At 60.1% G+C, this 67594-nt stretch overlaps 2 protein-coding genes, 1 long non-coding RNA gene and 1 other non-coding gene across 5 annotated transcripts; 2 read left to right on the top strand and 2 right to left on the bottom strand.

Moving 5' to 3' along the window:
* Positions 1 to 12336: 12336 nt before the first annotated feature.
* TLE5 (TLE family member 5, transcriptional modulator) lies at positions 12337 to 21191 on the bottom strand. 2 transcript variants are annotated; one of them, XM_047707080.1, is made up of 7 exons: positions 20717 to 21191; positions 19541 to 19638; positions 16764 to 16827; positions 15458 to 15502; positions 14916 to 14978; positions 13568 to 13642; positions 12337 to 13483 (listed from the first exon to the last, which is right to left on the bottom strand). In XM_047707080.1, exons 1-7 carry the CDS (start codon positions 20741 to 20743, stop codon positions 13265 to 13267), a joined length of 591 nt encoding a protein of 196 aa, XP_047563036.1. In that variant the 5' UTR covers positions 20744 to 21191; the 3' UTR covers positions 12337 to 13264. The 2 variants fall into 2 exon arrangements, with proteins under 2 accessions (XP_047563036.1, XP_047563030.1); XM_047707074.1 differs by having other exon boundaries at positions 12337 to 13486; positions 20717 to 20946.
* Positions 21192 to 28052: 6861 nt separating this feature from the next.
* On the bottom strand, positions 28053 to 28159 carry LOC125089817 (U6 spliceosomal RNA). The gene has a single exon (XR_007124070.1). It is a non-coding gene; the product is annotated as a U6 spliceosomal RNA (small nuclear RNA).
* Positions 28160 to 34518: 6359 nt separating this feature from the next.
* On the top strand, positions 34519 to 38299 carry LOC125087125 (uncharacterized). The gene is made up of 3 exons (XR_007123362.1): positions 34519 to 34547; positions 36406 to 36578; positions 37690 to 38299. It is a non-coding gene; the product is annotated as an uncharacterized LOC125087125 (long non-coding RNA).
* A 5774-nt stretch (positions 38300 to 44073) lies between these two features.
* Positions 44074 to 64486, top strand: GNA11 (G protein subunit alpha 11). Its single transcript, XM_047706999.1, has 7 exons — positions 44074 to 44397; positions 54906 to 55090; positions 57145 to 57299; positions 57739 to 57867; positions 60578 to 60707; positions 60790 to 60943; positions 62041 to 64486. The coding sequence occupies exons 1-7, from the start codon at positions 44262 to 44264 to the stop codon at positions 62229 to 62231; spliced, it is 1080 nt and encodes a 359-aa protein (XP_047562955.1). The 5' UTR covers positions 44074 to 44261; the 3' UTR covers positions 62232 to 64486.
* Positions 64487 to 67594: the final 3108 nt, after the last annotated feature.

Here is a 67594-nt window from a genome sequence, read left to right as displayed (position 1 = left end):
GAGTTCCCGTTGACAATGGCCAACTGAACGCCTGCCATCAGACTGAGGCCAGGACTCTGCTCCCACCTTAGACCACTGACGTCCACGGAGCGTTTCTTGCACTCACCTTGCCGGTGGGACGTTCTCCATCCCATCTTGCTCATAAAAAACCGCAGGTCCATTGTTAAGTCAATCAACAAGCATGTATTGAGCACCTCCTAGGGACCAGCTAGAGCTCTAGACACCCCCGGTGCAGCAGAGAACACAGCAGAGAGAACCCCTGCCTTGTGCATTAGTGCCCGCATCTGGTCCATAGGGTGAGGGAGCAAAAGTGTATGAAACCCTGCTGGGCTGAACAGCATCGCCTTCCAGCCACTGGATGCTTATAGACCATCTATTATACGCCAGGCATCCTTCCAGGTACCAGGAATATTAAGGTGTGCGAAGAACCCATTCCTGCCTCCTCTGCGCTCTGGGGACCAGACAAGATCAGGGCCTGCTCATCAGGCAACTCTGTGTGTGTACGAAAGAAGAGTTTGGGGGCAGGACAGGAGCTACTTATCTGGGGTGTCTGGGAGCCACCTCCTGGGAGAGACCTGAAGGATACGAGGGCAGGGAGAGAAAGAGGGATCCTGAAGACAAGGATGTGAGTGTGTGTGTGTGTGTGTGTGTGTGTGCGCGCGCACGTGTACTGGAGTATTCAGAGGCTCTCTATGGCCATCGAAATAAAATCCAGATTCTTCCCTCCTCCCTGGGCAAACCCCCTCCCTGTCCTTCCCTCCCCGGGGTGCAACAGCCTTCACCTTTGCCCGCCTCCCTTCTGCTTCAAATACTCTGGCCTCATCACCGTTTTCCCAACAGCCCAGATAGGAGTCTGCCTCAGGATCTTTGCATTGACTGTTCCCTCTGCCTCAAGTCCTTCAAGTCTCAGCTCAAATGTCACCTCCTAAGAAAGCCCTCTCTTGGCCTCCGTTTAGGGGGAGCTCCCTCATCCCACCTGCTGCTTCTCAAAACACTGCATCCTGTTTTCTCTCCTTCTAGGTCCCACCAGAGTTTGTTTCCTTTCCTTTTGGCATGATCGCGTTTCTCTGTGGGTTGTCCTATTCGACATTTGTCTCCCTTGCTAGGCTGTGTGCGGGCAGAGCCTGTCTCTTGCAGAGCCTTGCATACAGTAAGTGCTCAATAAATGAACAGGCCCTGCGTGCCAGGGGAGAAGCAGGAGCTGATCCAGATAAAGCCGGAAATCACCAGCCACACTCCTGCTGGGAACTTCTAAGAAATGAGAGTTTCATGGGTCTATAGTGCCAGGAAGTCCAGGTTCCGGTGGGGTGGGGAGGGGTGGGGGGGGTCTGTGAAGTCCTAGTTCTAAAACTTTTCCACAAAGTGCCATGCCTCCCCAGGATGTCCCCCAGGTCACTAGATGGAGCACCTCCTCCCAGACCTGTTCCTCACCCCGTCCATCCTGCTACCCCAAGACCTCCATCAACCTAGCCTCTTCTGGCCTCCTCACCCGCCCGGCACCCCTGCTCCCTATCCACACAGCGCCCCCCTCCAGGCCGTGCCAGCTCTCCCCCCTCTTCCCTCTGAGCTCAAGCTATGCAGCTCCCCCATCCACGAAGCTTTGACTTTTGCCATCTTTTGTGAGTCTGGCCCTCCCCCACCTAAAACCTTCTCATGGCTCCCTATGGCCCTTGGGAAAAACCGTCAGACCCCCGGGCTAGCATCAGTTGCCCTGCACTGCCTGGCCTGGCCTGGCCTCCCTGCACCTGCTCCCATACTGTCCCTGCTCCTACTGCACGAGTCACACCACCTGCTCTGTGTTCTCTCCCACTCCTGGGCTTCTGCTTGCACATTACCTCTTCCTGGAGTTCCCTCCTGCTCCTCTCTGCCTGGAGAAAAGCCATTTCTTCAAGGCCCAGCCCCGAAGCCTCTCCAGCAGGCATCTCCTCCAGGAGTCTCTCCCTCTCCGCGCAGGGAGCGAAGCTGCTCCAGCAGGAAGTTACTCTCCAAACCGTCCTCATGCTGGTAGACGCTGGGCTTCTAGACAGGGCCCAGACCGAGACTGGGGGCATGGGGGCAGGGTTTTGGACTCAGGCCCAGGCCCAGGCCCAGGGCCCGTGCAGTCAGCGTCAGGACAGAAGGAGCACCTGGAGAGGGACAGGGACTCTGCCTGGTGAGTCCAGAGAAGGCTTCCTGGAGGAGGCAACCTTTATCCAACAGGCTTTAGATGTTTCCACCAGGCATATTCCCGGGGGGGGGGGGGGGGGGGGGGGAATACAGATTTGTGGATTGCCTGAGAAGCCACAAGACCCCCCCCCACACGATCGTTTGTGTGTGTGTGTGTGTGTGTGTGTGTGTGTGTGTGTGTGAAGGAGGACACGCTTTGCTCTGAGCACCGGCTTTGGGAGCAGCTTTGAGAATTTGGGGAGACTCAGCGGAGGGAGGCCGTGAGAAGAGAGACCCCGCCGAAATGCCCCACGCAGCCAGACAGGAGGCGATGAACCACCCGCTGGGGCGAGTCACAGCCCTAGCAGGCTAGCACAACCTTCTCATGACCCCCGAGAAGGCCTCGCCCAGCTAACTTGGCTGCCCGCCAGGACTTCGCGCCCCACGTCTCTCGGCCTCAGTTTCCCCACCTGCCCCATCCAGGAGGAAGCTGCAACGTGGGGGAAGGGGCTTAGCTTCTGATCTCTCTCCTCCCACTGTACAGAAAAGCTCAGCCCCGGTTCCTGGCTGGGTTTTTATGATGTGGGTTTTTTTTTTTTTTTTTTTTGGTTTTTTTTTTTAAAGGAAAAATCTGAGAAGCAGCGCTGGGACCCCGGATTGCTCAGACCACCTTAAATCAGCCTCGCCGCCTCGGCTACTGTGGAAATTCCTTTCTCCGCGGTGGTTGGCTGGGTGCGCCAGCCAATCCTCCCGCGGCGCTCCCACATGGGTCTGTGACGTCACGGAGGCCGCTGACCAATGGAGAGCAAGAAACCCGCAACCAATTGAAGGAGGTGCTAGGATGGGCTGGGCCAATCAGAAGGCGGCCAGCGCGGTACGGAGAGTGTGGGCCCCCCCTCCCCCCGCCCGGAGATGCTGAGAGCCTCGTGGACGCCAGAACTCAGTCCTGTTGGCTGGGGGTGGGAGGGGGTCCAGTCCGATTAGTATCCGAAAACCCCAAGGAGCGGGCCACTCCCTGAGCCGGACGGGTCGCTCCTTAAATGCAAGAGCCCCTTGCCCGCCACGCCACTTTGCGAAAGCTCGGCCAGCTGGCGGGGCCGACCGGGCGCCCTTCGCCCCATTTCACAGATAGGTAAACCGAGGCAGCCTTAAATCACGCTGGACAATCCCACCCCCCGGAGGGGCGGAGACTCGCACCCGGGACTGGAGGCCCCCAGCACGCGTCAGTTTTCGTCCCCGGGTCGGAGGGGGGGAGGGACGAGCCGACGTGTAGGCGGAAGGGAGGGAGGCGCGGGTTCCTGTGCCTCAGTTTCCCCGAGCGCAGACGGGAGAGGAGGCGGGAGCGGGGTTCTCGGAAAGACTACGAGCCCCAGAAGCTCCTGCGCTGCGTCCGCCGGGGCTGTCAATCAAAGTAACGTGGGTCCCTCTCCCGGCCCGCGCTCCCCCGCCCGCTGCCTCTCGCCTGCCAGCTCCCGCTCCCTCCCCGCCGGCTCCGGGCCCGGCGCGGTATAATTACAGCCCATTGATCCGACCCGGGCCGGGAAAGCGGCTCCCTCGGGGAGGCCAAGCCTTTGGCTTCCGACTTCGCCAACCTCTGCCTACCGCTCCCCCCGCCCCGGCCCCCCGGCCTCAGCCGAGCTGCTGGGCCACCAGCCAGGCCTGTCCCCTCCTGCTGGCCAGAGCTCTCAGGTGACCTCTGAGCCTCTGTTCCTGCCAAGGTTGGCGGTGAGCCCCCGTCAGAAGAGTCACACACGTTTCCTTCCATCTGGGAACATGGGGAGCCCTCCCCGGGTTTCTAGCGCCCCCCACCGTGACCTTAAGACTCTTGCGGGCTTCTCTCTGGGCCTCAGTTTACTCACCCGTGTAGGGAGATGGTTGGACAAGCCTTGCTTTCGAAACCCATGCTCTCTGCTGTCCCCTGCGTGCGCAGCCAGGCTAGGCCATGCTGGGGATTCAAGGAGGGGTACCCCAAGTTTGGAAAAGCAGGGGAAACCAGGCAGCACCCTCTCTGCCCCCCTGTAGTCAGGGCTGAGGTGGAGGGAGGGGCCAGGACTGCTGGCAGGGGCAGACACAGCACAGAAGTGAGGTCCCTGCTCGGGAGGTTGGGAAGGCTTCCTGGATGGCCAATGGAGGTGTTGAGGCTGGGGTTCTGCAGAGTACGTAGGAGTTGCCTCCTTTGAGCGTGCATTTACACCTCCCTAACCCAAAGGAGACTCAAAGTTAATTCCTCCCCTGGGATGGAGGAGTCCCGGGCCCTGACTCCTTCTTGCCTTTCAGGGGGGACCTCTGACCAGGCCAGGCTGTGAAGTTGGGGGAGGTGGACACGCCCATGACCTGAGAGGCCCTTTCTCCTACCTTGGCAAGGGTGGCTCTCCGGAGAGAAAAGAAGGGGTCACAGGAATCCACCTGGGCCCCTACTGGGCAGAACGGGTAGAGGACAGAATCTTCCAGGAAGTGAAGGCTGAGCAAGTATTTAAAGACTCCTAGTAAACGCTCCATGGGGGGAAGCCACTGTCCGGCCATTATGGCCCAAAGGTCCTCTCTCCCACCCTAGCTTCACACCTCACTGGGGGACTCTGCGCTGCACTCTCCCTTCCTCCCACAACTCAGACCACTCACTAAAATGGCTCAGTCAGTAGAGCAGAGTGTGTGACTCTTCTTAATCTCGGGGTCCTGAGTTCAAGCCCCATGTTGGGCATACAGATTTACTTTAAAAAGTAAACACACACACACATACACACATTTATATTTCTTTATTTCAAAATAAATATATATGATTAGATCCTATCCTTCCTCTGCTCAAGAATCTTCAGAGCTCCCAGTCACCCTCAGAATAAAACCCAAATTCCCCACTCTGTCTGCATGATCGGGCCACAGTCCGCTGCCCGTCCTCATCTCCTCCTTCACGCCCCTCCAGCCTCTCCGGCCTCTCACTTGTTCCTCTAACACACCAGGCAGGGTCTTGCCCCAGGACCTTAGTATGGACTGTTTCCTCTGCCTGGACAATGGCCTACTCTTCTCCCCCTTTCAGCCCTGGCTCGAACATCACGTCCTAGTGAGGCCTGGTCTGGCTGGCCGTACAGCAGCCCTCAACCTTCCTACTTGGTCAGCCTCTCTCATTTGATTTCCTTCGGTAAAGCCTCGTCCCCCTCTGAACACTTACTGCTGATTTCATGGTCGGCCCAGGCCCAGCACAGGGCCTGCCCCACTCTGTATTTGTGGGGAGGACAAAGAGGCAAGCCTAGGAAGGGGCTCCACTGCTAACCTAGCTTGCAGGGACCCTTGGCCACCCGAGGTCACACTTTCCTTGAAGGCCTGGGTTCAAATACATCCCAAGTCCCGGCCTTGCCCTCTCCATGGCCCCACCTCGCCCGGCGCCTGCATGCCCGTGAGCCCTGCCTCCTTCCCTACTCTTGGGGGGCTCCTGGATGGACCCCAGATCCGCCCAGTCCCCAGTAGGCCTTGCACAGATGTGTGTGTGTGTGGAACAGACTGTGTGGGCATTTTGGATCTTGCTTCTCCAGTCGCCTGTTTGCTGTGAGACCTTTCATGGGCCTCAGTCTTCTCATCTTGCAAAGGGGCTAACTGCATGGCCTCCTGAGGCCATGATCACTGGGCCACCAGGGCTATTCCCTTGACCTAGTGTCTGACGCTCACAACAGGACTGCAAAGTTGGGGATGCGAAGTTGCCAGCTGCCTCTGGGCTCTTGCCCTCACCCTCCTCCTTGCCGGAAGCCCCCCACCCTCCCTCCCCCTACCAGTCTTCCCTGGCAGGCTCCTGTCATCTGGGTCTTAGCGTCATGGAGAGAGGCCCCTGTCATTCTCTTGTCTCCTGCCCCTGCTGGATTTTTCTTTGTAGCATTTGACTCTTCTCTGAAATTTTCTTATTTGCTCGTTTGCTCTCTGTCTTCCCTAGCCGCTGTGGGTTCCATGAGGGTCAAGAGGACCTCTGTCCCGGGTCCCTGGGCAGCCACCACAGGGCCTGGTACACAGCAGGCCTCCAATAAAGGCCGGTGGCCAGTCGGTCTGCCTTGCGAGCCAGTAGAGCAGAGACAGCCGAGCCCAGAGACACTTAAGGGCCTGTCCAAGGTCACACAGCACCGGTGCTTGGGGTGCGCTCACAGCGGCTGCTGTTGGGGGGGCCCCGAGGCCATCCCCTTCCCCGCCGCCGGGGTTGGTCAGACCTAGTGCCTGGCGGCCCGCCGCCAAGGCCGGGTAACCCAGCGGGAACCGGGCGGGCCGCGTCCTCTCCTTACCCGACAGGCCCAGTCCGGCCCGGCAAGGCAGAGGGAGCGCGGGCCCCGCCCCTCCCCGGGGCCCGGATCGGGAGGCGGGGAGGGGAGGAGAGGAGGAGAGAGTGGGGTGCGGGGAAGAGGCAGCGCTGGGGACAAGGGGAGGAGGGGGAGGAAGGAGAGGAGGCGGAGGGTGGGAGGGAGGGGAAGGGTGAAGGGGGCGGAGAAGGAAGGGGCGGACAGGCGGGGGAGAAGGGATGGGAGGGGGGCGGAGGGTCAAGGGCGGGGGAGGGGCGGGCTTCCAGGTCTGGCTGGCGCCCGCTCCTTGGCCCAGGGGCAGGGGTGGGTGGGAGAGGCCTGAGCGGAGAGGCGGGGGGCGGAGGGGGAATCAAGGGCAGGGGGCGGCTTCCAGGCGGGGATGGCGGGGAGGGGGCACAGAGCGGGGGGCACACGGGGAGAGTAGGAGGGGGAGATAGGGAGGAGAGAGAGATCTGAAAAGACCTCGAAGGACGGTGGGGGAGGCGGGGCGGGAGAGAGAGAGAGAGAAGGAGAGACAGAGACTCTGGGACACCCAGAGCCAAGGGCGGAGACACACTGAAGGGCGAAGATACTGGGAGGGACCCTGGCGGGGGGCGGGAGGGGGTCCCTGGCGGGCAGGGCTGGGTGCGTGGGCTCTCCTGCAGCTCCTGCTGTCAGAAAGCAGCTAAATGCACAAGGCGTCCTCCTCAGCCACTGCCTCAGTCTCCCCTCCAGGCCCCTCCGTGTCCATGGGTGTGCCCCTCTTCCCCTCCAACACCTGCCGTGGCTCCCAGGGGCCGGTTTCTCTGCCATCTTGTCTCTTGCTCCCTAAATCCTCACTGAACACCTACTGCGTGCGGGGGGGCGGTGGGGGGGGAATGGGAGGTGCTAAGCCTGGAGATTTCCCTAACGACCAAATCAGACCAAATCCCTTTTGTCATGGAACTGGGGGGGGGGGGAGAACAAGGGACTATCTGTTGACTTAAGTCGTGTGCAGTGGTTGATGCTGGGAAGATAGAGCGGGCAGCAGGGCGTGCTGGTGGTGGTCATGGCAATGAGTGTCCGGCACTGGGAACAGTGTGTTCCAGGCAGAGGGAAAGGCCCTGAGGTCCTATCAGGCTTGGTCACCCCCAGGCACAGGAAAGAGGCCAAGAATGGTTAGGATGAAGGCCTCCACAAAGGGGGGCCAGTTCCTCAAGGAACACCCCTGTCTACCTCTCACACCCTCCTCAGCCCTTCCCCCGCCTGCTGTACCCTCACCTGCCTGCCACCCCTAGTCTTGAAGCCCTCCCCTCCAGCACTGGCTCCAGAAGCTTCCTCTTTCTCTTGACCGGCCAAGATCCTGGACCCTGTCGTTCGGGCCTCCCTACATCGGGACTCAGGCTCCTGGCGGTGTGGTCTGGGGCAAGTCATTACCTGCCTCAAGCCTCAGTTTCTTCATCTGTAAAACGGTCTTTCCTTCACAGCTATTTTCAAGAAGTAATTGAGGGATGGGGCACCTGACTGGCTCCATCAGAAGAGCACATGACTCTTGATCTCTGGGGTGGTGGGTTCAAGCCCCACATTGGGTGTAGATTTGAATAACAATAAATACATAAATGTCCAAAAAATAATAATAAAGGAATTAACAGAGACTACTCCAAACCCTTAGTCAAAGCCAGTGCGGAACAGAGGTTCAAAGCATAGCCGTTTATGATTTCTGTTACCCTTAGGACCCGCCTGGCCTTCCTGACTATTTTTGGTTGCTCCTCAGTAGGGCCAGGAGCGCCTTCAGCGGCGGCTGGGGTACCTGCCGTGGCTCTGCCCTGTTTTGTGGCCTTGGCAATTTGCCGCAGTTTTGTTGTCTGCAAAATGGGCAGAGTGACGTCATCTCCAGGTCTCAGACTCCACCATCGGTGGCTGCCAGGTTCCTTTCTGCTTCTCCCTCAAGACTGTGTCCAAGCTGCCAACCCGCAGAGAACTCAGGAAGGACGACCGCAGCAGGTGTCCCTGGCCAGCCTGGACTGTGGCCATTCCGTGTGTCATGCGGGGGGGTTCCAGCTCAAACTAGAAGGAGGAGGAGGAGGAAGAGGGCTGGCTCTCTGGGGCTAGGGTGCTCTCAGACCTCGGGGTCTATGGCCATGCCAAAGGGTGTATGGGGTGGGGGCTGGGTCCAGCTCAGACCGCTGGGGACTCTGGGACACTGAGGATGTTAGGACCATTGTATGGACAGGAAATCTAGGGGGGGGGCTCACACCCCTGAGGCGCACAGATCCCCCTGCTAGAAAGACTCTCCAAAGGGGAGTGGAAGGAGAAGGGAAGGAGCTTTTGAGAAGCCGGGACCCCCTGAAGGGATGGTGCCAGAGCGGGGTTGAGGTAGTCAGAATGGGGGGTTCATCCCATCCCCACTGCTCCCCTCAGGTCCTGTGCCCAAAGAGGAGGGGCTTCGTCCCTCCTCCCTCTCCTCCCTGGGCTCCTCCTCCAGCGTCTCGGCCCCTCCCTCTCGGTCCCCCCCACTTCCTCGTCTCTCCCGCGCACCACCTTCCCTCCTCCCCGTCTTCACCCTCCTCTCGGCCCCTCTTATCTCCTTCCCCCCTCCTCTTGCTTCTTCCCCGAACCCCCTCCCGTCCCTTCCCTCCATTCTCTCCCCCTCCTCTTCTCCCCTCCCCTCCGCCCAACCTCCACACCCCTCCATTCTTTCCTCCCCCCACCCCTTCACCCCCTCCCTTGTCCTCCTTCTCCCTCTCCCCCTTCTCCCCGCCTAGCCCCCCACCCCCTCTCCTCTCCCCACTACCCCTGCATTCTCTCCCGCCGCCCCCTCCTCCTCTGGGCTCTGCTCTCCCGAACCTCCTCCCCTGCGCTCTCCCCACCGCCCCCTCCGCCCCCTCCTCCCGCCTCATTAGGCGCGGCCGCGGCGCGGGGCCCATTAGCGGATCAATTAGCCGAGGTCGCCGGCAGCGCGGTCGTTAAGCGCGGGAGGCCGCGGCGGGGAGGAGGCTCCGGAGGCAGCGCCTCCGCCCGCCCCGGCTCCGCCGCCGCGATCGCGCGCCCCCAGGACCTTCTGGTCCACATGCCCCACCGGGGGCTCCTGGACCCTCGGGGAACCAGCCCGGCTCTGCAGGCGGGATTGGGGGTAGGGGCTCCGAGGCCCACGGGAAGACCCCTCAGGTCACACACCCTTCGCGGCTGGGCAGGGCGCCCCTTCACCCTGGTTTAGGGGTGTCGGTTTTGTGCCCCCCACCCACCCACCCACGGCGCCCTTCCTCTCCCAGCAACATCAGCAATAACATCAGCTGACAGCTTGTGAGCCCTCGCACGCTTCCTGCTAATTCCCGGGAACAATTTCCCAGAAACAGATCAGACAAGTGACTTCACTTGCCTCAAATCACTAGTTAGGGTCTGAGACGGGTACAAACTCAGGTCTGCCCTCAATAAATTTGCTAACATTTATTGAATTGCTTCTATGAGCAAATTCAAAAAAAAAAAAAAATGCAGCCAACACTCCCCATCCCTTGTCTGCCTTGCTGTCTATCAACACGAGCGCCGACACATTCTGGATTCTCCTAGTTATCGGCCTATTCCAGCCAGAGGGCAGGAACTTCTGTCTTCTGCGTCCCTGAGGCTCAGAGGCGGTCCCAATGAATGAATGAATGAATGAATGAATGAATGAATGTGCTAGGAGCATTTCCATGGCTTAAATAATTTGGTCTTCATAACGATGGATTGTTCTGAGATCATACCCATTTTACATATCGGGAATCCAAGATCCGGAGAGGTCAAGAGCCAGAATTTAAATCGAGGCTGGAGGGGCGCCTGGGTGGCTCAGTCGTTGGGCATATTCCTTGGGCTCAGGTCACGATCCCAGGGTCCTGGGATGGAGCCCTGCATCTGTTCTGCATCGGGCTCTCTGCTCATCAGGGAGCCTGCTTCCCCCCCACCCCGCCTGCCTCTCTGCCTGCTTGTGATCTCTGTCTGTCAAATAAATAGAGTCTTTTAAAAAAATTAAATAAATCAAGTTTGGAGGCCTGGTGCCCACAGCCATCATGTGACATACGGGACCTGGGTGGAGGGATCACGGACCCCTGCTGGAGAGGAGTTGAGGAAAGTGACATCTGGAAGTCTTGGAAGCTTACTACTCTGGGAAGGGGGGAGAGAGAGAGAGAGAGAGAGAGAGAGAGAGAGAGAGAACACTGTTCCAGATAGAGGGAACAGCATATGCAAAGCCCTCCAAGCAAGGAACAGCAAGATGTTTCAGTCTGGAGTCCTTGAAGGGGTGAGAAGCAGGACCACTGCCATGGACACCCCCCAAATCCACTTTGTAGGATTTTTTTTTTAAAAGATTTTATTTATTTATTTGACAGAGAGAGATCACAAGTAGATGGAGAGGCAGGCAGAGAGAGAGAGAGGGAAGCAGGATCCCCGCCGAGCAGAGAACCCGACGTGGGACTCGATCCCAGGACCCCGAGACCACGACCCGAGCCGAAGGCAGCGGCCTAACCCACTGAGCCACCCAGACGCCCAACTCTGTAGGATTTTTAAATTGTGAAATGTAACACACCAAAGAGGGCACACATTGCAAGTGAACCACGGGATGATTAAAGACTGAACAACACACTCAGCAGCCCCCGAGTTAGGAAACCCAACATGCACAGCAGTCCGTGTGAAGCCCCCTCTGCCCCTCCCCCTTCCTCTCCAAGGGTGACCCCATGACACCTGACACTATAGGGCTCTTGGGCTTGATTTTGTTCCTTATATAAATGGAATCACTCAGCAGGTACGCTCTCGTCTCTGGCTTCTTTGGGTCAGCGAGCCGTGGGCACAATGGCGAGACCCGGGTGTTGAGTAGAGCGGTGCCTCCCTCTTTTTCGAGGCTGCGTAGTGTTTTCCAGGCCTGCCATTCTGCTGTTGATGGGCGGTGGGTGGTTTCCGGTGGGAGAAGTCGGGAGGAAGGACAGCAGCTCTGAGCACCCTTGTCCCATGCCTTTGTGGAGGATGGGAACGGTGGCTCTGGGGGGTGGACCCAGGAGGGGAAGCGCTGGGTGCCAGACAGCCTTCCAAGAGGGTGTGACAGTTGGTGGTGTGAGTTTTTACACCGAGTGTCCTGGGTGAGTTCTGGTTTTTGGCCCAAGGATAACGGCTAGGCAGGGAGGGACCCCATCACACAGGCCTATTTAGAGCTACTGTTGCCGTGGAGGTGGGGTGGGACCTGGTGGGAGGCTGGTGGGACCCACCCAGTCATGCTCCCCCCTCCTCTTCTCCTGTGAGCCATTTCCCCAGAGGGAAGCACTCCATCCCCACACCCCTGTGCCCTGGGTCCACCTTGAGAAGCCACTAGATTTGGGCGGGGGGGGGGGGCAGGTGAGAATTTCTTGACTTTAGCAGAAGTCCCCAGGTGCCCAGGTCCTTGAAGGTAAGGAATCCCTTGCTGTTGGGCCCCGCCTCATTCTCAGCCCGGCCCCATATCCTGGTGGGCAGCCTGAGGCATCTTGGCCCAGTGCCAGGCTCACTGGGGGACTCTCCTTTCCTTCTGGCTCCCCCAGGTGGCCCAGCTGGGCTGTGGCAGGGAGACCACCAAGAGGTCCTCCGAGGGTCAGGTTCAGCTGGGGGTGGGGGGTGGTCTGTGTTCTCAGATCTGGATGGATTCTGCAGTGTTAAAATCTTCTAAGGAAAGAGAAGGCCACTTGGAAGCCCTCTGGCCTGGCGACCAGAGATCAGCTCTGCTCAGCTGCACGCACCTGGGCCAGGCTGTGTGACCTGGAGCCTCCAGGAGACCCTCTCTGGTCTGTGCATCAAGTTGGGGAGACAGACCACGCTGGCAAGCCGGACTCCCACGGGGGGCGAGGAGGAGCTCACTATCCCGTCCTGTGAGGAGGAGCTCAGACATGAGGGAAGCCCCCTCCTTCCCTGGGAAGGGGGCACCGCGGCGGCAGCCCGCAACACAGAGGCAGGAACAAGGCAAACCAACCTTCTCACATCTTTATTTGAAAGGCACAGCTAAGCCCACCCTCGATACAACATTCTCCCTTCTCTCCGCAGCGATCAAACGACTGAACACAACAAAAGCTGACAGTCTAAGAGGCTATATACAGACACAGGTGTGGGTGTTGCTTGTTTTTTTTTTAAAACATTTTTCTGTCTTTTTTTCTTTTTTTTAATATCCCTTTTCTTAAAAGACAAGCTAGTATACTGGAAAAAGGGGAAAAAAATAAAATAAAAACCAAGACAACTTGAGTACCCTCATCTTTATTCGGGGAGGGGAGAAAGGGAATTCTGGGACGCCGGCCCACCCGCCACCCCCACCCCTGCTCCTGGCTAGGCTCACTGTCTCCGCCCCCTCTCTGGGAGAGGACAGGTGGGCGTGGGCTCTGGAACTAGCAGAGGAGGTGAGTGAGTGGGGAGGGGCGTGGGGTGCGGGAAGGGGCAGCTAGCGGTGGTGTTTGCATGCAGTGCCAGGGTGGGAGGCTGGGGGGCGTGTGCCCTGAGGGGCCTGGAGGCCCTGCAGTCAGGTGCACGTTCGCGGAACGGGGCTGTGCAGGGGTGTTGGGCTTCTTGAGGCTTTGCTGTCTTCTGACCTGGCCTCCCATTTGTGCCTCCAGGCCTCAGCTGGCCTCCTGTGTGGAATGAGTGGGCATTCGCCCACTCAGGCTGCAGGGGAGGAGGATGAGGGAGGACGCAGAGGAGAAAGGAGAGGAGTGGGGGAGGCCGGGAGCTGAGGGTGTGAGCGATGCTAGGGGTGGCGCATGGGCAAGGCTAGGACCCCAGCAGGCGGCTACCATAAATACTACCAAGTTCGGCGGAACCCGAGCTACACTGTGTCTTGCGCTAAACATTTCTCTCTCTCCCGTGTCTGTCTCCCCTCTGTCCCCCCACCCTCCTGTCCCCGCCGCCCGCTAATCCGACTTCTCGCCGTCATCCTCCTGGTGGGTGTCCCCGTCATGCCCATTCTTGTCTTCCTTGGAGAGGTGGGCCTGGGAGCCCAGCGCGGACAGCGAGAGCAGGCCGGTGCCGGCGCTGACCGCGGGCAGCGAGGGCGGCTGCAGCCCCACGGGCAGTGGGGTCAGGGGCAAGGCCAGAGCCTGAAGCTGGGACAGCTGATGGGCTTGGAGCTGCTGCTGCAGGGCAGACGGGAGGGAAGCATGAGCTGCCTGGGCCGCCCATCCAACCAAGACCCAAGACCCAAGACCCAGACATACCCGGATGATGGAGTTCAGCTCAGGAGCGGTGACCTGCTTAGCTCTCTCGATGGCTCCCAAGACCTGCTGCTGGTGCTGGAGGGGGGGATGGGGTAAAGAGAGGAGCCAGGAGCTATATGCCCTCATCTCTGAGGGTTTGAGGCACAGAGCCCAGGGGAAGGCACCCCCCCAATGTGGCTTTCCATCCCACCAGAAAACCCCTCCCTCCAGCCACTTCTGTTCACCAAGCCAGATTCACAGAAGACTCAGAGGGACTGGTGCCAGATACTTAAGAAAACGCCATTGTGCGAGTCTGAGAGAAACCCTGGACCATGACCTATTCAATACCAAGTGCAAAGAAGTAAATGTACAGTGCACAACCTGGCCAACTGTACAGGGAAGTCTTGATCCTAAGAGCTTACAGATTGTGCTGAGATTTGCTAATCTAAGCTCCTCTCCTACTACAGCTGGGGAAGGCCCAGTGGATTCTGGCAGTATAGGGGTAAGAGTTTAGGTTCAGGACAGTCCTTCCTGGGGCAATCTGCCGCCCACACCCTAGCCCTCCCTATGAGTCCATCTCTCCTGCCCTCAGATGCCAGACTCTGCTAATCTCCCTTTTCGCCTTGCCTTCCAGGAAGCCCCTGTCATGAAAGGAAAGCACAAGTCTAGGTCTTCAGGGCCCCAAAACCCTCCTTCTCTAGGGTTTTCATAGTGTCCTTCTGGGCATGCAGGTCACCCGCAAGGACACCAAGATAAAGTCAGGGATTAAAGAGGAAAGGATGAATAACAGACAGGAAACCTGGCGGAGGGCAGGGATTGCAGAGCGGGGAATGCGGAGTGGACCTCATACCAAGTCTCAAAATCCCAAAAAACAAAAGCAAAGCTCGGCACGTGGTTCCCCAAGGCACACGTGTCCCCGTGGTCTGTGTTGCCCCTGCAAGTGTCTGTCTGTCCGTCTGCAGACACGAGCTGAGCACCCTCCCCACACACCTGGCCTCTGGTTTCTGGCCTAAGGTAGCTCACAGGGCCTGGCAGGCAAACCTCGGGGGGGGGGTAAAAGGCAGAATCCAGAAGGGGGAAAAAATATTCTCAGTACTCTCTTGGGCATATCTGACATTTTTACCTGTGAAATGACTCACTCAGGCTGGGAACTCTGCAGCAGAGTGAGGCCCCCTCCCTCCAGCACCCTGAACCCCTGGGGTTTCTCCAACCTGCGGATTCTTCTGTGTCTGGAAGGTCCACAGAGTGGAGGTGTGTGCCCTGGGCATCCAGAAGCTGCTGGGGGGGCAGTGGAGGGGGGAGAGAGGCCCTGGGGCAAGTTCATGGTCCAACTACCTCCTCCTCCCGGCAGCCCCAGGGCGCCACTCACCTCTTGGGAAAGGTAGGGTAGGACCTGGGCACAAATCCCATTCAGCCTCTTGACGATTTCAGCCTGTAACACACACATGGGCCTCAGCCCAGGGCCGCAGCGGGGGCAGGTGCAGACCGGCCCCGGGAGGCCTGTGAGGTGCTCCCTCGGAGGAGGCCAACTCAGCCCAGGGTCAGACCAACACCTGGAGCCCACGGGCACTGGGTCAGCAGCCAAGGTGGGATCGGAGGCCAACTCTCAGCCCCACAGCTAAGAGGGTAGGCTTGCGGGTCAGGGGGAGGTGGCGGGCAAAGGAAGGCCGGAGGGAGAGGAGCAATCCAGGGGCTGGCATGTCCCCCCCCCACTGCCAGAAAGGGGAGTAAGCGGGTAGGAAAGGTCTTGGCCCCCCACCTTAGGGAGAAACCTCCCAGGGAGGCCTGAGAAGGAACAGGGGGAGGGGCTGGGAAGGTCACAGGATCAGGTGTGGAGGCCTGATTGGACTTGGGGCACAGCCAAGGGGCCGGGCCCACCTGTCTGGGGCTGCAGAAGTGGGGGGGGCATACCTGCTTGTGCATCTCAATGTTCAAGCCGTAGGACATCTCATAGTACTGCGTGGTGGAGAGACAGAGAAAGAGAAATGGGGGTGGGCGAAGACTGGGGTGTGTGACAGAGGGACAGAGACACACATGCCCGGGTGGCGGGAGCAGGAGGGCAAGTGGGAGTCCCCCACACCTGGAGCAGGAGCTCGGGCACCTGGTGGGGCTGCATGTGAGGAGCTTTGGGGCCCCAGCCAGGCCTGGTTCCCCTGGTTTCTGGAATAACTATCCAGCCCCCTTTCCAACACACACACATTCCAGGACTCCTAATCTTTTATCTTTATGTGTCTTGTCTGCGGGTGGCCCCAGACTCCGGGGAAGTTTGCCTTCCTGGATATAAATAACCAGGATAAACGAAGCCTGCGGGGTCTGGCTCTGGGGTCAGTAGCCGCCACCCCCCCCCCCGCCCTAGATCTGACCCTGCCTCCTCCTCTCCTCGAAAGCCCCTCGTAGCTCCCCATCATCCCTGGGGGTGAGGCAGGGGAAGCCAAGTTCATTCCCAGGACTTTCTATGGTTTCTTCTCCTCTGCCCAGCAAGCTCCTACTCATTCTTCAAGACCCTAGCCACAATGCCCCATCCTCCATGCCGTGTGCCCCCCCACTGAACACCCCCATCCTGGGTTGCTCTCTGTCCCAGCCCCAGCCCTCCAGAGCTAGGAGGGTCAGTGTCTGGCTCTGCCTCCCCCGAAGCCTGGGAGAGCTGGGCTCCGGGCTGGACTGAGGCAGGGGTTTTCTGCTGTAGGAACTGCCACCTGGTGGGTAGAAATCCCAGCAAGGGATTCTGGTATTGCTTACAGGCAGGGTCTCAGACGTCAAGCAAAGAATGGGGGTGTCACCCCTTCCCTCCCTCCAACCTCAAAGGATGTCAGCTTTCTGCCCGATGCCCCCAACCCCCAGGAGTCCTCCTTCTGAAGCTCGGGCAAGGAGGGGTTAAGGGCTGGGATGCCCGAACTGTGGGGGCAGGGAAGGATCCGGCTCCTCCAGTCAGTTCCTGGCTTTGGCTTACACAGCGGCTGCCTCCTCGGCTGCCAAGGACAGCCGGGGGACCTGGCAGGCCCGGGCTGCAACCCGGTGGTTTGGCACCTGGGCCACTGCCTGGGCCGACGGCCAGGCCAGCAAGGCGGCCTCGGCCAGGCCCCAGGGGCCCAGCTGAATGGAGAGCAGACCCCGAAGCCTTGTCCATCCCACAGGAGGTGGCCAGGGTTCAGGCAGCTGCCAGGGTTGGAGAAGGGTCAGAGGTCTCCCCTCCCCTCCCCACAGGAGCCCAGCTTACCATCACATAATGACGCTGCATCTCTGACTTCTCGCTGGCCAGCTTGTCACATTCCAGCTTGAGGCTGAAAAAGAACAAGGGGAGAGGGACCAGGGGCCCGTTGTGTGGGGAGGGGGGTGGGGGGGAGGCACAGAGCTTTGGCGGTGCGGGGGGCCTGGGGGGCGCGGCTCAGGTTTCCTAATAACAGAAATCGGAGAGAAGAGGCAGACTCCGGGTCAGCCAGGGACTCAAAGAAAACTCTTCCCTGTCCGGAGACTTGATGAGATCAGTATATTGGTGTCACCCTCATTTCCCGATGATGCAATGGGTGCCCAGAGAGGTTGAGTAACTAGCTCAAGGTCACACAGCCAGAAAGCTGGCTTCCGAGGCCACAGTCCCAATCCCTGGGAAAACTATCCAGCCAGGGAGGAAGGAACGGAAACCACAGAAGTGGGGAGAGAGTGGAGGGTGGAAGGCTGGCTGGCAGGGCTCTGGGTCGGATTCACCAAGAAATCTCCAGGGGGGTCTGGTCCATCTCATAAGCCTTGATTGCACTAGGGGGTAAAAGTTCCCACTGTTGGGAGCCACAGGCCTCTCTCAGGCAGGGATGAACTTAGGCCATTTCTCAAAGCCTACCATCCCCTGTCCCCAAGGAGAAGGGCAGAGAAAGACCTAGAAAGCTGACAGCATGGACTCAAGCCAGGTGCACTGGATTCAAAGGTCAGCCCGGACCCCTTGATGCTGTGTGGCTCTAAGCAAACCCCTCTACCTCTCTGGGCCTTGGTCTCTGCATCACCAAGTATCAACCTCCTAGGGTGGGGTGGTGAGAAGGAAATGGATTAAGACAAGAAAATCTGGGGACGCCTGGGCAGATCAGTTGTTAAGCCTCTGCCTCTGGCTCAGGTCATGATTCCAGGGTACTGGGATTAAGCCCCGAGTTGGGCTCCCTGCTCAACAGGAAGCCCCACTCTCCCTGTCTCTTTCTGTCAAATAATAAAATATTAAAAAAAAAAAAAAAAAGACAAGAAAATCTTCTGGAACAATGCCTGGTATACAGTAAGCACCCAATAAATGCTTGGTCTTAAAGTCCTCCTAGGGGCCTGGTGCTTCACTCCACCAAGCTGTGACTTGTACGCCCAGAGTCAGAGATGAGCCATACTTTGTGTTGCTGTGGACCCCCCCACTATGAGTTTGTTTTCTCTCATTTTCTTTAAAAGATGCTATTTGTTGGGGCGCCTGGGTGGCTCAGTGGGTTAAAGCCCCCTGCCTTCGGCTCAGGTCATGATCCCAGAGTCCTGGGATGGAGCCCCGCATCGGGCTCTCTGCTTCCGCCTCTCTGCCTGCCTCTCTGACTACTTGTGATCTCTGTCAAATAAATAAATAAAATCTTAAAAAAAAAATAAAAAATAAAATAAAAGAGGCTATTTGTTGACACCATTAGCAAAAAAAACCAAACAAACAAAAAAACAACCCAATCAGGCACTTTCAGCCCAAACTCTGAATTTCTGGCTCTTCTTGAGGGTCTGGCAAATCTTGGGTGTGCCCCCAACGTGGCAGGACCCCTCACTGTACAGAGAGAAACCCAGGGTCAGTGGATGGAGACCCCAAAGTTCAGAGAGGGTATCTGGCTTCCCCAAAGTCACCCAGCACACGACAGCACTCTGACCCGGAGGTATGGGACTGGACCAGCGCCAGTGCTCACTGAGATGGGCCTGGGCCAGGTTGGGAGGGAAGGATCCCCTTGAGGGGCTCAGAAGAGCCAAGTTTGCCAAGCCAAGTCCCTAACCAACCAGGGGACCAGAACAAAGTTCATGGGGCCTGCCTTTCAACTGCCCGTGCCTCAGTTTCCCTGTCTGAAGAACGGGCACACTAACGGGACAACGAGGAAGACTGAACAAGAGGATGTTGGTTCAGTATTTAGTGCATGGGGAGCACAGCCAGTACCCCCCAAAAGGTGGGATTTTTGAAAATTTATCTATAAATCTGTATCTTGTTATTTCTCTTTCTTCTCGGGAGAAAACCCAGGATCCTTCTTGGAACACTCTGCTGTTGGCAAACTGAGGTCCCGAGAGGGCCCAAGGCCCGGTGGGGATTTGTGACTGCCCTTCTGATTCCCAGGTACAGCCCCCCGACTCTGTAACAGAGCCTTGAGAATCTGCATTCTTCAACCCAGAGATTGGCTGCAAACCTGAGTCTGCCACTTCTCTGCTGGGCAGCCCCAGAAAATCTCTAACCTCTCTGGGCTTAAATTTCTTTAACCGTGAGATGAAAATAATACCAGGTCCTTCCCCTTAGCTCCGGCACTTGGCAAGCCCTTTACAATGCTAGAACCTTAAATTCTGGAGGAAGAGCCGCCTTTGAGAATCTGTTAGGACGCCAGGAACTCCTTCTCCAAAACTAAGCAGAAAGATTTTAACAGGCTACAGAGTGTTTTCTTTTCGGGGTGGGGCGGCGAAGGTTCATCCATTCCCCAACTTCTTGGGAGGTCTTTTAACCAAGGGGGACTGGGGGGTGCTGGGGAGAGGAACTCTGAAGCCACACAGATAGCTGAGTCTCTGGGCAAATAATTGTAACTTTTTGTGCCTCAGTGTTCTTACCTGTAAAATGGGCTGTCTTAAGGTCTATACGAGTTTAATATTAGAACGAGCTCACGACAGGGCCTACCACATAATAGAACGCTCTCTACCTACATTTTTTTCGAATATGAGTATGTAGCTGTAGCCACAACCTTCCCTCCAAGCCTGGGGGGGGGGGGGCGTCCACCATCCCCCCTGGGGGATCTCTGGGCCCCTGCTCACCTGTGGTACTGAGCCTGCAGCAGCTGAAACTCGTCTTTGATGCGGTCGCAGGAGTCCGAGGTGGTGAATTTGAGTTGCTGGGGTAGGTGAGACGAGCCCTGCGGGGCGGGGGAGCGGCCCCGGTCAGGGCCAGGCGGGGCGGGGCGACCCCCAAGGCAGCGGCCAGTCGGCGCAGCTGCAGCGCGGGCCCCCCCTCTCGCCCCACTTCCCGGGCCCGTGTTTACAGCCCCTGGCGCGGCCCCCGCCCTCGCTTCCTGCCCCCGCCTCTCCCGGGGGAAGGCGAGGGGGTGGGTGCGCCCGGAGCCGCCTCGTTCCCCGCCACCCCCAGGCTGTGGGGGTGCGTTTTAAGGTCCGCCCTTGGTGGGGGACAGCGTGCGCCCTCTACCGCCCCTCCAAAGCGCGGGGGGGGGTACATCCGAGAACCCCAAGTGCCTCTGCGAGGGGGGAGAAGGCGTCCTAGAGTCCCCCTCCCCAAGTTGGTGGGGGCGCAAGGCCTCCCCGCAAAGTCGCTTTGGGGAATGATCCTCTCCCAGCGCCCCAAATTACCGGGGGGGCCTCCACCCCAGATTCCCAGCACCCTTCTTCCCGGCCGCGCTCTTCCGGGAGGGGTGCGCCTTGGATCAACCCCCACTCCCAGGCCCCAAAACCAGCTGCGGTGCTCGAGGTGCCCGGTGGGGCTCCCCGGGTGCCCCAGGCCCGAGGCCAAGGCCGCCCGAGGCCCGGCTTGGCTGGGTTGGGGGGGTTAAGCATGCCCCAGGGGCTGGGGGAGGGGGAAATCCGGGCCCGGAGCTGGAGGGGACCGGGCCTGGGATCTACGGGGCGAATCCGGGTCGCGAGCTGGGAGAGGGACCGGGACCTACGGGGCGACAGTGGGGGAAAGCCCGGGTGGTGGGGGCGGGGGAGTAGCGCTGGGCCGGGAGCTGGAGGGGACCCGGCCCAGGAGTTGGGGGAGGCGCCGAGTAGGGAGCCGGCGGGTGTGGGGGGGGAATGGCCCGGCTGGGAACTGGGGTGCCAGGCGCCGACCTGGGGGAGGTGCGCGGGGCCCGGACCCGGGCGGGGGGCGGGGAGGAATGGCCCGCACGAGAACTGGGGGTGCCAGGCGCGGACCTAAGGGGGATGCCGGGCCCGGACCTGGGGGTGGGGGGTGGGGGCGCCGAGCCGGCGGGCCCCGCTTACCGAATGCCTGCTTTGTGGAAACATCATGTCAGTCGCGGCGGGGGGCGCGGGCTGCGCCCCGGCTGTGCGCCCCGGCTCGGGAGGCTCGGGGCGCCGGGCGGCCGCGCCTTTGTCCCGGCGCCGATCGGCAGCTCCCGGGGCCGCCGCCGCCGCCTCCCGCGCCCGGCCTCGCCCGCTTCCTGCGCCCCCTCCCCGCGCGCCCGGCCCCGGCGCGCCCCGGGCCCCGCTTCCTGCGCGCCCGGCGCCCCTCCCCGCCCCTCCCCGCCGCCCGCCTCCCCGCACGCCCGGCCGCCGCTCCTATTGTCTAATGGCGGCGACGCCGGCAGTGGCCGCGGCCTCGGCTGTGCGGAGGCTCCGGCTCCACCTGCTGCCGCCGCCGCCGCCGCCGCCGCCGCTGCTGCTTCCCGGGCCCCGTGCGCGCCGCCGAGGGGGGCGCGCGCCCGGGGAGGCCTGCGGATCCCCACCCAGCCCGCCTCCCCCGCCGGCCGGCGCGGTGACCTTGGGCACGGCGCGCCCCGCCCCGGGGCCGCGGCCCCTCCCGGCGGGGTGGGCCCGGGCCGCCGCCGGGCCTCGGTTTCCCCATCCGGCAGAAAAAGGGCCCGGCCGCCCCCATCGAAACCGCCGACTCAGTCATGGCGCGACCTGGACGCGTGCCAGGGACATGCTCTGTAACCTTGGCTCGCTGGCTGTTTTCTCTCCGAGCCTCGGTTTCCTCTCCTGCAGAAAGGCCGCGGTAACCCCGCCGACCTCGTGGGCGCCGGCCCTTCGACACGCATGGATTGAGCGCCTACTGTGTGCCAGGCCCTGCTCGGAGACCTGGGGGTGGCATGGGGGTGGGGGGTATAAAGTCCCAGCACCCCCCCCCCGGGGGGGCCGAGATGACAGGAGACACACAAACGCACAGCCCCAAATCCCTGGCAGGTTAGCGGGTGGTAACGGCTCTGGGGCAAATGAGGCAGCGCAGAGGTCAAGAGGCCAAGAGGCCTCCTGGACCTGAAGGTGAGAGAGAGCCCTGCCAGGCTTGGGGGCAGGGGAGGCTTAGTCTAGGAGGCAGGGATAGCAAGTGCAAGGGCCCTGAGGCAGCTTGGGGAGCCAGGGCCAGCAGCTTCATGCCTTGGCCCAGGGGGCCTGCACTCAGAAGGGCCTGTGCTTGGGTTCATGACCTGCTCTTGTGGGCTGGAAATTCCTTAGTTTTTGAACAAGGGGTCTGGCGATTTTGTCCTCCATTGGGCCCAGCGAATTCTGTGGCTGGTGCCAGGGGCATGAGCAATGATGCAGGGCTTTGGGGAGTGGGGGGAGACTTGGGCTTTTACTCCAAGAGAGGCAGGGAAGCGGAAGCCCTGGACAGGGCCGGCCCAACCGGGATTTTGATAGGATCTGTCTTGCTGCCATGTGGAGCACAGGCCCCAAAGAAGCCGGTGAAGGAATGTGCAGTTAACCCGGCAAAGGCTAAAGGCAATCTCTTAATTACCACCACCATCGCCATCATTATCAGTTCCGCCGCGTGCCTACCCCCCAACCCATGTGTATGACTTCTTTGGGCCTTGGGTTTTCCTGAACTGTGAAACAGAGAGTTAGGACCCCAGACACCTTTCCTGGGCAGACGAAAGGCAGCACAGGAATGAGATGAATAAGCAAAATTTAAGGTTCCTCCTATTCCCCCGCTCCCCCAAAACAAAACCCTTCCAGATAAATGCTACTTGGATGTTTTTTAAAATAAAAATTCCTACAAAAAAATAAAAAATCACTATAAGCAGAATATCAGTGTGTTAAGATGGCATCTGATGGGGCCAGAGATAAGAAGGAAAATGTGGGTCCCCCTCATCCCGATGCCATAAGAAAAAAAAGGAAAACCTTTTTGGAAAGTTCTTCAGTATTTCTATTGGGTTCTGGAACACGCAGGCCCTGCAAATTGTACCAGAGTCCCTGAAGCAGATGGGCTATCAAATTTTGGAGCAAGGCAAAATGAAAATGCAGGGTCTCCTGTTGGAAAGTTATTAGGAATTTAGGAATTTCAAGATGTTGGCAACAGCATTAAACAGAGTTCAGGTTCTGTGGGACAGCATGAGCCCCATGCCACATACCCTTTTTCCTGGGACACCCTTTTTCAGACTGTGTCTGAGCCTGATGTAGTATTTAGCCATTTGGGGACCAAACACTCCCATTTTCGCAGACCCCAGGCTTGGCTGGCAGTGGCGGAGCCATACACAAGAGACTGCCCCCGACCCCCGCCCTGCCTAATGTGGGGTCAGAGCTGGGCCTTTCTGCAGGCAGACAAGTCCCAGAATCGTGTCCCGGACCATGAGTAGGATTCAACCAATCAACCTCACATGACTTTACTACGTCCCAGGCTCTGCTGTAAGGATTTTAACCTTAGGTATTCGGACCATTGGAAAGACGGGGAAAGGAAGGCACCACAAGGTAAAGACCTGGTCAAAATCACCCAGCTGGAAGGTGACAGGGCCAGGATGTAAAAGTCACATCCGGGTGCCAGGGTGGCTCAGTCAGTTGGGCGGCTGCCTTCGGCTCAGGTCATGATCCCAGGGTCCTGGGGTCGAGTCCCACATCAGGCTCCCTGCTCAGCAAGGGGGCTCTGCTTCTCCCTCTGCCTCTGCTGCTCCTCCTGCTTGTACTCTCTCTATGTCAAATAAATAAATAAAATCTTAAAAATAAATAAATAAAAGTCAGGTCCTTGGGTCTTTAACCCTGGGTGACGCAGCTCCTCCAGGGAGGGCATGAAGCCAGGGCATAGTGGGGTATGTCGGAGAGGGCTAGGCGGCTTGAGGAAGCAGGACCTTGCATTCTGGACTGAGACGTTGGCTTTTTGCGTGGAGGGCACTAGGGAGCCATGGAAGGTTTTAGAGCAGAGTGTCTCAGTCAGCCTCTGCACATCTGGCATTCTGGCCCGGCTCTTTCTCTGTGAGGACCCATCCTGGGCACTTGGGGTGTTGAGCCGCATCCCCAGCACCACCACCCCCCCGCCCCGCTCCTGGCACGGAGCCCAGTCTTGACAAGCAGAAGCGTGTGCAGACGTCGCTGAGTGTCCCTGGGGGCCAACTCACCCCCAGCTGAGAAGCCCTGGCTTAGAGCAACACCAAGGGTCTGCCAGGCAAAAGGAGCTGCTGGTTGCCAGAATGGAGGAAGGCAAGGCAGGAGGCTGGGAGATGGGGTGGGGCGCCCACACTAGGGTTCAAGAGAGGGGCTAGGCCCGGCTGGGCCACTGCGGGGAGGTGAGGTGGGTGAGGGCAAGGCAGGGAGAGTGCCGCGGCCCGGGACGGAACAGTCTTGACTAGATAATTAATATGGGGGGTTTGGGGCTTCCGAGGACCTTACTGTGTCAGGCAGCATGCCCCACGGCTCCCGCCACCCCCAACTCTGGGCCTGCATCCTGCTTCCAGGGCCATATCTGGGAGCAAGGCGGGGCGGGGATCTGTTTCATGGATCCAGCCGTCTGAGACCAGGCTTGCAGCCTGCTTACAAATGAGCACTGGGCCCCACAGGCTCCGGGGCAGAGCCAGGCACTGGCTGGTGCGTGATGGATGGACTGCAGCGCCATTAATCACAGGCTGGGGAGGAAACAGGTGGCCACCGGCGGCTCGGCTGGGGACCTCCTTCTGGTGGGCCTGGTGGGGCAGGGGCCTCAGCTGTCTGGCTCAGGGTTTGAGCCTCTGGCCTGCCGCTGCCCGGCTTGGTGGCTGGGGGCGGTGTGAGTCGCCCACCCCGTGTTTCACCCTCCCTACCCACGCCCACATGGAGCTCTTCCTCCTTCCCTCCCTCCCTAAGTATCTGCTGCACCTTCCGGGTACCCAGTAGGGTTCTAAGTGGAGGTTTAGGGCGCTGACTAGGGAGGAAGAAAATCCCTACCCCTGCAGAGCTAATAGGTTTTAAAAACTTGACTCAAGTCCTGTCTGTCCTCTGCCCGCAGCCCTCCAGGACTCCAACCTCCCTGGGATAAAAGCCCAAATTCTCCCCGAAGCCCCCAGGACCCTGCTTAAACTGGGCCATCCTCTCCCTATCTTCCTCTCCTCTTCTTTCTCCCTCACTCACTCTGCTCTAGCTGGGCCTCCTTGCTGTGCCTCCAACACGCCAGGCCTGGTCCTGCCCCAGGGCCTTTGCGTGGGCTACTTCCTTTGTTCCAATAGGCATCCCCAAATGTGTTTTGGCCAATTCCTTCTGTGAGGCCTCATTGTGACTTCCCGACTTAATTCTGGCAGGGCTGGGACTAGGGTAAGTGCCCTTCCTGGTGAGGAACTTCCTTCAGGCATAAAGTTTAAGGGGCCACCAAAAATCTCCATCCATGAGACACACTATTTTAGGGCAATCTATTTTTCTTGATTGTAGTAAAATACCCAGAAAATTCACCATTAGAGACATTTAATCCATTCACCATGTTGTGCAATGATCATCTCTACCTAATTCCAGAACATTCCGTCACCCCAAAAAGGAGCCCCATCCCCATCAGCCATCCCCTCCCCAGCCCCCAGCCCCCACAATCCCCCTTCCTGTCCGTGGAGGAGCCTGGTCTGGAGGTGTGTCACACGCGTGGACTCACACCCCGTGTGGCCTCCTGTGTCTGCTTCCCACCCTGCGCGTCTCCCACTCCCCCTGCTCCTGGCGGAGAGACCTCCTCTGTGGGGGTGCACAGGCCGTGCTTGTCCGTCCACCAGCTGACGGACACTGGGGCCATTCCCACTTTGGGGTCCTGTGAATCCTGTGGCTGTTTGTTTCTGTCTTTACGGGGATGAATCATTTCATTTCTCTTGGCTATACATGCAGAAGTGGGATTGCTGGGTCGCCATGGTAATTCTGCTTTCAATACTGAGGACTGGCTCACCTGTTTCCCACAGGGTGGCCCATCTCCCGCCCTACCCTGCCCCCCAGGCTGGCAGGCAGGGTTAGATTTCTCTACATCTTTGCCAACACTTGCTGTTGTCCTCTTTATTTTTATTTTTTTATTTTTTAAAAATGGTTTATTTATTTATTTATTTGACAGAGAGAGTAAGAGAGCACAAGCAGGGGGAGCAGCAGAGAGAGGGAGAAGCAGGCTCCCTGCTGAGCAGGGAGCCCGATAATGCCGGGCTAGATCCCAGGACCCTGAAATCACGACCTGAGCAGAAGGCAGTCGCTTAACCAAGCCACCCAGTGGCTTAACCAAGCCACCCAGGTGCCCCATGTTTTATTTTTATTTTTAAAAAAATAAATATAAATGTTTTAAAAATATATATTTAACATATATTAGGGTATATATATTAATATATAAATAATATATATAAGATAAAATAAATATATATATTTTTAAACATATACTTTAAAAAAAAAAGATTTTATTTATTTATTTGCCAGAGAGAGTGAGCACAGGCAGACAGAGTGGCAGGCAGAGGCAGAGGAAGAAATAGGCTCCCCGCTGAGCAAGGAGCCTGATGTGGGACTCGATCCCAGGACGCTGGGATCATGACCTGAGCTGAAGCCAACCACTTAACCAACTGAGCCACCCAGGCATCCCTAAAATGAATATTTTATTTACTTATTTGTGAGAGAAGAAACCACAAGCAGGGGGAGTGGGAGAGGGAGAAGCAGGCTCCCCACTGAGCAGGGAGCCTGATGCGGGACTCAATCCCAGGACCCTGGGATCATGATTTCAGCCAAAGGCAGATGCTTGACCAACTGAGCCACCCAGGTGCCCCTGTTGTCCTCTTTTATTTTAATTTTTTTTATTTTTCTAAAGGTTTTTATTTATTTATTTGACAGATCACAAGTAGGCAGAGAGGCAGGCAGAGAGATGGGGGGGAAGCAGGCTCCCTGCTGAGCAGAGAGCCCGATGCGGGGCTCGATCCCAGGACCCTGAGATCATGACCTGAGCCGAAGGCAGAGGCTTAACCCACTGAGGTGCCCCTGTTGTCTTCTTAAAAAAAAAAAATACAATAACCATTTTAGTGGGTGTAGAGTGGTATCTCATTGTGGTTTTTACTTGCATCCGGCAATATCTGAACAAATCAAAGTTAATGAAGATATGTCCATGATGAACAAAATCTCAAAATTTTATTTATTTATTTATTTATTTATTTATTTATTTATTTATTTATTTTTAAAGATTTTATTTATTTATTTGACAGAGAGAGATCACAAGTAGACGGAGAGGCAGGCAGAGAGAGAGAGAGAGGGAAGCAGGCTTCTTGCTGAGCAGAGAGCCCGATGTGGGACTCGATCCCAGGACCCTGAGATCATGACCTGAGCCGAAGGCAGCAGCTTAACCCACTGAGCCACCCAGGCGCCCCTCAAAATTTTATTTATTTTTTAAAAGATTTTATTTAGTTAGTTATTTGGCAGAGAGAGAGTGGGGAGCAGCAGAGAGAGAGGAGGAAGCAGGCTCCCCGCTGAGCAGAGAGCCCGATGCGGGACTCGATCCCAGGACCCTGAGACCATGACCTGAGCCGAAGGAAGAGGCTTCCCTGACTAAGCCACCCAGGTGCTCCTTTAACGCTAATTAAGTACCAAAAGCAGGTAAACTGTTCAGATCCATGAGCGACCCCCTGGACCCCAGTGGGTCCAGCTTCACAAATACACTGAGAATCAAGTTGTCCCCGACTCTGTCCCCCCTGGGTCATTGGATCTGTGGTCCACTCTCTGAGCCCAGCTTGTCGCTCCCGCTCTGCTCCTGGTCTGGGCCCTCTCTCCAAGAGCCTGCTTCCCTTCGTTGGAGAACGGTATTTGGAAACCGAGAACCAAGAACGGGGAGCTGGGTGAGCTCAGACTTTGGGGATTTGCTGTTCCCGGACCTCTCCAGGGAGCAAAGGGGAGTCAACGGGTCCACACACTCCCATTCGCCTCCATCTACGACCTACCTGTCAATCTGTCAATCATCGTTTGATTTTTATCTGTTATCCATCACGTGGTTAGGGACCATCTCTCCGGCCACCGGCCACCGGCCACTTACCGTATTATCTATTACCCACTAGCTGTCCGTCTGTCCCTCAGCTGTCTGTCTTAGGAAGAGTGAGTTCCCACTGACCACTGCAGTCCCACTGCACAGCCCCAGGATGACTCCTTCCCTCCTTTCCGTGGTCTCACCCCTTCTCCGGCAGGGGGATGAGGCTCAGAGGGAGAGTTTGGAACACAGAGACGAGGTGGTGTCCCTCTCGGGATCCCCTCATAGGTTTCATTACTTTCTTTCCTTTCGACCAAATAACTGATTTTGCCATGAGATTCTCATGGAGGGAAAACTAAATGAATATTTATTCTGTCCGTTTCATTATACCATGTATTGCAATGGGCCATTAAGTGAAAAATAAAGAAACCTATAATATTTGGCTTAAATTTTTTTTTGACTTAAATTTTTTAAAATGTGGAACATTTCATGCATCTGCGTGACGTTCCTGTGCAGGGGCCCTGCTGATCTTCCCTGTATCAGTCCAGTGTTAGTGTGTGTGCTGCCAAAGAGAGCGCCCTGATGTACCTGCAGCGAGACCCAAAGATCTCCCCACGGTCCCCAAGGCCCCTCAGTACATGGCCCGTCCCCTCCCTGCCTTCCCCTCCTGCCTCTCTCCACCTCACTCACTCTGTTCCAGCCACTTGGATCCCTTTGCTGTTCCTCCAAACCACCAGGTACAGTCCTGTCCCAGGGCCTTTGCACCAGCTGTACCTGTTGCCTGGGAGGCTCTTCCTCTTGAGATCACCTGGCGCACCCACACCTCCTCATGCAGCCCGCTCTGAGCCTCCCTAAAATAGCCTGACTTGCATTCAGTCCCCTGTCTCTATTTTTCTTGACAGGAACAGCTAGCTCTGTCTTGACATTTTCCTATATGTGTTTACTGTCTCCTCCAGAAGGTCAGCTCCCCAAGGTGGGGGTTGAAGCTTTTTCATTCCCCGCACAGAGCCTGTCACACAGTAGGTGCTCAGTGAGTCTTGATCGATAGAAGATCATCTTCCTCAGGATGAGGCCTTGCAGCAAAGCGGGCTGAGTCTCGGTCAGCCCTGCCATAATCGAGTGCCGCGGCCGGCCTGCTCGTCAACGGTAAACTGATTTCTCACCATTCGGAGCCTGGGGAGTCCATGATCAAGGTGCCTGTGGCCGATGAGGTCGGTGGAAAACTCAGTCCCCAGGGGGGTTCTGCCTGCAGGACACGTTTGGCAACATCTGGGGACCTCTGTGGTTGTCACCCTGCTCAGGGCTCCTGGCATGACGAGGGGTGGGGCCCGAGATGCTGTTCGGCCCTCCCGCAGCCTGGTGTGCGCCTCAGAGAGGGATCCTGCCAAGTGTCAGTGGCACTGGGGTGGGGGTCCTTGCTGCTCTAGTGAGAGCCAAATGGCAAACTGAGAGAAGGAGGCCGTGGCGGGGGGGGGGCTTCTTTCCAGGAGAGTTTATAACAATGGAACTGACCTTGGCTGTGGGCTGGAGGTTGGTGGGGAGTGCTTCCCCCCAAATGAAGGATGTGGGGGTTATATAGGTGACAAGTGATTGGTTGGAAGAGACAGCTTGTGCCAAGGTCCAGGGGCAGCAGGAGGAGCTGGAGGGGAGTGGGCAGGGGCCAGAGAGAGGAGGAGATGGGGTTGGGAGGAGAGGAGGGGACAGGCCACTCAGGAGCTTGGATACTGCATTCATTTGGAGGCTTCTGGGGAGCCACAGAAGGTTTTCAGGTGTCATGAGAGGGCAATACGGTCCCTTTGGCTTTCAAAACCTCCCTCTGGCTGCTTCCAGGAGAGCATGACGCAGGGAGCGGGGTCATCAGGACTTCCGCGGGTTCCTTCCCCCACAAAATACATTAAAGATGGTGTTTCGTGACAGCATTGGTATATACACGGAAGCAACCGTGTATTTCCTCCGATTCTTGAGGAAATGAAAACGTTTTCACAGGCCCCTAAATTCTCATGAGCCCCGGGCACTGCCTAGTGGACCTGTTGGGCCGGCAGGAAGAGTGCCCAGAGAGCAGAGGGGAGCTGGTTTTTGGGGGGGCCGGGGGGGGCACAGGGTACAGGGAAGGGGCCAGGGTCATGGAGATTCAGCGTGGTGCTGGGAGGCCCTGACAGGGCTGGCAAGAGGCAGGGTGGCAGGCAGGGACAGACAACAGTCATAATGATAAGGGGGCCTGGGTCTCCTGCGTGCGGGGAGCCGCTCTCAACTTCCCCTCCGTGTGTAATTCACTCACTAGTAACCCGTTTTGCACATGAGGGCAGTAGAGGCTCAGGGAGAGTGTGGCCCAGCTGGGGGCTACCCCACCTGGTTAGGGGTGGTGGGGGGACACCCAAGCCTCTAGGGCAGCTGTCACCAGCCCGGCTGCCCCTGACAATGATTGGGCTTTGTTTTTGTGCCTCCCCCTTTCCCTGGAGCTTCTGGGGGCACCCTCGGGAGCCAGGCGTTGGCAGGGCCGGGAACTGCTCTTGGGGTGCTTAAGAGCCTTTAAAAGGTGTTCCCGGCATTTCCCTGGGGCTGTGGGGTAATTAGGCACAGCGATTAGGAGGCTGCTGCCAGGGGCCTGGTCTCTGGGGATCTGTGGGGACATGCGGGGACTACGGGGAGCAGCAGGCGTGGCTGCACACCTGCCCTGCCCTCCAAAGGGCCTTGCGGCCTCCCCAAAGACACCACGGGCAAGGGCCACCTGAAGCTTTGTGACTGGTGGGCTGTGTGGCTCTGGATAAAGGTCTGTCCCTCTCTGGGCATCTTTCTCAGCTATCTAGTGGATGAGAAGCTAGTGCTTCTCCTGCAGGACCCAGTGCCCCAGTCCTGGCTCTCCGCTGCCCAGATTCCCCCCACCCGCCCCAGTCCCATGAACACCCCCTCCATCGTAAGTGCCCCCGTAAGTGCCGACAGTGTTGTTCCAAGTGCTCGGGGTGGGCAGTCTTGTCTCCCATTCTGCAGCTGAGGAAACCGAGACCCAGAGGCCCAGAAAATTTGAGCCATGGGCCGCAGAGCACACGCCTGGCGAATGGAAGAGCCAGGATCTGAACCTCAGTTACCGCGCTAGTCCCACCAGCCTGGGATGCCTATGGAACGTGGTCAGCCGTACATGCGCTGTGTCAGGAATTGTGTCCCCCACCATGGGCTTGTGTGGGAGCCCTGCCCCCAGGGGGCTGGTACTTGGAGGTCAGGCCTTTGAGTGGGGCCGAGGGTCAGATGAGGGCATGGGGCTGGGGACCGGTGGCGATTAGCGCCCTGGGAAGGGGATGAGGGACCCCTCCATGTGAGCACAAAGCGAAAAGGCAACGGCCCTCTGGGATCCTTGACCTCCAGAACCAAGAGGAAACAGATGCTGGTTGTTTAAACCACCCAGCCTGGGTTACGCTGGCTGGCAAACTAAGACAACGACTTATCTGATTTAATCCCCAGAACAGCCCCAGGAGCCCATGGTTGCAGTTGAGGAGGCCCAGCGGCTCAGAGAGGGCAAGACACCTCCGTAAGGTCACACAGCTAGGAACTGACAGAGGCGAGGTTCCAACTCCAGTCGGCCTCGTTCTTGGTCCCACGTGTGTACCCACCCCCACCCCCACCCCGCGACCTTCCCCAGGACCCTGTAGACCACTCCAGGGAGGCAGGTAGCACCATGGTTCATGGACTCGTGGGAAATCCTCCCTCTGGCACTGTTTTTTCTTTCTTTTCTTTCTAAAAAAAAATAATTATTTTTAAGTCACTTCTACCCTTAACATGGGGGTCCAACTCAAAACCCTGAGATCAAGAGTCACACGCTCTTCCAACCACGCCGCCAGGCGCCCATCACGCGGGCCTTCTGTGTGCCGAGCGAGTGGGCCCCAGTCTCCCCTCTGCAAAACGGGAGTCATCCCCGTAGCTCCAGAAAGTCACGGGATGGAACGAAATGAGTCTAAGGGTCCCTTAGCTGGGGTTAGCCCCGAGGCATGAGCACTTGGGCTGCTGTCCTCTCTGACCCTTAGTTTCTCCTTCTATAAAATGGGCGTGTTGTCAGGGCTTATCTGAGTTGAGACTTGAGGTGATGGGAATTCAGTGCTCAAAACAGGGTCTGGTTCCAGTGCGTGCAAAATATAGAAGAATTCCAATACATGGGTCCATCCAAATGCACGCGTGTCTGCCACCCCGGGACGCCACAGCCACACACACACGTAGACCCCTGCTGCCCAGGGGCGAACGTCCGCTTTCCCTCTGCTTGGGTCCCCACGGGGGCACCCCTGGCTGTTAGCCCTTAAACGTCCATGAACCGCAATGACAAGAAATTAAGAACTCAGGGGTGCCTGGGGGCTCAGTCGTTAAGCGTCTGCCTGCAGCTCAGGTCATGATCCCAGGGTCCTGGGATCGAGTCCCATGTCCAGCTCCCCGCTCAGCGGAGTGTCTGCTTCTCTCTCTTGCTCCTCCCCCCTGCTCCTGCTCTCTGTCTCTCTGTCCCTCTGTCTCTCTCTGTCTCAAATAAATAAAATCTTTAAAAAAAAAAAAAGAAATTAAAAACTCAGTTCCTCAGTTGCCCTGGCCACATCGCAAGGGCTTGGCGGACATGAGAGCTCAGCATGTGGGACAGACAGCATGGAGCTAGATTATTTCCATCCAGGGAGAAAGGTAGGGGCAGTGGGGTGGGGAGACCCTCCCCAGGTCAGGCAGGGCAGGCAGCGTGTGCACGACTGTCCACACGGGGGCAGCATGGCACAGGGACCGGAGCCTCCTGGGCTTGCGCAAGGCTGGTGGGGGCTCCACGCTGCAGGCAGTCTGGTCCCCGGACCTCCCCTCTGCACTTGGACCCTGGGGCTGGACTTCCCCCGGGGTGGGCCCTGGGGAGGGCCGAGCATCATCGCCCCCCACCGGATGCCTGGAGCACCCCAGTAGTGATGACCGTGGATGTTCCTGGACACGGTGGCCCCAGAGTCCCCAGCGGGCAGAATCAGGAGGTCAGAAGGTCACCAACATCGCTGACTATCTCTGCAGAGAATCACCATTTTAGTGGATCAGCCCATCAGACGTGCGAGGATTAATTTCTGCAAGAAGAAGCTGGGGGACAGGGAGCCTCCAAGCTGTTCTCGGCCAGGTCCTCTCCACTCAGTTAAAAATGTGCTCACACAGGGGCACCCGGGTGGCTCAGTTGGTTAAGCGGCTGCCTTCGGCTCTGGTCATGATCCTGGAGTCCCAGATCGAGTCCCGGATCAAGTCCCGCATCGGGTCCCAGCTCCATGGGGAGTCTGCTTCTCCCTCTGACCTTCTCCCCTCTCATGTTCTCTCTCACTCACTCTCTCAAATAAACAAATAAAATCTTTTAAAAATGTGCACACACATATATACACGCCTATGGGCACTTACTCGGGGCGTACATTTCAGCACATGGGTCACCCCAGGAAAAGTTACATGAGACGCCACTTGCCCTCGTGATGCTCGACGCCCTGGGGTGGTTTCTCGTCTATGTCATTTCAAAGAGAAATGGTGGGTCTCGACTCACTACATAGATCCCTTGACCAGCAGATGGACAAGAACGATGGCTCGGCGTACAGGCTGGGACCCAAACGGGGAGCCCAGGCCGGAAGCTCTCCGACTGCAGGAGAGACCGGCGTGATGGGGTGACTGCGTGGACATGTCTTGCACGCATGACGCGAAGGCATGCTGGCTGCCCAGTGACCCATTCATGAGGTTCAAGAGCAAGTCAGGCTAACCCAGTTAAAATGCACACGAGGAACTTTTCTCCAGAGGGACAGAGGGATTACTAACGTCTGAGAAGCACGCGAGAAGATGTTCACTACCATGAGTCATCACGGTAGCGATCCCACCTCGTACCCACTAGGACAGCTAGAGAAATAGTAATAATGATAATAATAATAAAAAACAGAAAGGATGAAGGGTTGGTGAGGACCCAGAGTCCCGGGGATGGAAAACCACGCAGCGCTGGGGAAAACCGTCTGGTGGTCCGTCTCTCGAAAGAGTAAACAGAGTGACGGTCTGACCCAGCAGCTCCGGTCCAGGTATCTACCCACAGGAAAGTGGGGACTTGAAGACGTATTTGCACACCTGTGTTCACAGCAGCATGACTCACAATAGCCGAGAGACCGAAGCAAACCATGTTTCCATCGACAGGTAGATGAACACATACGGCGCGGTCCATCCCACACAGGTCCAGCCTCAGAAAGGAAGGGACCCTGACCGCTGCCATGACGCGGAGGGACCCCGAGGACATGGGGCTCAGCGAGAGCAGCCAGACCCAGAAGGTCTCATCCCGCAGGACCCCACTCCCGGGAGGGCCCCAGAGGAGTGTCGTCCACACAGACAGGAGAGGGTGGGAGCCAGGACTGGGGCGGGGGTGGGGCAGTCTGTGCTTTGTGGGGACAGAGTCTCCGTGTGGGGAGATGGAAAGTTCTGGATTTGGAGGGTGGGGCTGGCGGCACGACGGTGTGAAGGAGCTTCCCGCCACCTGAGCCGTGCGCTTAGAGATGGTTAAAGTGGTAAGTTTTGGTGTTTTTTAAAATTTTATTTATTTATTTATTTTTTAAAGTTTTTATTTATTTATTTGACAGAGAGAGAAATCACAAGTAGGCAGAGAGAGGCAGGCAGAGAGAAGGGGAAGCAGGCTCCCCGCTGAGCAGGGAGCCCGATGCGGGGCTCGATCCCAGGACTCTGAGATCATGACCTGAACCGAAGGCGGAGGCGTAACCCACTGAGCCACCCAGGCGCCCCTGGTGTTTTTTTTTAAAGATTTTATTTTATTTATTTGTCAGAGAGAGAGAGACAGCGAGAGGGGGAACACAAGCAGGGGCAGAGAGAGAGGGAGAGAGAGGGAGAAGCAGGCTCCCCGCCGAGCAAGGAGCCCTATGCTGGGTTGATCCCAGGATTCTGGGATCATGACCAGAGCCCAAGGCAGATGCCTAACGACTAAGCCCCCCAGGCGCCCCTAAAGTGGTAAGTTTTATGTTATGTATATTTTACTACAACTTAACAGTATTAAGAAAAACTATCTCAAAGAAGAAGCCCAAACCTGCTTGCGTAGGGGAAAAGAGCTCCGTAGGACTTCGGCCGGGTTCAAGGGAGGGGCTGGGGCTGGGGCGCGGCTGGAGTGGGGTGTGGGCGGAGCAAGGACTTTGCCTGGGCTTCTGGCTGCCAGATGGACTACGGGGGACCGGGTTAAAGGAGCAAGGGATGTTCTTACTCGAAAGGATTATTCACTACTTATCTGGAGTCTCCCTGTAACTGGGCGTCCAGTAGACTTTCCGGGCTCAGCCCAGCGGTCCTCCCGAGGCTGCACTGCGCCCACCCGTGCGCCCACCCCACAGGAGCCCCTCGCGGGCCTAATTCTCAGGCAAGAAGGGAAGACCGGCTGCTGCCCGAGGTTGTGGGGAAGGAGGCCGGCGGGAGAGCTTCAGGGATGCTCGTGGCACCTGCCTGCCAGGGGCAGGGCGCAAGGGTCTGTCCTTATCTGCGCGCAGCCCCGCCCCGCCCCGCCCGCTCGTGGACCTTGGTGACTTGTAGGGGTCACAGATAAGGAGTCCTAAGGAAGCCCAGCACCAAACGCCTTTGCAGTCACACCCTGGAGAGATCCCAGGCCGGCCAGCTGGCTGGGGACGGATGCCGGGCCAGGCCTAGGTCCCCCCTCCGTGCCTCCGTTTCCCTCTCTGGAGAACGGGGCAGGGGGAGACGACTGTGCTCTGGGATGAGCGATGGTTATCTCGGAAGCGCAGAGTTGATTCTAATGCACACGGCGGTGGGAGGTTGGTGGGTGTTTAGCAATTGTTTTGGGTCGTCCCATAGCGAGACAAGATGTAAGTAGGGTCCGTGCTTGTGATTCACGGCCAAGTCCAGTCGCTGCCCACACAGACTAAGTGAGTGCGGAAGAAGGGCTCCAGAAGGAGGTTTGGGGTGAGCTTCCGATGAGCCCCTGGTCCCAACACTTCGTCAACCCATCGATATGAAACCTTGGGTCATGTGTGCGTCTGTTTAAAGAGTCCCTATTTAATGTGCGTTCATTACCCCTGAACCCCCGGCCAACAGCGCGGTCACTCCCCATGAATGGAGCTTGTCCTAGGGCGGCACTTTCTCTGTAAGACGAGTCACAGGCTTCTGGAGCTTAGGGACACCAGCTAGCATGGGAGCAAAATCACCCACATAAAGAGCAAAAATGCAAACAGTGTGGCACTCAGCACCATGAAAAGGAGGCTGGTTTACAGTCTGAGCTGGAAAAACAAGGAGGCAGGGGTGCCTAGGGGGCTCTGCGGGTGAAGCGCCTGCCTTCGGCTCAGGTCATGATCCTGGGCTCCTGGGACAGAGTCTGGCGTCCCGCTCCCTGCTTGGCGGGGAGTCTGCTTCTCCCTCTGCCTGCCGCTCCCCCTGCTTGTGCTATCTCTCTCTCTGACAAATAAATAAATAAAATCTTAAAAAAAAAAAAGAAAAAGAAAAAGCAAGAAGGCAGAGTGTCACCTTTGCCCACCCCAGGTGGGGACATGCATGTGGAGCAGCTGCTGCTTTTGCCTCTCTGTGCACACCCTCAGGTGACTGAGAAGTGCCGTGGGTAGTGATTTTAGGGCTGCAAATAAAAGGTCGTGAGTAGGCAAATTTGCAAGCATACAATATATGAATAATGAGGATCAGCTCTGTATACATTTATTTCCAATGATGTGTTCTCCAGCTCCGTTCACGGAGACGGCCTTGGGAGAGATACCCCAGGAGCAATGAGCACCCTTAGTACCCAGAAGTTGGGCTCTAAATACCGCCCTCCTACAAAAGGATCCTAGATTAAATTAATCATGTCCTTTTTTTTTTTAAGATTTCACTTATTTATTTATTTGAGAGAGAGTAAGCAGGAGGCAGGGAGAGGCAGAGAATCCCAAGCAGACTCCATGCCAGCATGGAGCCCGACATGGGACCCCTGAGGCTGGAGAGACTCCATGGAAAGAATGAAACAGTTGTCAGAAGGAGACTGGCAAAGATGATGCAGAGGTGGGTACATTCAAGTTGGGGTTTTGAAGGGTAAATAGAAGTTTGCCACTTCTAGCTATTGAGAAACTCTAGTCAGTCACAGATGCTCCCAGCTCTGCAGGGTGGGGGCTGGAGCAGAGGGTGGGACTTGGGGTTGGGATCCTCAGGAGCGGAAGATTGGGTTCTGTGTGCAGGGGTAGGGAAGGAAGCCTGCCTGGAGGAGAAGATGTGGAAAAGGAGCTATTGGATGTTGGCAAAGTAGGGAGGGTGAAGGGGATGTTCCCGGCAGACGGAATAGCATATGCAAATGCTCAAAGTATGAACCTGCACAGAGAGTTTGTGGGGACCGTAGTAAGTTCAGTCTAACTGAGAGGAAAGAGGCTAGGAGGGGAGTTTCTGGGGGATGCTAGGGTGGTAACATTCTCAGGAGCTTGGTCATGCAGGACTGAGGTGGAGGGAGGGTCTGGGGTTTAGGGAGTCTGTGGGGAGGGGATGAAGTTTCTGCCAAGCATTTGAGCTGAGGTTTTGAAGGATGAGTAGGAGTTTGCTAGTCCCTCTGAGCAGCCTCTGAACTAGGGAGGAAGTTTGCATGGAAAGATCCAGGATAGAAAGGGACCCAGGTGGGGTCCGGTAGGGGCAGGCAGGGCTCTGCTTGCAAGAGTCAGAGGACGCATCCCTTCCTGCCCTGCCTCCTTCCCGATACTGGCCCACAGTTGAGAGCTGGGGACACGAAAAGGACAAAGCTCCGGTCTTTGTCCTCCAGGAATCTGCCTAGGAGTGGTCCTTGAAGTTTCCCCAGGAGGCAAATTGAGGGAGGTGGGGTCAGTGTGAAATGGATCCTGGGCTGACAGCTGTACCACTGACATTATGAGTGTTATGAGGTTACAATCACTATCATTATTATTATTGGGACAGAAACAACACCTGCAGCATGTTTACTGTGGACCAGGCCTTGTTTTAAGCATTTTGCATAAACTAAATCTCCTGAGATAGGTAACTGCTCTGTTTTACCAAAAAGGAGATTGAGGTCTCAAGGTCATGGCTCAAGGTCATGGAGCTGAGATGTGGGTCCAGAAATTGTGGGTGCAGAATCCGGGCCATTACTGACCAGTCCACTTCCCGTCGTTCCCAGGTCTCGTCCTGGTCCAGCCTCATCCTCACCAGCCTGTACCAGCAGTGGAATCGCCTCTGTCCTGATCCCACTCTCCGCCGCCACGGCGTCCATCCTCCCTGCAGCAGCAGCAGCCACCAGAGGGCGCCTGCGGGCCTCGGAGTCTGGTTCCACCCTTCTGTGTCCACAGCCCTCCAGGGCTCCCACCTCCTTGGGTGAAAGCCAAACCCTCCCTGAGGCTTCCAAGACCCTACAGGACCTGCCTGGGCCCCTCCCTGCCGTCCCCTCCTATTTCTCTCCCCCTTGTTCACTGTGCTCCACCCACAGGGGCCCCCTCACGCGTTCTCCAACACTCCAGGTCCAGTCCTGCCCCAGGACCTTTGCACTGGCTCTCTCTGCTACTAGAATGCTCTTCTGGTAGATATACTCATGCCTTGCTTGCTTCCTCAGAGAACCCTTCCCTAATCCCAAGGATAGACTGTGTCCAAGGGTAGACTGTATTTTTAATTATTTATGTTTATTATCTGTGTGTTTCCACTAAGAAAGCCAGCCCCTGGGTGCCTGGGTGGCTCAGTCATTAAGCATCTGTCTTCGGCTCAGGTCATGATCTCAGGGTCCTGGGATCGAGCCCCGGATCAGGAACTCTGCTGGGAGTTCCTGGGAGAACCTGGGAACTGATCGGGTTCCCTGCTCAGCGGGAAGCCTGCTTCTCCCTCTCCCACTCCCGCTGCTTGTGTTCCCTCTCTCGCTGTGTCTCTCTCTGTCAAATAAATAAATGAATAAAATCTTTAAAAAAGAGCGAGAGAAAGCAAGCCAGCTCCCTGAGGACATGGATTTGTGTCCCCAGCACCCAGCTCACAGCAGGTGCTTAATAAATGTTGGTTGAATTAAAAACCGGCTCCACTCTGTTCATCCAGCCCATTGTAATGGTAATCGTGAGCATTTATTGCATGCCTTCTGTGTGTGAGGCCGTGTGGGAGGTTTTCTTTTCACCACTGATTTGTATATATATCTGTTTTTAAGCTATCGTTTAATATAGTTTACGTATCATATAATTCACCATTTTATTTTATTTTTAAAGATTTTATTTATTTGTCAGAGAGAGAGAGAGAGCACGAGCCTGAATGAGCAGGGGGAGGGGCAGGCAGAGGGAGAAGCAGGCTCCCTGCTGAGCAAGGAGCCCATCCCAGGACCCTGGGATCCCGACCTGAGCTGAAGGCAGCCACTTTACCAATGGAGACCCCCAGCTGTTCCAAAATTCACCATTTTAAATAGTACAATTCAATGGCTTTTGGTATATTCACTATGTTGTGCAACCATTACCAATAATTCCAGCACATTCTATCACCTGAAAAAGCAGCCCCGTCCCCATCAGCCATCCCCTCCCCAGCCCCTGGCCCCCATGAACCCCCTTCCCGTCCATGGAGGAGCCCGGTCTGGGCATGTCACAGGTGTGGACTCACACCCCCAGTGGCCTTCTGTGTCTGGTTCCCTCCCTGCGCGTCGTGGGCTCGGGGTCCATCCCTGGGGCCATGTGTGTGGGCGCCTCACCCCTGCTCCCAGCAGAGGGGGCGTGCCCACGCGTGGGGAACTCAGTATTGAGGTGCTCACCCTTTGATGGACACTTGGGGCCGTTATGAATCGCATTGTTGGGGACATGCGTGTGAACAATTCTGTTTTCACGACTGCTTTCGATCCTCGTGGATAGATGCCTAAAACCGGAGTTGCTGGTGGGATGCTAATCGCACATTCCCCCTTCTGAAGATCGACCAAATTGTCCCCCCCCCTCCCCGTGAGCTCACCTTTTTCCAGCCCCACCAGCAGGTGCACAAGGACTCAGTTTCTCCACGTCCTCATCAGCACTTGGCTCTCTCTGTCTTTTTGATTATAGCTCTCCTCGGGGGTGTGGAATGGTGTCTCAGTGCGGTCCTGATAACAAATGATATTGGGGGTATCATTTTTTTTAATCACACAAGCCAGCATTTATGGGGTGTTTACAGGGGGCAGAGCTCCTTTTCACATGCTTATCGGTAGGTGGAAATTCTTATCACCCCCCGCAATGTTAACAGAAGAAGAAACAGACTCTGAGAAGGACAGCCACGTCCTGAGTGTCCCATAGCCTGCAGGGATGGGACGGACAGTCTGGCTTATTTGCTGATCACTTAACATGGGACTGCCCTGAGGATCCTTGGGCAAATTTTTGTAGGGACTGATGTTTTTATGTCTGTCGCTGGCAAACCGAGGAATGAACCAGTTCGATCCCTTGGTAGGTCAGGGGTCCACCTTTTTAGATCCTACCCAGCCGTTTCCCACGTGGCTCTACCACCTTGCACTTCTGCCCGCTGCTGATGGGATTTCCGGTTCCCTCCTATTCTCGTTGGCGCTTACGATGGTCTCAGCCTTTTAGAAAGTGCAGGGGTTCTTTCTTCTCCAGAGAAAGTGGAGAGCATGCACGTTTCGTCTTAGCCTTTCTGGGAGGTGGCATCTCACTGTGGTTTTAATTTGCTTTTTCCTAAATGCCCCTGGGCCCTCTGAATGTCTTTCTTTTTTTTATTATTATTATTATTTTTCTTAAAGATGTTATTTATTTATTTGACAGACGGAGATCGCAGAGAAGCAGGCAGAGAGAGAGGAGGAAGCAGGCTCCCCGCCGAGCAGAGAGCCGGATGCGGGGCTCGATCCCAGGACCCTGGCTGGGATCATGACCTGAGCCGAAGGCAGAGGCTTAACCCACTGAGCCCCCCAGGCGCCCCTGAATGTCTTTCTTTGTTAAAGAGCACAAACTCAGGTTTACGGAGCTGTGCAGGTGCCCTGCGTGCCTCGGACGGACCCGACCCAGGGTTGCGTGCTGGGAGCACCACACAGACGCAGTGCCCCTCTGTCTTTAGTTCAGTCTTTATTTCAGGCATTATCTTTGGGGGAAACAAAAAGAAAAGTAAACAAAGCAGTAGTCTCCATGATAGTGGGCTGGGGACGTTGCCGAGGGCACAGCAGGACAAGGATACGAGGCTCCCACAGGCTCCTCAGATACCAAGTGTCCACGTGATCCGGATGATTTTTCATAGAAAGTCAGCATCGAGCCCTGGAGAAGGTCAGGCACTGGGGTGCGGGGACACCTGTCGCCCAATCCCAGGGCTGGCACAGTGACCCTGAGGGGCCCCGGCAAACTGCCTGCCCCCGCCTGGGCCCCCTCACCTTTGCTCTGTGCCAGGAGACGGCCTGCTCCCCAGCCTCTGGACCCCTCATAAAATTAAACTCCTCAAGGCATGAGAGGCCAACTTCCAAGGACAGAGGAGGCCAGGAGGCTGCAGGGAGCCAGGAAGGCAGGGCCTCCCAGCCATCAAGGTGCGGCAGCCACGGACTTTGTCTCCCTGGGCCTCTGGGTGGGGAAGGCAAAGTTAGCATTTAGCAACTGGCTGGGCCCTCGGGGGCCGGTTCACCATTTCTCCGCAGACCTCAGTTTCCCTATCTTACCCATTGGGGCCTTCCTGGTGCCTTCCCAGCTCCTGGCCCCGTGGTAGGCACGCAGCAAATGGATGAGAAGGACGAGATACCCCCCAGCCCCTCAAGCCCCCCAAACCCCCGTGGATCTGCTCCCTGCCGCCTCTCCCACTTCCTCCTCCCAGTGTCCAGGGCAGAGCTGAGGCGGGAGAGGGTGGCGTGGATGAAAATGCAACAGCTCTCCCTGCCCGTGTTGGGCATGGGGCTGTGGCCCCAACTCTGCCTGCTCCTGCCTCGGGATTCTTGTAAACACGTAAGCATCTATTAAGCACCTACTGTGTACTCTCCAAGTACCACCTCTTCGGACATTTCTTGTTTCTGCAGCTTTATAAATGTGTAACTGACGTGCAATGATTTGCCCATGCGTAAGAGCCACCGTCAGTGGGGTTCCGTCCTGTGTCGACTCCCGTGCCACCACTGGCATAGTCAAAACGGGGAAAACACTTGCATCACCCCAGAACGTTCCCTTGTGCCCCTGCCCGTCCCCACTCCCGTCCCCAGGCAACCACAAACCTACTTTTAGTCAGTGTGGATTTCCGTAGTGAAATCCACATTTTTCCAGAATTTTGTTTTATTTTTTTAATTTCAGGATTTTATTTTTACTTAATTATTTATTTGATAGAGGGAGAGAGAGAGTGTACCAGCAGGGGGAGCGGCAAGCAGAGGGAGAAGCAGAGTCCCCACTGAGCAGGGAGCCCGATGCGGGGCTCGATCCCAGGACCCTGGGATCATGACCTGAGCCAAAGGCAGACGCTTCACCGACGGAACCCCCCAGGCGCCCCCAGAACCCAGAAATAGTTGGTCACCCAATCGTTGAAGTGTCATCTTTCATAGTCCGTATCAGAAGTAAATCACTACATTCAATCCACATCCTAGCTGGGTGGGTGGGGGGGAGAGGGGTTGGCCATGAATACCAGGAAGCAGGTCTCCCTGCGGGTCATTCTAGAGGTTTTCTACCATCATCCCTTAGGACTGATGTATTGAAGCAAACATTAAACTTCTACTACTCAAGAATCTCCTCCTTTGTTATTTACCGTGGCTCTCTCAGCAAGAGCTAATATTATGCCCCGCTTGGCAGGTGGGGACACAGGCCCGGGGAAGGTAAGCCGGCCACCTACAGACTGACCCACCATAAGCGGCAAAAGGAGTCCGTGGTGAGGTTTAGGCCCTGGACGAGGAGGAGGCCGACAGCAGCAAGACCAGGAGCACAGCAGGGAAGAAAGTACAGTGATTTCTTCTTTTCCAGAGAAAGAGGAGAAGCACGCAAGACAGCTGGGCTCCTTCTCTGGCTTTAGAAATGTTTACGGAGCACAGATACGGAGTATTTGCCAGGTGCCGTGTTAGGGCCGGGGACACCGCAGAGAACGAGGTGGACAAAGTCCCCTGCGTGTGTGGGACTTGCATGAGGGGTGAGGGGCTCTGCTTGCCCCCCTCCATCTAGGACCTGGTGCTCGGGAGTGTCGCTGCAGAGGGGCAGAGGACCCCTTCATGACCTGGACCCCCACAGTCGCTGCCCTCTCGGAGCTCATGGTCTGCTGGTCACTAGGAACGGCCCTCAACACGTGGAGCTTCTGTTTGTGGGGAGAGCCCCACGCCCCCACCCCCGTGCCCTGGCTGTGTGTCCAGCAAGGGGCAGATGCAAGCCCCAGAGATGGAAGCTTCAAGGAGCGAATCTCCCCACACCACCACTCAACTAATAAATGGAGACTTTGACCCTCCTCTCACCTCATATCTCAAGATAGGTAAGAACAGCAGGTGCAGCCCGGAAGGTGTGTGATGGGGTCTGGGCATGGCCAGGTGGGGGGGGGCGTCAGAGCTGGGAGAGGGGCCATAGCAGAGAATAGTGCCCAGGGGAGCCTCAGCTTCCTTGTCTGTAGAATGGGTTTGCTGTCCTAGGAACCCTGCAGGCTCTCTTATTCTCTTTCCGTCATTCAAAACGCATTGATTGAGCACCTTCTCTGTGTCTGAACCTTGCTCTACGTCGCTTTCTGTGCGAGGCCAGATGGCAAGTGGTTTAGGGCTGTTGAAACCGCACGACTGGGCGGGTACCGGGTGAAAGCCTCGGGCTCCGTGTGCACAGGGAAGGGCTTGGCGACGTTCCAATAAAATCAGCCAGGTAGTAGGGTTGGTTTAAAGGGCTTAAAGCGGGGCTTGGTATAAAGTAGGCACCTCATTAATGCTTGTTCCCTGCCTGGAATACAGCAGGCACTGCACTAATGCCTGGGCCATGCAGGGTTTACAGTAGGCACTCCTTAAGGCTTTTGCCGTGTCTGGTAGTTCACTCCTTAACGCCTGGGCCACATCTGGTATATAGCAGGTGCTGCATTAATGCTGAACTCCGGCCCGGTATACAGGAGGCGTTCCCTTAATGCTTAACGGACAAGAGGAAGGTTCATTTCCGGCCTGGCCATGCCAGGGCGCCTCCCCGGAGACCTTGAGGGCTGATGCCCCAGCGCCTCCCAGGGGAGGGAAGCGCGAGGTGCCCGGGTCCCGCTACTGCCACGGCGGGGTCCACACCTCTCGGCCCTGGGCCGAGGGACCCGAGCGGGGCCGAGCGGAGCCGAGGGCCGCCGAGCCCGCCCGCCGAGTCCGCCACATTCCCACAATCCCGGGCGGCCCCGCCCGGCTCCCGGCTGCGCGTCCCCCTTCCCACGTCGGCGCAACCTAACCCGCGGGCGCGCCCGCCGCGCCGCGCCGCGCCCCGCCCGCGCGTCGCCCCGCCCCGCGCCCCCGCTAGTCCCGCCCCCGCTGCGGGCGCGCGGGCCGCCGGCCCCTCCCATTGGCCGCTCCGCCCGCCCGTCGGCGCTGTCCGGGCGCGGGTTAGGTTGTGCGGCGCTGTCGCTTGGTCGCGGCGGCTGCGGTTGGCGGCGGCGGCGGCGGCGGCGGCGGCGCGGGCACGGGCGCAGGGCGGCGGGGCGGGAGTGCGCGGCCAGGCGGGGACCGGCGCTCGCAGGCGGCGGAGGTGGACCGGCCGGCCCGGGGGCCGAACGCCGAGGGCCAGGCGGGCGCGGCCAGGGCGGCTCCGGGCCAGGCCCGGGCCGGGGGGCGGCGGCGGCGGCGGGGGCGGCCGGCGGGCGGCCGCGGCCGGGACGATGACTCTGGAGTCCATGATGGCGTGCTGCCTCAGCGATGAGGTGAAGGAGTCCAAGCGGATCAATGCGGAGATCGAGAAGCAGCTGCGGCGGGACAAGCGCGACGCCCGGCGCGAGCTGAAGCTGCTGCTGCTCGGTGAGTGCGGCCGGGCCTGCCGGGGTCCCGCGGGCCGGGTGCGGGTGTCGGCGCGGGCCGGGCGCGGCCGCCCCCGCCGTGCTGCCCGCCGCCTGGGCCGCTCCCTGCCCGTGCCGTCCGCAGCGCGCGCGGGGCTCCGGGGGGCCGGCCCCAGCCCGCGCTGTCCACCGCCAGCCCCGGCCCCTGGGGGAGGTGTGCGGCGCGGGTCGGCCCTGCCGGTGCCGCCCAGGTCAGCCCGGGAGCCTCCAGGGTCAGCCGTGTCTGCGCTGCCCCTATGGGGCTTCCGGAGTCCCCCAGGGCCAGCCCTGCTTCTGTGTGCACATCAGGCGTCCAGGTCCTCGTGGGGACAGCCCTGCCCCTCATGCCCAGATTAGGGGCCCCCGCACCTTCCACTGAGGACCCCTGCCAGCACTGTCCGGGGTGGGGGGCTCCCCAGAACCCTGGAGCGCGGGTCCTATGCCACTTCTCAGCCAGTAAGCCCTTCGTCCCTGGGCTGCGGGCTGTTCCCTTCTCGCTGCCCCCGCATCTGCTCAGGGGCAGACCTCTGGGCTGCAGCCCACCAGCCGTACCCCTCACCTCCCAGGATCTTGCCTTGGTTCTTCCCAGGAGGTGGAGCCCTGTTCCTAGCGCAGGGTCTGTCCCCCTGTAGCACCCCATCCCCTCGGTGGGGCACACCACCTGCGGGAGAGGACTACCCTTCCTTCCCTCAGGGCTCCCGTTTTAGGTGGGGGTCCTCAGAGCCGGCCAGCTCATCACCCTTCCCCAAACCCATTCCTTTCGTCTTGGGGGGAGCCCCTCTCCCGGGTCCTCCCCGTCCTGGGGAAGATTCCTGTCCCGGTCACCAGGGTCCCAGTCTCCATCTCCCCAGGGCACACCTGTTGTAGGGAGCTCGTCTGCCCAGCTGTTGGCAAAGCGCTGTCACTCAGAGGGGAGTTGTTGAAGGACTCTACTGCCCAAGGCAGGAAGGTCGTTTACAAAACAGAAAGTCTTGCCCTGCCCTTCTCCTGAGCTCTGCTGGGTTCCCACACTGCAGGGAAGGCTGGAAGTGCTTACACGCCCTCGGAGGGAGCATTGGACGGGCCCCTGGTGGGAGGAGGCGCTGGCTCAGAGGGGTGTGCTGGACCGTTGAGAGGAGCCGAGTCTGCCGGTGAACGAGCCGTGTCCGTGGCCTCGTGGGAGGCTGCTGGTCTTGGCGGGAATGCCTTGCTTCTCCTGCCTGCAGTGGCCCTGCTGGGCCCTCCGTTTGATGAAATATCTTCCCTGTTTTGTTTTTTTTAAACAGACGCGTTCAGTTTGCCCAAAGACTGTAAAATACGCCAACTTTGCAGAAAAGCCAGGTGGAGAGTAAGCTCAGAGTGCGGAGGAGACTTGCAGTGGGTTCTGGGGGGCCTCTGGGGAGGCTGGCGTGGCTGTGGCTGGTTTTGCAGCATGATGCGGACTTTATTATGGGAAGGGGACCGGAGCAGTTATTGGCGTGTTAAGGATACTGCCAGAGGGCCTTTTCCTGGGGGCCTGTGAGCCTCTGGATGCCCCGCCACTCGTCCCGAGCACCCGAGGTTTGGATGGACATGGGGTTCCGGGAGCAGTGCATGGCTCACGCTCCTGCAGCCTTGGTGTGTGTCTCCAGTCTCCCTGAACTGGGAGACCCAGCGGGGCCCGTTGCCCGAAGGGTCCAGTTGCCTGCCTGGGGGAGGGGGCACAGCACCACACCACAGAGACAGCAGCACCACCTGTCTCGGTCCCGCACTGCCGCTGCCCTGTGACCTTAGAGAGGCACCCGGCCCTCTCCCTGCCAGCCTGCGCTGTGGGGAGTCATGCCCCCGTTTCAGGGGGTTGTTCTGGGTATGGGGGGTGCGATTAGAAGAGGAGGAAGAAGTGAGCTTGCAGGTCCAAAGTGGGGATCTGCGGCAGGAAGACGGGCGTGAGGGCTGGAGTGGGGGGCTGAGTGGCATCCCTGGCCCGACCCACTGGATGCCAGGAGCACCCGCAGTGGTGACAGCCACAGACGCCCCCGGTACTGCCTGGCGTGCCCTGGAGACAGAATCGCCCTTGTCTGGGACCTGTCCACCTCACCCCCCCGCCAGCCGGTGCCCCGCGGGAGTACAGGTCTCAGGTGCGCTTCGTAGAGCTGGTGTGTAGACCGTGCACGTTGTCTTGTCGGCCGTTTCCTGAATGCTTACAGAGTGGGCACGGGCGTGTGTGTGCAAAGCCATGTGTGCGCACGCGTGCGTGTGTGTGTGTGCACGGGGTTCGCACTGTGCGCGTGAACACGCAGAAGGCAGGCGTCCTGCTCCGTAGGTGCTGTCGTCCAGGTGGAGTCTTGCTCAGCTGTTGACTGCTTGGGGACAGGAGTAGAGGGCACGGCTGGGCAGCGAGCGTGCCCTGCCAGCCCCCGGGATCTGCAGTCCTGAGAACTAGCTACCCTTCCCCCCATTTTATGGAAGAGAACCCTAGGTTGGGGAGCGGGGGGCCGCAGACCCGGTGAGGAGCTCCTGGGTGGGGGTCCCAGGCCGGCCTGGCTGGCTTCTGCCTCCTGCGACCTCTCCTGGGTGAGGCTTTTGCTGTCGTGGGTCTGTTGCTTGGTAGAAAACCATGGAGGAGGCGCCTTCTCTGTTCCTCAGGGCAGGCTTCCTGTCTGAAAACCGGTCTTCATGGGAACCGTGTTGCTGCGGGGGTGCAGCCTGCTGGCCCTGTCGGCCGGCGGCTCTGGGACTTCTAAATAAAGCAGGGCGGTCAGTTCCACAGGCTTCCTGTCGGCTGCGCCGGCCCCCAAAGCGCAGTGAAAAGGCCCGGAATCTGGCATGGGGTGTGGTGGCTGCGGTGGGAAGGGCGCGCCTCCCAGTGCTCAGAGGCACGGAGGGGCGCGTGGCGGCTGGCTCCCGGCGGAGTGGCCGGGGCCGCATCTCCTGCTGCCTGGGAGAGCGGGAAGCACCCTCGGGGAGCCTCTCGTGCCCCCCTGGGTTACCCCTGGGCTGTGGTAGGACCGTGACCTCCCCCGGGATGTGCTGTGTGCCCCTGAATTTAAATTAATTTTTTTTTTTTGTCCAGACGGTCCTCTTTCTTTGGGGACAGTGTCTGGAAGTGTCGCAGAATTGCCCTGAGGTCTCCCCCTCCCGCGGTTTCCCTGTGTGAACCCGGAGGATGCCGGTGCCCGCCCACAGCTCTCTCCCTGTCTTGCCGTGGGGCCCCCTGGGCTCAGCTGCCAGGTGTGTCCTGCCGCTGGGGCCGCCGGGGTCGCCGGGGCTGCTGGGGCCGCGGGGGCCGGGTCCAGCCTCCGAACTCCCGCTGGCACGGTGATCTCGCCGTGCTTCCCCGCTCTGCCCCCTCCCTGCGTGCCCGGGACCGCTGGTGGGCTGGCCGCTGCGGTGGGCGGTGAGGAAGCGTTCTGTCTTGGATACTCGACCGCAGAAGGTTTCACTTTCGTGTTTTGGCGGTGGAGCCCTGCTCTGAGCCGCCCGGCATCGTGGCCCTGGGCATAGCGGCGGGCGGCACCGGGTGTCTGGAGCGCAGCAGTGAAGCCAGACAGAGCTTCCAGGAGCACTCGGGGAGGAGGGTGGGCGGTGTTTGTCCCTCTCCGTCCCAGATGGCGTGGGGTGCAAAGTTCAGCCCCGGGTGGGCGGGGTGGCCAGAGCCTGACGGCCATCGGGCAGCGGGAGGAGTGGTCGAAGCTCTCGTGCCCTGCCGGCTGCCGCTGTCCTGGCCGGTGGCGGTGGCCTGTCAACTGAGGACATCCGGCCTCGGTGGCCGGCTTGCCCGGGGCCCTGACAGCTGGGGAGATGAGGGGCGCGCCTCGGCGGAGGGGTGTCGGCACTCAGGCTGCTTCCAGAGGCGGGACCCCAGCCCCCAGGCTCGCTGGTTTGGGGAGTTTGTGGCCCCAGTCCCCGGGGTTTGTAGTTCCTGTGCTCCCAGGCCTCCCTGTTGTCCCGGGGGACCGGTGTGTCTGTCCTCTGGAGGGCGTCTGACCGGTCATCGTGGTCCCCTGCTCACCTGCTGCAGGGCTCCTGCTGGTTCCTGCGCTGCTCCCCACTTCAGGGGCCCCGCCAGCCTGGCCCCCAGGGCAGAGCCATTGGCGACTCCAGTTAGCTAGTGGGACTCAAAGCCCCCAGGGAAGTGGGGTGGGAGTGACTTGGACCCTGCCCCTGCTCCTTGGGCGGGCGTGCCTGTTGCCACCTTGCGTGTGGCGCTCTGCTCTGATGTAAGCAGACGGGGACGCTGGGGACACAGCTTCCAGCCGCCTTCCTCGTGAGGCCCTCCTGCCGTTGGGGGGGGGCTGGCTTTGAGGGTTCCCCGTGGAGCCGGCTCGGAGCAGTTGAGGGGCACTCACTCTGGGGCAAGACTGTGTCCGCCTGCCTCACTTCCTCGTCCATCCCATGGGATGGTGTCCTGGGCCTGAAAGACGGTCATGGGGCTGAGTGAGATGGTGCCATGGAGGCCCGCGGGGCACGGTGGGCACTCAGCAGGGGCTGTTTTGTCTGGTCACTGCTTGTGGTGGACCCTTGCGAAAGCCACCACGACAGCCCCGGGGGGCGTTATGCCCCCACCAGGGCCGAGCCAGACAGTGCTGGAGTGGGGCGCCTGTTCCCGTCCGACTCCCGTGACGTGGAGAGAATCCCAGTGACCTTCCAGGATGATTGTGAGGGTCAGACGGGGTAGGGGGTGCCCCCGGGATGGTCTGTGTCTGACCACACTGCCCGCCCTGGCCAGCAGAACCCTCGGTGCCTGAGCGGGGCCTCCTGTCTCGAGCTTGGTCGTCAGAGGTGAGGGAGTCTTGATGCCCTTCCTCTTTACGGTTTCCGGCTGCTCGCGGCTGGGTGGTGCTGTGTGTGGGGGGCACAGCGTAAACCCCTCCAGTGGGCCGGGTGTGAGCTCGGGGCTTCGTGTGGGGAGAAGCGGGCGGGAGCTGACGGGTCAGGCTGCTCAAGGAGGCCCTTGGGGCGAGAGTGTCAGCGGGTGGCTGGCGGGGCTCCTGAGGGTCTCTCCGTCTCTGTGGTCCGTCTCTGTGGTCCGTGCCGTTTTTCCCTCAGCTACGCCTCCGAGGAGGTGTCGTAAGCTCTGTCCCCGCGCCCCAGCTGGGCAGGACCAGGGGCTCACAGTGTCCCGGCTGCCTGGGTGCCCCGGGAAGGGCAGCAGTAGGAACCTGGGGACAAAAGTGGGGACTCAGAAGACATGGGCCGAGTGAAGGATACCCACCAAACCAGCAGGGACAGCCACTCCCACATTTGGGCCTTGGTTACAATAGGTGTCGTGGCCTAGCCGGAGGGTGGCCGCTGTCTGGGCAGAGGGCCCCGCTGACACGGCCCGGTATCCAGCGCCCCTCCCTTCCCCGGGGGTGTGCTCCTGGCACCTGTGCTCTCTCAGGAGGCCACTGCCGCTGGAGGGGCGCTCCACCCAAGCACCCAGGCCAGGTGTCCCCTGTCTGTCAAGGTCGCTGGTGGCGTGACCTCAGCTAAGCCACCCACCCTCTCTGCGTTTTGGTTCCTGCACTTCCCCAGAGGCGGTGCCGTGACAGCTCTGTCATCGAATGAATGAGTGCTTAGGGGCGTGAGACAAGAGAAGAGCCAGTAACCACCATCCTCAGCCGTTCGAGGTTTCCATTTTCTCCGTTCCCCCGGGTAGAGGTCTGTGTCCCATCTGTGATCTCAGGCCTGTCCACACAGCTCAAGGTCCCTGTTGGATTTGTAGGAGTCTCAGGTCCCCGGGGGGCTCTCACTGGTCTCTCCATGGTCCTGGCGGCTGCTGGCTTCAATGCCCACACCCCACAGTCACGGGCAGCCTGGCTGCCTGCCCCTGGGGTCCAGGGCTCAGTGGCTTACTTTGAGTCTCAGGGAGTTGAGACAAGGCCCTGGACGAGACAAGCTTCCTGCCCTAGAGGCCGCAGCCCGTGGCGTCTGGAATCCCTTCCCTGCCCGCCTGGGGCTTGGGTTCAGACTTCCTTCTCCCCAGCACCCCCCCACCCTGGGGAGGGCAGGACAGTGGGTTCTCTTCCCACTCGGGTTTCTGCTTTCCTCCCTCTTCTTCAGCTGGTCTCTTCTGGGCACAGGTCAGCCTTGGCCCTCCTGAGGGTGATGTGTCAGAGCGTGCCCAGAGGGCGTCCACAGGCTCCCTGCCCCTGCTGTGTCCCACTGACCCCGTGGGGCCCCTGCTCTCGGAGTGACGACCCATCGAGTCCCCTGCCCAGCACAGGGATGCGGAAGCCCCATGGGGGATGCTTGACGAGCCGGCACGTTGGGCTGGGGCCAAGTTCATTCTGTTCATTCATAAAACACTCGTGCTGTGCCTCCCATGAGCCGGCCTGTGCTAGGGGCCGGGGGCGGGGGCTGCGAGCAGAGTTCGGGAGCTCGTGGGTCCGGGGCCACTGCGCCGGCGAGGCCGGGGGCCATGCGCACGGTGAAGCTCTGTCTTGGGAGCATCCCGTACCTTGGCTTGAGGGGACCTTGCTTTCCTCCTTGCTGGGCAGCCGTCGAGGGCTCTGAGCCAGAAGGGCACGTGGGACCAGGTCTCTGCGGGGGAGTGTGACCGAGGGTCAGGCAGGTTGAGTTGGAGGCTGGAGGCGGAGGGCCAGGGCCCCACGTGTGTCTGCAGGAGAGAGCCCCGAGGGAGGCGAGGAGGGCAGGGGTGGCAGGGACCCAGGGGCCGGGTGAGCGGCTGCTTGCCGGGGGGCCCAGCCATAAGGTCCAGGCAGGCCTTGTCCCTGAGACCCTTCTGGGCAGGTGGACACTGGGTCACGTGTGTGGCGGTTCCTGGGGCCAGGGACCTGTCACAGGCCTGAGTCCCAGCTCCCAGATGACTGATATGGCCGTGGTTCAGCTGGCCCGGGAAGCAGGGCATCTGGAAAACTAACCTGGGTTGCTCTGGCCGACTCAGACTTGCGCTGAGCCCAGTCTCCCTGTCTCCCTCCCTCCCTCCCTCCCTCCTTCCCTCCCTCCCGGATGCTGCGATGGCCCAGCGCCTCATGGGCAGCAGGCCTGGCCTGTGGCAGGGTGGAGGCCCCTTGCCCACCACGCCACTGCACCTGGCCTTGACGTCGGCCCGGAGCATACCCGACGTGAGACGTGCTTCTCTCCTCCCCGGGTGGCACCTCCCTGCCTCCGCCACCTCCACACCCTCCCTTCTTTGTCCTTCCTGGCAAAGTGGTGGCTGCCCCGGGCGGGGTCACTGATCAGACCGAGACAGGGTGCCCGGTGTGCCCGCTGGCTTCCTCCTTCCCCTCCCGCTTGATCGATAGTGGATTGACATGAGTGTCCTGCGAGGTCGTGGGGTGTGACCCGCTGATTTGATACGTGGAGGTACCGTGGATGATGGCCTCCATTAGGCAGCACACCCGTCACCTCCCACGGCCGCGGTGTGTCTGCGTTTTGGTTCTTCCGCAGGCCCGCCGTGGCGGTGGTCTTTGCTGTGGCTACTGTGCTGTGTGGGGGCCTTTGCAGACCAGACACCGGGTGACCTCGGCCATGCCCCTTGTCCAGGCCCCCCTGACATCTCCAGAGGCTGACCCCGCATTTCAGGCTTCAGTTTTAGGGGAGTGCCCCAGACGCCCGTTTTCATTTGACCCGCTCTCTGGCCCGGCCGGGGGCCACTTCACAGACGTGCCTCCCACACCTTCCATCGCCTCCTGGGGCCCAGGGCAGGCGTCACCCTGACTGACACCGCAGCGTGCGCATGTGTGACCCCTCCGCCGGCGTGCCCTGCCCCTGGAGCGCTCCAGCAGGGGCTGCTTCTCTCCCTGAGGTTTATTTTTCTGAGAGAGCAGCTCACACACATGAGGGTGGGGGGCAGACGGAGAGACAGAAGCCCAAGCTGACTCCGCCCGGGAGCGCAGATCCTGATGCGGGGCTGGATCTTCGACCCTGAGATCACGACCTGAGCCGAAACCAAGAGTTGAGCTTCACCAGTGGTGCCTCCCAGTTCCTTTTTGAAAAGCGGGGGTGAGGCCAGTCCCTTTCTCACCAGGCGTGCTCGCAGACCCTCTTCGGTGGGTCTTCCCCACCCCCCGGGGTGAGAGCCGGGGCCTGCGTTTCCCAGGGGCGAGTGGCCTCCGCCTGGGACCTGCCCCGTCTCCCCCTTGGGCTGACCCGTGGGCTGCGTCTCAGGGTTTGGCTCACGTGTGTGCATCTGTTCGGCCATTGTCTTCGAGGGACGCGACCTGACGGACCAGCGGGGTGGTTTCCTTTCTGTAACAGAGTTTTGTCGAAAACGGGTTCGAACCCTCTGCCATCCTGCCTCGCAGAGGACCCTGGACGGTATCTGGGGACGTCTGTGTTTGGCACACCAGTGGTGCTCCTGGCATCCTGGACTGGGGCTGGGGACACTGCTCAGCCCCCACAGTACCCGGGACGTTCCACCCCACCCCCAGAAGAATGACTGTGCCTGGTGTCAGCAGCACCAAGAGGGACAGATCCAGGGGCACAGACCTGGGTCAGGAGGAAACTGCATTGGAAATTGCATTCCTGGCGTCCCCACAGCGTGGGTCCCTCTGGGGATACGTGGGGTCTTGCTCACGCCCCTTCCACTTCCTCCTGTCCCTGGAACTCTCAGGGGTGTTGGTCAGAGTGAACAGGTGGCCTGTGTCGCCTGGAGAGCAGAGGTGAGTTGTCTGATGTAGGGCGGACGGAGGATGGCATGAAGGCAGCCACCTTCCTTGATGATGGACCCGCAGTCATCGTCCTTATCCCGGGAAGGCCCCAAGGCAGTTGGTGAAAGTACCAGAGAGGCGCGGGCGCGGCAGCCCAGGCCCCTGGGGCTCAGGTCTCCCCAAGTGTGGTTCGTCCGTCGGGTGAGGGCTGAGTGCTTCCCGGCTGCGGGACAGGGGGGACACGTGGGGCCACGTGGGGCCCACGGAACTGGTCTGTCCCAGAGGCTGTGGTCTTTCGAGCAGGCCAGGGGCAGATGCCTGCAGACGGGCTTCCCCCTAGGGCCACGGTCACAACTCCAGGGGCCTGGGAGGGCTGCCTGCCCGCGGGGCTCAGGGGCCTTCCGGAATGCAGGCCACGTCACGGGTGTGGGAGCCGGTGGTGGCCGCACGGGGATCCCGCTCGCCCTGCGTGGACGTGGGCAGCCGCGGGGCTGATGGGGGCAGAGGGGTGGAAGGAAGCCCAGGCAACAGGTGGGGTGAGGCAGGGGCTTCTGAGCCTGTGAGCAAGGGGGTCCGGGTGGCCGTCGGAGGCCACGCGTGCTTGGACATTGGACATTGTCTCCCGCTCTGCCGTCACGTCACTCCCCAGCTTGGCCTCCCGCGGCGGACAGTCTCCGAGGGTCCGGGCCACCCGGGTTCCGGGTCTCTCATGAGGTTGGAGTAGGCGCGGCCCATGTCCCCAGCACTGCTCCAGTCCTCACGGCCTGGCGGCTGCCCTTTCCCATCCCCCTCTGCCCGTGGTGCCGGACAGCGTGGCGCAAGCCGCCGTGCCTCTTGTGACCCAGTCTCAGAAGCGACACCCTGTCGTCTGTCCCGCTCTGCCAGCTGGAAGCAAGTCGAGGAGTCCAGCCTGCCCTCCCGCAGGGGGTCCGTCTCCACCCCCTGAGGGGGCGGGCCCCAGGTGTGTGGCTTGGAGGACCCTGTGCCGCTTGGCCCCTGGACCAGGGTGTGGGAGAGGCTGCCGCAGGAGGGGCCACTGAGCCGCATCGTGGGAGCGGGAGTGGAGCAGAGCGCGCGGCTCAAGGCGCCGGCGGGGCTGGGGTAAGGGCACATGGCCGGGTGGCCACTTTCCAGGTGGCCTTCCCACCTGTCGGCTGATCCTCCGACCCCTCGAGGCTGAGGTGGGGGTCAGCGTGCAGCCTGGAAGAGCCTGGTGAGCCCCACACCCCTCACGCCTGCAGAGGGAGGGGGTCCGACACCGTGTGCACCCGGCGGGCGGGAGGGAGCAGACGTTGGGCTCCGTGCATGGGCTGCGGGCCTAGGACTCATCCGGGTGGGTGGGTCTGTGGGGTCTCAGCTAACAGGGAGGGACAGATTCTGTCCTCAGACCACCCTGGCTTCCGTGCAGACACTACACTCTTGCCCCAAAGTGAAGGTGACCCTCGGGCCCGGATGAGGAGTGTGGTTGGGGTCCACGGGGACGTTGTCAGACTGGACGTGCCGTCCACCGTGGGTGTGGACAGGTCCTGCGGGGCCAGTCGGCCTGACTGGTTGAGGAGGCCGCGGCGCCTGGCGGAGACGCGTGGCTGTGCCTCACGGCGGCCTCTGGGGCGCTGAGTGCGTGTGGAGGCCCGTCGTGTGCCATGTGACCGGGCTGGATGCTTGGGGTACCTGCCTGCTCCGCACCTCGGTGCTGGGGGCCCTGTGGACACCCCCTGCCCACGCTGGGCTCGGTTTCCCACTGGATCAAAGAGCCGTACCTTCAGGGTGTGACCAGGCTGCCGTAGGGACGCCCCGTGCCAAGCGGCCGCCGCTGGCCAAGGGTGCTCCGCGGCCCCCTGAGCGCCAAGTGCCCAGGCTCCGACCGCCGGTGACCCTGCTCCGCGAGGGGGCAGGGGCGGGCCCCGGCCTGGTGCTCACACGGCCTTGTCCGCAGGCACCGGCGAGAGCGGGAAGAGCACGTTCATCAAGCAGATGCGCATCATCCATGGGGCGGGCTACTCGGAGGAGGACAAGCGGGGCTTCACCAAGCTCGTGTACCAGAACATCTTCACGGCCATGCAGGCCATGATCCGCGCCATGGAGACCCTGAAGATCCTGTACAAGTACGAGCAGAACAAGGTGAGGCCTGGGGGCCGCCCTGCACCCGCCCGCCCGCTGGCACCTGCCTTCCCCACCACGCCTCGGTGCCCCCCGCGGGCAGCCCTCAGCGCCGTGTCTGCCCGGTGTGCCTCCCGGTGGGCGGGGCCTCTTCCTGCCTGTTTCCAGAGTAACGGCTCCTCTAGACCAGAGTCACTCACGGGGCAGGTCTCCCCATAGTGTGTAGTTCCCGGCTTTCTGACACACAGCTGTGCAGCCATCACCTCTGTCTAGTTCCAGAACATTCCATCACCGCCAGGCACCCCGGTCCCCGTCAGCTGTCAATGCCCCTCCCTCAGCCCCCGGCCCCCATGAGCCCCTTCTCGTCCGTGGAGGGGCCTGGTCAGGGCATGTCACACGTGTGGACTCACACCCCATGTGGCCTCCTGCATCTGGTCCCCTCCCTGCGTGTCGTGGGCTCAGGGCCCGTCCCTGGGGCCGTGCGGGGGCCTTGCTCCTCCTCCGGCCATTCTCACACGTCTGTCGGTCCGGCGCCTGAGGGCTGCGTCACACTCCGTGTGCGGGTGCACGCACCGTGCAAATCCCCTCGCCCGCGGAGGGGCGCCCGGGTTTCCAAGTTTGGCTCCTTGGAAGCTGCTGCGGTGACGTTCACGTGCAGGCATCTGTGTACACCCCTGTTGTCACTGCCCCGGCCGTGTCCCGGGAGACGGGGGACTCGGGGCAGCGGGGGGTCTGCCCTCGCGAGGAGCTGCCAGCCCCTCCGGGCAGCATGTCCCAGCCGTGCGGTGGTGGACTCTCGCCGGTGGCCCCTCTGGGCTTGGCTTTTGTAGGTCTGATTTTGGGGGTTTCTTCAGCCCTGGAGGTTTGCCCTGGGCTGACGTGAGGTGCGGGAGTCCATACTTACACGGGGCACGTTCAGTGAATCCGTTCGCTCTCAGGCTTAAGAAGGGCCGTCAGCCAGGCCGCTGCTACGTTTCCACTTGGCACCTTCCTCCCTCTGTCCCCGGTTCACAGATGACCAGGGACCCCCAGCGGGGCCCGGTGTTGGGTTGGGCGGCCCTCTGGGGCGGGGTTTGGGTAGCGTGCTCAGCTGAGGTCCGCTGCAGCGTCCGACCACAGGCCGGTGTTTGGACCGTCCGTGTCCCTCCGTGTCTAGCAGCGGCCGCCCACCGCACCTCTTTTGGTACATACGGTTTTGTTGCTGCACACGACGCCTGCTCCTTGATGTGTCGTCCTTGATGGCTTTGGGTACAGGGACAGAGATGGGGCCACAAAGCCGAAGGCACCGTCCTCTGGGATGTTTGAGGCTGTCATACGTCGACAGCCGGAGGTGTTTTCCGGGGCCGGCGTCGGCCTTCGCAGGTCCAGACTATGGGGCAGGTGAGGGCTGAGGCCACGGCTGCGGGGCACTGTGCAGGGCATCTCTCCTGGCTTTCAGAGTCGGGCTAGGGCTCCCCCACTCCCCATTTCGGCTTCTGCCCAGGTGTGTCTTCCCCAAACCCTCCGCTGTGGCCGGCTGTGTGGGCTGGGCCGTCCAATCCCAACAGGCACGTGGACAAGCGGGGTCTCCCGAGTCTCGAGCCCCGGAGGCTCCCTGGCCAGCACCCTGCCCCCGCCCCCATTCCCTTCAGAGGCTGCTGGGGTTTGAGGAGCCGTGTGGGGGGGGGGTAGGGTGCAGGCCCGACAGACGTCGGAGGTGATCCCATCGCCTCACCTGCGAAACGGGGACGGGGCTGCTGCGGGGGTTGGGTTCGTTGCTCTGTCTGTTCTCTTTTGGGTCTGATCCTCGGTCACTTTTCGCAGAGTCTGCTTCTTCGTCTAGGTGGTTCCTCCCATGCCACCTGCTACACTGGGGCACACGTGTGGGGCACACAGCCACGCGGCCTGGTGCCAGGAGCCACCTCACTCCCGGGCTCTGGCATGGGGACCTCCCACTGAGGGACAGCCCCTGCGGCTCCCCCTTGCTCCGTGCCCACATGTGTCCGTGCTTCTCTGGGGCGGAGGTCCCCACTTAGTCGGGTGCCCCGGGGGGCCCGGGCGCCGGCAAGCCCATGGCTCTCCCTCCTGCCCCACAGGCCAACGCGCTCTTGATCCGCGAGGTGGACGTGGAGAAGGTGACGACGTTCGAGCACCGCTATGTGCACGCCATCAAGACCCTGTGGGACGACCCTGGCATCCAGGAGTGCTATGACCGCAGGCGGGAATACCAGCTCTCCGACTCCGCCAAGTAGTGAGTAGGCCGTGGGGGGCTCTCGGGGACACTGCTCAGGGCCAGAGAGCCGGGCAGGCTTGACAGCGTCGTGGGCCCCTCCCTGAGCCCATGCTGGTGCCGGAGCAGGGACATTCATATGGAGAAGCGAGGCTGCAGCCCGGCCACCCAGCCAGTCCCCTTTCTCCCGCCGCTGCGGCTGTCCTCGGGTAGCCCCATGGGGGTCCCCCAGAGCCAGCCTGACTTCTGTCCCATGAGAGCCGGGGCGGGGCGGGGAGGCCTCTGCCGGGCCCCAGGTCCACCTTGTCCCGAGTGCACAGGGCTGTTCCGTCCCTGCTGGTGAGGGTCAGCGCTGGGCCCCTTCCTGCTGCTCAGGGACCATGGTAGCCGGGCTGTCCCCCCTTCCCCAACCCCTGGCTTGCCCGCCAGCCCGCGCAACCCGGTGCCTTCTGTGTCGCAGCTACCTGGCCGACGTGGACCGCATTGCCACCTCGGGCTACCTGCCCACCCAGCAAGACGTGCTTCGGGTCCGTGTGCCCACCACTGGCATCATCGAGTACCCTTTCGACCTGGAGAACATCATCTTCAGGTACCTGCGGCCTGGTGGCCATGCGCTGGGAGGGGGCCGTGCGCGGGGTGGCCGTGCGCCGGGGCTGCTGTGGGTGGTGTGAGCCATTGTGGGGGCTGTTCGCATCTGCAGTGGGGACCACAACAGGTTCGCCGGGTTTCGGTCTTTGCTCTTGGGGAGCTTCCGAACCAGGACGGGAGATAGACTTCTGACTGTCACCAGGTTTTGGAGTGAGCCATGTCCCGGAAGCAGTAAGGGCTGTGGCGGTGCTGGCCAGAGCCAGCCTGGAGGGGAGGGCCTTCTGGGGGGCCTCTGTGACGGGCCTGTGGATGGGGCAGGGTGCCGGTGTGTGTTGGTGGGGCAGGGGGTCTGGAGTTGGGCCGGAGCTACAGGTACCACAGGTGGTGGAGGGGGCCTGGGGACCCGTGCAGAGCCAGGTGACGGGCAGTTCCTGGACTCTGGCTCCTGGGCCCATGGGGGTTCCTGGCATATGGGCAGAATGGGGCCCAGTCCTGGCAGGGGGTGTGGCCTGAGTAGACTCGGGGCCATCCTCGAGGACATGAGCCCCGCCATGCAGTGAGGCCACGGAGCTGCTGGGTGGTGAGGGCGAGCGCGTGTCGGCTGGGGCCGCCACCACTGATGACCACAGATGGGCGTTTTGAAGCCACAGGCATTTCTGTGGTCCCAGCGTCAGACGCTGAGGATCAGGGCATGGGCGGGGCCAGTTGCTTCTGAGGCGGTGAGGGGACGTCTCCTGGCTCCTTGTCCCTCCCGGCTCCCTGGGGTCGTCAGCCATCCTCCACGTCCCTTGCCCCATCCCTGCCCCTACGGTCACACGGCCTGTCCTTGTGTGTCCGTGTCCGGGATTCCTTCTGGTGATTGCATGGGGCCACCCCACTCTAACATGGTGTGATTTAACTGATGACATCTGCAGGGACTCGGCTCCCAAGTCAGTCCCGGCCCCGGGTTTTGGGGGCACTGAGTTTGGAGGAAATGTTTCAGCTCGGTTCCCCGAGGCCCAGGCGGGACAGGTCCTGTCTGCCCGCCAGGAGGGCCCCGCAGCACCCCATCATGGTGCCCCCGCTTCCCTGGTTAGGCTCCCACTGGGGAAGGAGTTGGTGCTCCTGGAGCAGGGGTCCCAGAGGGGTGGGCAGCTGTGGTAGCTGTTGTTGGCCATGGCCTTCTGCCCTGTGGCCTCGGAGCGCCGGCTCTGGGGAGCACTGAGGAGCCTTTGGCCTGAGACACCCCCCACGACAGGTGCCCCTTTGGCCCTCTGCGCCCTCCCTCACTGGCTGGGCCTCTGTGGGTCCCTGGAGCCTTGGAAGCCCTAAGCCCCTGCCCTATGCGGGTCTGATGCACGTTTTCGTGGTGAGGATTCAAGGTTTGGGTTTTCTTTCTTGTCTAATTGGGTCTTTGGTGGGGCTGCCACCTCTGAATTCGGAGCTGAGGCCTGTGGGGCACAGGCTGGGGCTTGGGCCGAGCACGTCCCCGGCCCCCATGTGGGCTCTCCCCTGGCCTCACCCTGACTGCAGCGCCGCCTCTGCCTACTGGTCCTCTGCCCGGAGTGCCCGGCCCCGCCCTTCCCCTCTGTGAGCTCAGGCTGTGCGTGTCACCTCCTCCCGGCGGGATTTCCCTGCTGCCCCTCCCCGGTCTGCACTTGGCTCTGTCGTGGGCCCACACCCTCTGCCACTGCCAGTCCCTTGCCGGCCAGTCTCTTCCTTAGCTGGGCGCCCATGGGGTCCCCTGACCAGAGCGGGATTGGGTCATGGCCCAGCTGCCCTGGTCATGTGAGGAGATGAACCTGGTCCTGGATAGGGGACCTTAATTGGGGAGACATGTCCAGAAAGGCCGTGGGCCCAGTGCCTGTCTGCCCCCGTGGCATTCCCCAGACCGGTCACAGCTGCTGCGGTCCTTGTGGCCTCACACGGGGCCCTTGGCCCGTCACCACCCTCTCCTGTCACCACCCTGCTGTCCCTTCGTGTCATCCTGGCTCATCCACCATCCACCTGTGCTTGGTGTGGTCTCCTCGGGGCAAGCTCCACCAGGCAGCCACACTTCTGTTGGCCGAGCCCCGGGCGACCCTGATGTCCGCCAACCCCCTACCCTTGGCATGGCCTGGCTGGGGGGACCCCTGCCTCCTGTGGGCCACTGTGCTTGCCTGCTCTTGGCTTCTTTTAAAAAGTAGCGTCTTTCCTCATCATAGAAAGCCGAGGAACACCCCGGTAGTAGGCGGCAAGCCCCTGCCCCAAGTCTGTGCGGCTCCCGTGCCCCGGCTGCCCCCTCTGCCCGGGAGCCCAGCCTCTGGACTATCAGGTGGCACGTTCTTTTCGTGCCAGCAGGAGCTGCAACCTGCTGTTGCCCCTGGCAGCAGGGGAAGCGTGTCGCTCTGTGGACCACTCCCTCAGTGGCGAGGCGGGTCCGGCGTGCGGGCATCCAGGGTTTGTCGTTCTGCCACGTTCCACGGACGGTGCTTGGCGGACGGTTGTGCACGTAGCTCAGGCGAGGGGTTGGGTCTCTAGATGTGGGACCTCAGATCCAGGGTCAGCCTGTATCTGGTCCCCGTAAGCGCCCGGGTTCCCGGGCTCCCCGTCCTGTGACTCTTCCATCAGGCGCAGCTGCTGGGGGCGGCGTGTCCTCCTGGCTCTGGCACATGCGGGCACGGGGGCTCTCCTCGTTGGTGGCAGGGGTTGGTCGGGGGGACAGCGGTGCTGAGCCCCCCTGTTTCCTGCAGAATGGTGGACGTGGGGGGACAGCGGTCTGAGCGGAGGAAGTGGATCCACTGCTTCGAGAACGTGACTTCCATCATGTTCCTCGTGGCCCTGAGTGAATACGACCAGGTGCTGGTGGAGTCGGACAACGAGGTGAGGCCACTGTCCCCGCCGTCCCTGCCATCCCCACCCTGCGGCCCAGGTGCCCGTCATACTCACGCCTTCCCTCCCGCAGAACCGCATGGAGGAGAGCAAAGCCCTGTTTCGGACCATCATCACCTACCCCTGGTTCCAGAACTCCTCGGTCATCCTGTTCCTCAACAAGAAGGACCTGCTGGAGGACAAGATCCTGCACTCCCACCTGGTCGACTACTTCCCCGAGTTCGATGGTGAGCGGCGCGCCGCAGGGGCCAGGGTGGGGCCGGGCTCGCCGCCCCCTGTGCCCTGTGCTGCTGGTGGGGGGAAGCGGGAGCCTCCAGTGCGTCCTGTTTGCTCTCTGGGCCTCGTGTCTTGGTGATTTGGGGATGCGGGCCCTGGTGGAGGCTGGTGGCACGGCCGGTGGGAGCCAGGGAGCCTCTGTGTTCCTCCGCACCTCAGTGCCGCCCCCCACCCAGCCTCGGTGAGCAGAAGGTCTTTGTGTTCCCAGGGGTGTAGCTTCGTGGACACAGCCGCAGGAGGGGTACACGGGGCCACTCTGCTCCCAGGTCCCTGCTTGCCCGGAGCCTGAATGGAGAGGAATGAGGCCCTGGGAATGAGGGGGTGACCCAGGATCCTCTTCCCCTCCGAGTTAGCCTGAGCTCTAACAGAAGCCAGAACAGCAGGGACCATCCCCAGCTCCCTCTCCAGCACCCTTGCTGTGTGGGCCTCGCCGCAGCTGCCTCCCTGCACGCAGGGCTGGGAAATGACACGGGGCTCTAGGGCAGTCCGGGCCTGGCCAGTCCAGAGCTTCAGGGACAGGCCCGTGGCCCGATGGCCATGTGCGCAAGGCCAGGGCAGCAGGGGCACGTGGCTGCGTGTGTGCCCGCGTGTGGGCACCTGTGCGTGTTTGGGTGGGGGGGGGCAGCAGTGGGGGGACAGGGGGCTGGGCAGGAAGCTCGCGGCAGTTGGGAGGTGGTAAGGGGTGTCTGTGGGCGGCTGCCAGCTGAGAGGCCGAGGGGCCCCGGGCGGAGGCCGGCCGGCGGTGGCAGAGCAGCTGCCTTGGGAGATAGCAGCTCCCCGCTGGGCCTGGCCATCAGTTCCGGGGCTCCCATGGGGGGCAGGAGGCGACGCCCCTGCTTGGCCAGTGCCCTGTCCGTGCTCGGTGAGTGTCAGTCCACAGACCGCGGGTGTCAGTCCTCGCGCTGCAAGCGTCTGTCCCTGTGTCTGTCCGTGTCCGGTGGGTGTCTCTGTGCGCCCCCAGCTATCAGTCTGTGCCCTGTGGGTGTCTGCGACCCCCCGGCGGGTACAGGCCGGCCTCGCTCACCAGCCCCTGCCTCCGCTTCCCCAGGGCCACAACGGGACGCGCAGGCCGCCCGGGAGTTCATCCTGAAGATGTTTGTGGACCTGAATCCCGACAGCGACAAGATCATCTACTCCCACTTCACCTGCGCCACCGACACGGAGAACATCCGCTTCGTGTTCGCGGCCGTCAAGGACACCATCCTGCAGCTCAACCTGAAGGAGTACAACCTGGTCTGAGCCGCCGCCGGGGGCCACCGGCTCCGCTCGCCCCTGCTCGCGGAAGAGTTGATTTCGTTTGCATATTTTTAACAAAGGGTTTTTATTTCACAGTTATCAGGGGACCTACGTCTTTCTTTCTATACACCTCGTGCACCTTCTCACCCGTGTCAGCGGCGAGGCCGCCTTTTCCTGGCCTTGACTCGTGGCTCGCTTTTTTCTATTAAAAAAAAAAAAAAAGAAAAAAAGAAAAAGAAGGAAAAGAAAGAGACAAGACCAGCGGAGAAGAGACCCACGAGCGCCGCGCCCCCGCTGCAGGCCGCGCGCCGGGCCGGCGCCCCACCCCCACCCCGGCGCTCAGCTGGGGACAGAGCCACCCGCCGGCCCACCCTCCCCTCGCTCCTGGCCCTCACCCCGAGGTCCCAGGGCTGTGACTTCTCTTTCTCTCGCTCCCTAAGTTATTGACGTCCTGGACTCCAAGAAGTGGGGGTGGGCGGCGCCCTCCGCTGCCTGCCCTGGGAAGTGCCTAACCTTTTTTTTTGGGTGAGGAAATGAAGGCAGCGTGTAGGCTCCGTGGTTAAGGAGACATCTTGGGGCCTGGGGGCCTCCCCTGGGGCCCCAAAGACTGCTGTCTAGACACCGCCCAGGGGCCGTGGGCACCCCGCTGCGCCCAGGGAGCCGGACTGGGAGTCGGTTTCGATGTGTTCTGTTTTGAAACCAACTTGGAAGCAGTGGGGGCTGGGGGCTCTTTCAGAATATTCTCAGGTCAGTCTCCGAGCGGCAGAGAAGGGACTTGCCCGCGGCGGTTCCCAGGCGCGGCCTCCGGCGCAAGCCCTTGCTCCCACTTCTGCCCCCCGAGCCCCCTGCCCCCGGGAGGCAAGCACGCAGCACGACGCGCACTTTGCCCGGAGCCGTGGAGGGCTGGTGGCTGCGGGTGTCGCGGCCCCGCGTGGCTTCCAGGCCTGGCCACGGCCACGGCCACGCACTGAGCCAGAGCCACGGGCCGCCTTGCCTGGGCCCCCTCCTTCTGAGGGGCTCGGAGGGTGGGAACAAGCGGGGGCTGTGTTTGGGGGGGGCAGCGTTTTTATCCGACGCAGACTGAGCACTACAGTGTTTTTTGTGGGTTTTGTTTTGTTTTGATTTGCACAACGTAGCGGGAACGAGCTGCCAGTGATGCCTTGCCCCCCCATCTGGTCCGGGCCGCCCGCCCGCAGGAGAAGCAGCTCGGACAGCAAGCCGGACACCAGGACATCAGGCCTGGCCTTGCTCCCTGCGCTCTCCTGACGCTGTCACAGGAAGGAGGGGGCTGGCGGCGACCGCAGGCAGCTTCTGCAGGGTGGGGCGACGACATTCCTAGTGATCAGCCCTCTCTGGGGACAGTCCTGCACGGGAGGGGGCATGCCAAAGTCCGCAGCGTGTGCCCTGGGTGCTGCTGGGGGGGGCCTGCCAGGGACTGCCCTGGGATTTCGGGGGCCTCGCAGGGTGGGCATCTCGAGGTCTCAGCGCCTCTCGGGCCCAGATCACAAGGGAGGTGGATTGGGCCTCGGGGGCACAGGGTGTGACTGGGCCAAAGTATTCATTCTTCCCGGAGGGAACAGTGTGCCAAGCACCCCAGAGCCAAAGCCTGGCTGGACCGCCACGCCACCCCCGCCTGGCGCTTCTGGAACCCTAAGGGCCCAGGGCCGGAGGACGGGGACACTGCTGTGTGCCATAGAGGGTCGGAGACCCACTCTGTGCCAGTGCCAGTGGGGCCTGGGTGGCCCGGGCCTCTCCCTCGCCCATTGTGTGGGATTTGTTTTTCTCGTTTTCCACCTGGGGAGCTCCACCCCCCCCCCCCACTGTGTCAGGTCCCCAGCAGAGGGGCCCTGGTCCCCCATCCCCCGCTCACCCAAGAGACAGCCGGGTGCCAGCGCCCCCGAGCGACCGCCGCTGGCCCCCTCTGGTTATACTTGTATATTATACAGTCCTGATTTCAGACGGTTTCAACCTTAACCTATTTTAAAGAAGAATATTATATAAAAATACTGTTTTTAAACCTTTTGTCATTTGAAATGCATGTGTTGTTGTGCGCGCTGGCAGACAGGCCCATTAGCTCAGTGCTACCCTCCGGGGGCCAAGGCTGCCATGTGGGGGCGGGGCGGGGGCGGGCAGCAGGCTCCGCTCAGCGTGTCGGGGCCCTGACCCCTTAATCCAGAGAGAGCTGATGGAAATGGACTTTTCATATCTTTCTCCTGAAATGAATTCTGTTTTAAATTGGAATAAATTTTGTTCCTAAATGCTGTGGCCCCTCTGGCTTATTTCCACTGGCCACAGCAGGTGGGCGGCGGGCACTGCGGGGCGCCCGAGCTCTGGAGGGTCTAGCCTGGTCCCCGCACGGCCGGCTGCTGTGTGAGCTCCCGGCGCGGCGGCCGCAGCGGCTGTGGGATGTGCCTCCCGCCCTGGGCTCTGGCTCGGGCTCCAGGCCCCCTGCTCTGAGGTTCTGTGACTTGGCCCCGACTTCAGGTTCATTCGTCTGGACGGCGGGGCTGGAGCATCTGGCCAGATGAGCCTCCTGACTGGGGGTCGGGGACCGAGGAGCCCGAGTCCTGGACATTCTGTATTTACTTCTGTAAAAACTGAGGAGGTTGGGTCCGGCTCTGAGATCTTCTCTCGGGCCCTTTTCCTTCTTAAAAAGTGGTGAGTACGCATGACACAGAATTCACCACCTCAGCCGTCCCAGCGGCGTGAAGCACTCCCCACACCCACACCCTCCATCTCCAGAACCTTCCATCTCCCCTCATGGAGACTCTGTCCCCATGAAGCCCGGACTCCCCACCCCTGCCTTAGTCCCGGCTCCCACCGTCTCCTCTGTGTGCGAGTGGGACTCCTCTGGGGCCCTCCTGGGAGTGGGGTCCCACAGGATGTGTCCTGTGTCCGGGTCCTCTCACTCAACAGTGTCCTCGGGTCCCTTCGTGTCGTCGCAGGTGCTTATCACCAGGGCTTATCTATGAAGAAAAGTAGAGTAGGAGGGCAGGATGGGCAACAATAGTGACAGGACAGGACATTCCAGGTAGAGGGCATAACCTGCAAAGGTCCTGGGGCAACATTGGGCTTACACAGCCAGGGGCCTGTGTGTCTGGAGCAGAGTGAGCGAGGGGTAGAGAGGGAGGAGGGGAGGGCGGACGGAGAGGGCAGGAGCGGGTCGTGCAGAGCCTAGGGGACCACAGCGGGAGGACTTGGGCCCCAGGAGGTGGGAGCCTTGGAGGGGTGTGGGCAGAGCAGGCGTGGGGGAACCTGACTCGGGAGCTCTTGGGCGCCCTCTGGTGGTCGCTACGGGGAAGCCGGACAGGGGGCGAGGGCGGGAGCCGGGGATCCCGGGCGGAGGGTACCGCGCTGGTCCTGGAGGGCGCGGTGGGGACTGACCCGGTGCAGGCAGAGGAGGGGGCAGGATCCGGGCAGTGGGCGGAGGGGAGGCGGAGGAGGCCCTGCCACGGCGTCCGCGCACCTGGACGTCATGCCCCCCGCGGCCGGCAGGCGCCGCTCGCCAGCCTCTGGCCTTCCCCGCCCACCTGCAGCCTGACCGCGTCTTTCCGGGGAGGGCCTCTCCTCCGCTCCAGCTGGGAAACCGAGGCACCGAGGGGCCAGTCGCCTGCCCTGACGGCGGGACCGCGGTTGCGGGACTTGAGCACCAGCCGCGGCTGTCCCGCCCGGCGCAGGTGGGGGTTCAAGGGCCGCACAGGGCCTTTGTCAAGCCATCAGGAGAATTTCAAGGCGGGAGGCCTGCAGAGCCGCGTTCCCACGCCCACGAAGCCTGCCCTGCCGGCCCGGGGACGGACACCTGGGCTGATGGGAAGGATGCTTCCAGGAACTCAGGTGTGCGAGAACCTGTCTTTGGGGTGTAAAACTAGCAGTGGAGCCCCTGGATGAAGACTTCCTGTCTCATCCAAAGAAATGATTCATCCACTAAAAACCTGGTATCCCAGCGTTGCCTCTGGGCTGCCTCGGGCGGGGCATGACTTCAGCTGTGGCCAAGGGCAGGGTCCAGGGACGGACAGCCATGGCCCTCAGGGGCCATACACCCAGCATCGAAGGAGTGAGAGGTACTTGGAAATGATGTAAATATCTCATTCCTCATTAAGCAGAAAAGACTCTTTTTTTTTTTTTAAGATTTTATTTATTTATTTGACACGGAATCAGAGATCACAAGCAGGCAGAGGCAGGCAGAGAGAGAAGGGGAAGCATGCTCCCTGCTGAGCAGAGAGCCCGATGTGGGGCTCGCTCCCAGGACCCTGAGATCATGACCTGAGCTGAAGGCAGAGGCTTAACCCACTGAGCCACCCAGGCACCCCCAGAAAAGACATTTTAAAAAGATTATTTATTTGAGAGGGAGAGGGAGCACAAGGTGGGGGGAGGCGCAGAAGGAGAGGGAGAGAGAATCCCAAGCGGACTCCCTACTGAGTACAGAGTCCCATGTGGGCCTCGATTCCAGGACCCCGATATCATGACCTGAGCCGAAACCAAGAGTTGGCCGCCCAACCGAGCCACCCACGCGCCCCAAGCAGAAAGGACATTTTTAATACCAGAGAAGCAGCAAGGAGTTTGTCGTCTATGAATAAAGGAGAGAGGGAGGGAGTAAGTACAGCCCATGAAAGCTCACCAGAGCCGGTGGGAGTGCAAATCGGTGCATGCACTTTGGCAAAAGATAGTATCTGGGAGGGGCACCTGGGGGGCTCAGTTGGTTAAGCAGCTGCCTTTGGCTCGGGTCATGATCCCAGCGTTCTGGGATCGAGTCTCACATGGAGCTCCTTGCTCGGCAGGGAGCCTGCTTCTCCCTCTGCCTCTGCCTACCACTCTGCCTGCCTGTGCTTGCTCTCTATATATCTGACAAATACATTTTTTAAAAATCTTAAAAAAAAAAAAGATAGTATCTGGGAAATATCTCATAACCTAGCCCTGCCACACATAGATATTTACCCCCAGAAAGTCAGATGGAGGACGGTCATCAGATGGTGTGTGCCAAGTGCCCACTGCTGGTTACTCAGGGCAGCCCCGAGCTGGAATTTAACCAGGAGGAAGGGGAGGAGGAGGAGGAAAAGAAGAAGTAGTATAGAAAGAGGTGGGGGAGGAGGAGAAGAGGAGGAAGAGGAGGAGGGAGAGGAAGAGGGGAAGGAGGAGGGAGGAGAAGAGGAAGAACCTTGACCTACACAAAAATGAGCAGGTGGATTATAGATCCAAATGTCACATGTAGGGGCGCCTGGGTGGCTCAGTGGGTCAACTGACTGCCTTCAGCTTAGGTCATGATTCCCGGGTCCTGGGGTCAAGTCCCGCACTGGGCTCCTGCACTGGGAACCTGCTTTTCCCTCTCTTCCCTGCTAATGATCTCTCTCTCTCTCAAATAAATAAAA

This window comes from Lutra lutra, chromosome 1 (assembly GCF_902655055.1).
Source record: "Lutra lutra chromosome 1, mLutLut1.2, whole genome shotgun sequence".
Taxonomy (NCBI): Eukaryota; Metazoa; Chordata; class Mammalia; order Carnivora; family Mustelidae; genus Lutra; species Lutra lutra.
This window is presented reverse-complemented; position numbering and strand designations above follow the sequence as displayed.

What these genes read in the sequence shown, in the direction of transcription:
- TLE5 (XM_047707074.1), bottom strand. Translation starts at nt 20,743, where the DNA reads ATGATGTTTCCACAAAGCAGGCATTCG. An exon ending in TGCAGCGTCATTATGTGATG is followed by an intron (nt 15,503 to 16,763) that starts GTAAGCTGGGCT and finishes TCCACCACGCAG; the next exon opens with TACTATGAGATGTCCTACGG. An exon ending in TACCCTACCTTTCCCAAGAG is followed by an intron (nt 13,643 to 14,915) that starts GTGAGTGGCGCC and finishes CCCCCCCTCCAG; the next exon opens with CACCAGCAGCAGGTCTTGGG.
- GNA11 (XM_047706999.1), top strand. Translation starts at nt 44,262, where the DNA reads ATGACTCTGGAGTCCATGATGGCGTGCTGCCTCAGCGATGAGGTGAAG. An exon ending in GCTGAAGCTGCTGCTGCTCG is followed by an intron (nt 44,398 to 54,905) that starts GTGAGTGCGGCC and finishes CCTTGTCCGCAG; the next exon opens with GCACCGGCGAGAGCGGGAAG. An exon ending in CTACTTCCCCGAGTTCGATG is followed by an intron (nt 60,944 to 62,040) that starts GTGAGCGGCGCG and finishes CCGCTTCCCCAG; the next exon opens with GGCCACAACGGGACGCGCAG.